At 33.5% G+C, this 72,089-nt stretch overlaps 1 protein-coding gene across 1 annotated transcript; it reads right to left on the bottom strand.

The window, feature by feature from the left end:
• Positions 1 to 16,012: 16,012 nt before the first annotated feature.
• On the bottom strand, positions 16,013 to 44,443 carry LOC146998215 (procollagen-lysine,2-oxoglutarate 5-dioxygenase-like). The gene is made up of 8 exons (XM_085812469.1): positions 44,084 to 44,443; positions 43,334 to 43,432; positions 37,173 to 37,286; positions 36,992 to 37,060; positions 32,982 to 33,083; positions 32,737 to 32,883; positions 19,224 to 19,352; positions 16,013 to 17,844 (listed from the first exon to the last, which is right to left on the bottom strand). Exons 2-8 carry the CDS (start codon positions 43,421 to 43,423, stop codon positions 17,689 to 17,691), a joined length of 807 nt encoding a protein of 268 aa, XP_085668595.1. The 5' UTR covers positions 43,424 to 43,432; positions 44,084 to 44,443; the 3' UTR covers positions 16,013 to 17,688.
• Between the last annotated feature and the right edge of the window lie 27,646 nt (positions 44,444 to 72,089).

The following is a 72,089-nucleotide window of genomic DNA, read 5'->3' as shown; positions in this document are numbered from 1 at the left end:
TTTTTTCCCGTTCCTTTTCTTTTCAATAATTCCACCAAAGTCTATGAGGAAAGAAACAATCTTCCAAGTTAGACGAGACGTATAAAGATTTCATCATGATTCGTTGATCAGAATCTCCCGCACTACACCCTCTGTTATTACCATCCGTTTTTTTAATTTTTTTAAAAAATTTTTTTTTATATCTCCCGTCCGATGAGAAAGTCCTTTGAAAGAAAGGGAAAAATATTTTGCGAAACTCTCTGGGGTCTACATCTCTTCACTCGAGAGGACATACCCTTCTTGATTACTACCTACACTTTGAAGATCTTTCACTTTCCTGAAGACGTAGTTTTCGTCGAAAAACACCAATAAAATATCCCACGTTTTCTTGCTGGAGATGTGAATCAGAGGCAGAATGTCTGTAGCGTTCCAAAAGAGTCTTCCGTCATCCACATAACATCAAACGGACACAAACTCGTTATACAAAATACGGATCATCCTCTCGAATAACAGAAATACTTATATAGTAATGCGCACAGCAGTCTCTTTGGGAAAAGAGTATGGAGCTTTGTCTTCCACTGGCCTCTATATATACGAGAAGACCACGTGATGTGGAACGTGACCATTTTGTTCTAGAAAAAAACTTTATCAACCTTGTCTATCTATATCTATGACCTTCTATTTTTTATGACCCCCCGTAACCTGCTCAAAGGCCACAAGATAACTATTGAGTTCTAGAGAAAAAAATAACTTGCATACACATGATCTTCTCCTGTCTAGCCCCTGTAACCTTCTCGAAAGCTACGTGATGACTTTTTTTGTTCTCTATTTTATCAACTTTGTAGACACATGACCTTCTCTTATGGACCCCTGTAACCTTCTCAAAGGCCATGTCGTATGGGACGTGACAATTTTGTTATAGGAAAAAAAAAAAAAAACTTTATCCACCTTCCTATGACCTTCACAAATGCCATTTTTTTATTATTCTAGGATTCATCAACCTTGTACTTTCCCTCTTCCACCCTCCTCCCTCTTTCTGATCAGTATATATACGGATCGCCAGGGAGCTCTTTTTCATATAAGACAATTTCACTTTGAGGACGAGAAGCCATGCTGCTCAAACTGGAGTACAATGATCACTATTACGTGCATGCGTATGTGGATCTTGGATTCCTGTACTGGAATGCGAAAGATATCTTGGCCCTCTTGCTTACCAAGACCAGTCATACGTCAAGTATTCTTTAAGTCTTTTTTCCCTATCGAGATAAGTTTCTTCGACTAGGAGAATTGGACTACTACTCCAAAGAATCGGGTCAACCACACCAGATTGTCCTGACATCGAAAGAAGTTGCCTACGTGGCCTCCAAATCCCTGCATAACAAGTTGCTCTTCCCTTGGATGTGTAAAATCTTCATGAAACCTCTGACGAAAATCGTGGAGCACGGTGAAACTTATATCACCCTCAGAGACACTGTGGAAGACGAACAAAAAAGAAAAATCCGTCCCCTCTTCTTCCTCTCTCAATTCGGGTTCCATCACCTCCCCGAAATAATCAGGAAGCAACAAGAATTAGGTGACAAATATGATGATGATGCACTATGGTTTCCAGTCGATTGGTGAAAGAAAGGTTCTCCGCTTTCCCCATTCAATAGGCTGGAGAGTTAAATCGGGAGACCAAAAAAAGTGGGTCTTGGAAGGAATGAGTGCATTTCAAGATGCATTCGATTCCTTCCGAGACCCATTTTTTTGGGCCACTCTCTTCTCCAATCTTGGAAAAAAAGAACTTTATGTTCTTTCTATATCATGTCAACAAAAAAAGACATTATTTGTTTTCTGTATGCGACCGAATTTGTATAGGAATATACTAGAAACCGACACTCACGCCCGTTTTCAATATATTTCTATACAAATTCGGTCGTCCACAAAAATGACGTCATCATTTTTGGATGCAGCCGATTTTGTATAGGAATATACTAGAAACAAACATTCACGCCCGTTTTCAGTATATTTCTATACAAATTTGGCTGTAAAGACTGTCGAGATTGACTATGAACAAAAAATGACGTCATTTTTTTCAATGCGGTGGAATTTGTATAGAGATATACTCGAAACTAATATTCACGCCCGTTTTCAGTATATTTCTATACAAATTCGGCCGGAAAGAAATTGAACGGTTTATATAAAAGTCTTTAAATTTAAGTAGCGCATTATACTAATTAAAATCACATTAATTTTTTAATGATATATAAAAGATAGGAAGGGTATTAGATTCTTAAAAAAATATACAGTATTATTTTTAGGTGTGGCTGCTTTATAAAGTTATCCAAGGTTTTTGATTCAGATGATAAGTGTGGTAAAGAAAAAAATGTATTATAAATGTCTCAAATATTAATTTAGTCAGTATGGGACAAAATAACTGAAATCTAGATTAGATTAGCTGATCTTGTAGCCAGTGATTATTGTATTATTATTGCATTTACAGTTTACTTAGTATGTCTTAACTGCAAGATATTTTTATGCAAGGATTACCGGTAAGCTGAATAATATTTCTAGAATTTATTCGAAACTTACAATTTAAGAAATGCCGAGGAAAAGCAGTATTAGATAACTGCTAAGGAACGAATGGACTTTTCCCTGCTGCCGAAGTGCTCAGGCACATTAAAAGCAGTGATCAAGCCCTCTGATGATCCAGTCTCCCCAACAGTAAAGTCTCTGAACACTGGCAGTTCGATCGGAGAATCAAAGCCCGCAAACGGGCTAGCTGCATGGACGTTTTCGTGTTTTTTTTCTTCGTATAACGTGTTAATACGAGTCAGTTTCCTTTAGAAAGTTCTCCACGAAGGCATCCCTCTCTTCCGTGTAGTGCCTTAGAACGGAACACGTAAATAATAATAATAATAAGATTTTTGACGCAAATTCCATTTTTGTACAAAAGGAAATGAGTTGCTCTTCAAAACAAAGTGCAATGCAATGAAAATCTCGTTTATGTTTTTGAATATTAAACCATACATTTTCCTCAGGAAAAATGTTCTTTACAAAAACTATCGAAAATTAAAACAGCCAAACTAGCGGTCGAGTGGTAAAGTTGCTGAACACTGGTAGTTCCGTCCAGGATTCGAATCCCGGCGCACGGGCGTTTTCATGGTTTTTCCCATGTGTAACGTGCATAGACCCAATTTCCCTTAGAAAGTTCTCTACGAAGACATCCCTCTTGTTAGGAGATAGCCTAACTTAGTTAGCTTTATTTTGGAACCAGCGCCATTATATCTCGTTATCAGGTTATATGTTCCTCCTTACTTGCTTTGGGAACATTAAATGTCCTGACTTGGAACAGGGAGCTTACTAAAGCTATGTTCAATAACTTTGGGAAGTAGACAATACACACAGGAAGGGCATACGAAACCCTTTATTTTTCTCTCTTTACAATGATTTCCGGACTTCGGAATACAGAGACCAACCACTTGTGGTCTGAACGTAAGAATATAAAAATATTAACTAAACTCTAACTAAACTTAACTTTGGATTAATCAAACAAGTACCTACTCCAAGATTGGCCGTATATTAGCAAAAAGCCGTATGTAGTACAGAGAACTGCTAACACTACGATATGTTTAAAATTATCAAGAGGATTAAACCTCTGGCCTTGAAGGCAACCAGCAACCGAGTAAAACTACTATGGCAAGCGGCCTGCTTCTAATAGCTCCTTCCTCTCTCCTGCTTGGCAAAAAGCCACAACTTAAGTAATTGGCGTTCGCAAGACAAATTTGCATAAATAAGTTAAAGCTTTTAATTCTGGCCGGAAGTAGAAAATAAGAAGTGATAGTTAAGATTTAAAATAAAATAAACGTTAGTAAAACTTAAGATCCTTACATCGTAACTCATCGCATTTTATATCAAACAAATTTGATGGTCCGCTCGCGGAGTTGTTTTGTTTTTGTTAACTAAGTTCGTATTAGAATAGAATGGCCACTATAAATAAAAGAAAGAAGGGCTCACTGAAAGCCCAGCTAACTAGAATAGAGACTGTCATAGCGGATAGTACCAACACCGACTCTACTACAAGCCAGACGGCGGTTTTGTGACGTCACAAGTTGTGGTCATCGGGGATTTGATGCGTCGTCCGTTGTAACGAACGAAGCGTTGTTGTTGCTATCGCTATTTTACAGTGTTCTTTTGTTGACATATTTGTTGGTCGATTCCGACTTAATTTTGACAAATATGGGTGGATGTGTTGCATCAAATTGTTCCAATCATTCAAAAAATAAGTTTAGGATGTTTCGCCAAAAATGAAGAAAGACGAAGAAAATGGATAATTAATTCTCGTCAAAATCAATGGATTCCGGTCTCAAAAGCATGTTTTTAAGGTAAGTTCAGCTTCGAATTTTCTCATAGAATGTTAGAATAAATTACTCTTCGTATTTCTTTAAAACGTGCATTTTCGTTTAACTATCATTTATTGATGATCAAATGATTTTATAAATACAAAATAAACTGTGGAATGTGTGTGTGTTTGTGCAGTAAATTATAACCGATACTGTTTGTGATGTTTCTTTTATTATCGTGAATAGTTTATGCTGTTTGTAAAATTGTACACTACATTTCATGTAAATTTTGTGCTTGGTTAGAAATGTGATATGACTTTTCGTGTTTCAATTTTACTCTACGATTGGTAATTTAATAGTCGCATGCTATATTTTGATGTATTATCACCAAACCTGTTGGTTTGCACCTTTGTTACAAATTGGATACATAGTTATGATCTAAATTATAAATTATTTAGGTTTTTCGTTATATTAAGATAAATAAATTGTGTATTTGTCTAGGCATTTTGAAGAAGTATTAATTTAAATATTCTATGCATCATTTTGATCCTATTATCATGCTTTTATGTTATAGTAAACCTTCATGTTGTATTTCTAACTATAGTTACTTTAAATTTATTTTCAATGTGTGAACAGGAAATATGTTTTAATTAGCAGTATTAATTAATTAATTTTGCAAATTTAGGTGGGGTTTAAAAGTCCTCCTGAAATTTTTAAATTATGCTTTCTATGTGAAAAAATAATTCAAAATTTTCAAGACAAAATAATATGTGGAAATATAACTATGGATGAAGAATTTATAAATATGCATAATCAGATGAGGTAAATATTCCCTCCTGTTACAATATCAAAACAAAGATCATAAAATGTTTGACTGCACGTGGAATTTTTTTTTTTTTTCAAGAAGCTTATTCAAAATAAAAAGCAGCATGAGGAAAGTTTTGAAGCTCCTGCTTTTAAAAGGAAGAAACTAAATTAGAATCTGAATCGACAGTTTAAGAAGTTTTTACTGTTCAGTTCTGTCTGTGGAAAAGTACATTAGTTATTGCTGAAAAGTTGTTGCTTATCTCTTAGAACAATAGTTATACCCACGAGTAGCTGAATGGTTAAGGTTACTGAATGCTACGAGTACATTTTCTGTTCTTTTTCTGAACATGCTGTTGGTTTTTGTTTTTTTAGTTTTTTTTACGTATAATGTGAATACAAGCCAGTTCTCATTAGAAAGTCCTTCACCATGAGCAGGTAGCACTTTTGAGCTTTGTGATAGTCAACTAACCAAACTGTTATGAATATTAGATAATAAGCTTAACATTGGTGAAGATCTTTCTCGTAAATTTGACATGGAATATCTCTTGGTCTGCTAAATCAAATTTACTTTTGTGTGACCTTACATCAGAGGCACCAATCGTGAATCTGTTTTGGCGTGTTTTAAGAATTATAAATGAAAAATTTATTGCTACTGTGGAAGAATGCTCAACTAATGTTTACCTTACTAATCAATTCTTGTAGTATTGTAATGGCTTGCTCTGTTGCAATTTTTTCGCTAACCAGAAACTTTCAGTACTGCATTTCCTTTAATTGTGTTTTTGTTTATGCCCTTTCAGTTATAATTCTTATAATCATAGGGATAATGAAAGTATTTAATTACTTTATATTTTAAGAAATAATTAAGTTTTTTTATTTATGGTAATATTTTGCACAGATTATAAAGTAAACATTTCACACAAGAGAGCATATATTTCGGGAATATTGTTTAAAGTAAAAATGATATCAGTTTTTAAACATTATATATATATATATATATATATATATTAAGAAAATAAAATCAGGCTCTAGTGTAGAATTGGGTGCCCCTTTGATCAGCGACATTTTTTTTTTTTGCAATTAGAGTCGGTGTTGATAGTACCAACGCATGGACAAAAATCAAAATAGATGCCAAGCTCAAGGCCTTGGAAAAGATGTCTGTTGCTTTGGATGCACTTCGATCGCAATATTATATTGCTGTGCCTGAAAAGGATGATACTTCTGAATTAGAAGAGGAATTATTAGATCTAGAAGCAAGAATAGACGATCTAGAGGTAAGTTTCAATCAAATTTAATTGATAATGTTGCTAATATTAATAAGGTTGATATCGCAAAGAGTAGTTGTAAAATAAAGTTACCAGAAATTCCACTTCCGCAATTTAGCGGAAAGTATGAAGAATGGAGCATGTTCAAAATTGAATTTAATAATATTGTTACCTCGAATACTCAATTAACAGATGCACAAAAGCTACTACATTATCTGCATGCCGCTCTTAAGGGAGAAGCAAAATTGTTGCAAACTCGGGAAGATACTTTTGAATCATTATTTTGGGTTTTAGAAAATTGCTTCGAAAACAAGAGAATTCTTGTTAACATTCACATTAAAGCTATTTCAGAATTCGAAAAAATTATTCATGAATCATCGAAAGAATTAAGGCGTCTAGTAGATGCTGTGAATAAAAACATTAGAGCTTTAAACAATTTGGGTTTCGAACGAAACAATTCTCTGATATTTTTACTACTGTCATTTTAGACAAAATAGACAAGGAAACTCGAAAACAATTCGAATTATCGGTAAACGCTTCAGATGTTCCTAATTTCGATAACTTAATGACATTCTTAGAAAAAAGAAGTCAAACTTTGGAAAATATCAAAAAAAAAAAAAAAAAAAAAAAAAAAAAAAACACTATAAAATCAAAACAAACGAATGAAATAAAACCAAAAAACCTTCTTGTTCATTCAAATAATTCGAAAAGAAACTGCGTTATATGTAATTCGCCACATTCCCTTTTTAAATGTAGTAAATTTCTTGATATGAATTTTGGTGAAAGATTTACGCTAGTAAAACGAAATAACTTTTGTCTGAACTGTTTGGGGAAAAAGCACGTTGCGTCGCAATGTCGATCGAATCATTTTTGCAATATTTGCCATTCAAAACATCATACATTGCTTCAGAAGGATGAGTCATCGAATTCGGATTCTGTTTCAAATAAACATCCGCAGACGATAGAGCAGAAGACAGCTGGGGGGAAGGATATTTCTCCGGCGCCTAATGAGAAGGCGACGAGTCTTTCAAATTGTTTATTAGCTACGAATAAAAGTGTTATCTTGCCATCTGCGCTTGTTATGATGAAAACTTCGAAGGGAACATTCATCAAAGGAAAGGTTCTTCTTGACAGCTGCTCACAGATTAACTGCGTGTCTGATCATTTTGCAAAACAATTAGCGATTAAAAAAACAAGGGTTTTCGCTCCGATTTCAGGATTAAATGGAACTGATATCACTTTAAATTATAAATTGGGGACTTCAATTGCCAATAAGGAAAAAACATTCTCTAAAGAACTTGATTTTTTTATTGTTCCCAAAATTACAGAAAGGACTCCCCTTACCCCCATACCTATTGAAAATATTGACATCCCCAGGGATATTTCCTTAGCTGATTACAGATTTAACACACCTGAGGAAATTGATTTATTACTGGGTGCAGAATGTTTCTTTGACTTATTAAAATCGGGTCAAGTTCGCAGCGCGACAAAAGACTTATTGTTCCAGGAAACGGTTTTTGGATTCGTAGTTAGTGGTATTGTGCATAATTCACCACTTGAATCACAATACTGTGGTCTTCTTACGCAATATGAAAAAATTGAAGAAACATTGCAAAAATTTTGGGAGGTAGAAAATATTAATTTTCCGGATTCAGCACTTAGTCTTGAAGAAAAATATTGCGAAGAACATTTTAATGAAACTCAATATCGAACCTCGGAAGGTCAGTACGTCGTATGCATGCCCATGAAGGACGCTGAATTGTTGAGCGAGTCTAGATATTTAGCAGAGAAAAGATTTAATCAGGTTTGGGAACGATTGGGTCGGGACTCGAATTTACAACCATTATATTCTGAATTCATGGAAGAATACAAAGATTTAAAGCATATGGAACTAGCTTAGGGCTCTGAATCCATAACTGATTCGTACTACCTGCCTCACCATGGGGTTTACAGAGCAGACAAAAGTAGTACACGTTTAAGAGTGGTTTTTAACGCTTCAACTGCCACGACATCGGGATTGTCATTAAACGATATTTTTGAAGGGAAGAATTCCACAGCACGAATTATTTCTATAATGGTTAGATTTAGAAAACATCGCTACGCCTTCACAGCAGATGTACAAAAAATATATCGACAGATTCTAGTACATCCTCCACAAAGAGACTTGCTCAGAATTCTATGGAAAGACAGTGTTGATGCACCAGTGCAAACTTATAAGCTCAACACAGTAACGTATGGGACGTCAAACGCTCCCTATCTAGCAACTTGAGCTATAGATGAAAGCCAAAACTTACCTCTAGCATCGTCCATCGCTCTTACTGACTTCTATGTCGATGACATACTTTCCGGAGAATCATCATTCGAAAAGGCTAGAATTCTACAATCCCAATTAATAGAATTGTTAAAATTAGGAAAAATGGAATTGCATAAATGGCGTGCAAATCATCCAGATCTGCTTGTATCTGAAAATAAGGTTACCACTCATTCAGATTACACTTTTGAAGATCTTCGTCCGTAAAAACTCTTGGTGTACTATGGAATCCTCAGACTGACTGTTTTTTGTTTACAATGACCATCCCTCACTCTAACAGTTGTAATACACGAGATGTTCTGTCACTAATTTCGAAAATGTTCGATCCACTTGGTTTAATTGGGCCAGTGATCACAAAGGCCAAAATATTCATGCAAAGGCTCTGGCTTGCTAAACTCGATTGGAATGACACATTGCCAGATTCTATGGCCAAGGAGTGGATTAATTTCGTATCCACGCTCTCTGAACTAAGTCATATTAAGATTCCTAGATTTGTATTCCAGGAAAATCACATAGTGCTCCATGGATTTTCAGATGCGTCATCTTCAACATACGGAGCTGCAATCTATGTTCAAGCTTTGTCAGTTTCGGGATTGCCAACCGTTCGACTTTTGTGTAGCAAGTCACGAGTTACACCTATAAAAACCTTATCAACTCCTAGATTGAAACTGTCAGGTTGCCTTCTATTATCCAGATTGATGGATAAAGTGATATCTTCGTTGAATGTGAAAGTAGAAAAAGTAATTCTTTGGTCTGATTCTACGATTTCTCTTGCTTGGATTAGAAAATCACCAAACTTACTAAAAACTTTCGTGAGTAACAGAGTCGTTTTAATACAAGAGCTTACGGGGTCATACCAATGGAAATATGTGCCATCTGATTGTAACCCAGCTGATGTCATATCGCGTGGACTGTATGCCAGTGACATTCTTACGTGTGATATCTGGTGGAATGGACCAGATCTTCTCCGTGAGGACATGCATTATCCAGAACAACCTATTGAACCTACCACTGATAATGACTATGTCAAGGAACTGAAATGTTTATCAGACTCTAATTTTGCAATATTAGAACATAATTTTAGTTTAACCTCTCTCTTAAATCGAACAAATAATTATATGATATTAATCAAAATTTGTAGTTTTATTTTTAGGTTCTTCGGAATCATTAAGAATAAGGAAAGGTTTTCAGGGCCTATATCCTTAGAGGAACGGAAAGGTGCCGAGTTAACATTGATTCGGGAAGTGCAGAAAGGTGAGTTTTATTCTGATATTGAGTCACTTAAGAGGGATAGCCAAGTACCTCGTAGGAGCAAGCTTAAGTCGTTAAATCCATTCATCGATAATGATGGAATCTTACTCGTCGGTAGCAGACTTGCGCAATCTCAGGTAAGTTATGATTGTAAATATCCAATCATTTTGCCAGCTAGACATAGGTTCACTTATTTGATCATGTACTATTATCATCTGAAACATTTGCATCTTGGACCAGAAGCTCTATTGAGTACTGTTAGACAAATGCTTTGGCCCATCAGCGGCAGGAATCTTGCTAGAAAAATAGTACATGAATGCGTACAGTGTTTCAAACACAGACATGTACCAGTAAATCAGATAATGGGTGATCTGCCTGCTGAACGAGTGTCAGTTGAATCAACCTTTAACAAATGTGGACTCGATTTTTGTGGTCCGTTTCTTATAAAGGCAAAAAATCAAAGAAAAGGAGTTTTTCAAAAAATTTATGTTGCAGTATTTGTGTGCCTTGCTACAAAAGCAATTAACTTAGAAATTGTCTCAGACTTATCTTTGGAAGCATTAATTGCTACCCTAAAGAGATTTATCGCTAGGAGAGGGAAAAGCTCGACCATATTTAGCGATAACGCTACAAACTTTCGTGGAGCTCGAAATGAATTAAGCAAGCTGTTTAAATTAGCCAAAGTACCAGAACAAGGATTATCCGACTATTTGTTGTCAGAGGAAATTGAGTGGAAATTTATACCTCCTAGAGCACCGCATTTTGGTGGGCTTTGGGAGGCAGGCGTTAAATCGTTCAAAACGCATTTAAAAAAAACGGTTGGGAATTCAAAATTAAGTATGGAAGAATTTTTAACTTTAGTAACACAAATAGAGGGAATATTAAACTCCAGACCAATTTCTCCTCTCTCTTCAGATGCAAGGGATTTTAATGCGTTAACGCCTGGACACTTTTTAATTGGCCGTTCTATAACAGCCCCTGTAGAACCAGAAATTATAAATAAGTCTGACAACAGATTGTCTAGATGGGAAACAGTCACCAAAATGACTCAAAATATTTGGAAAAGGTGGCAACGGGATTATTTATCGCAACTTCATGAGCGAACAAAATGGCAGTTTAAAAAGATAACGTTAAATCAGGAAGTATGGTGGTCGTGAAGGAAGACAATTTGCCTATTTGTCACTGGATTTTCGGCCGAGTTGAAGAAGTTATACCCGGATTGGATAAAAGAGTTAGAATAGTTAGTGTACGCACGGCAAAGGGTCTCTTTAAAAGGCCTGTCACAAAATTAAGTATTTTGCCCATACCAGACAACTATCAGATATAAAATTTTTATATTATGAATGGACATTATTACATTATTCATTTAGTGCAAGTATAATATTTGTATGTGTATAATTTGTATGTATTTGTATTGCAAGTATAATATTTTTATTTTCTTATTATATGCTACTGAAATTAATTTGTAATTGAAATAATTAGTGTTAAATTGCATTTCATTGTATTTCATATGTATGTCTAAATTTGAATTTGATTGTAAAACTTTTATGGCATTATTGAAACTTGTTTCAATGGGGGCCGGAATGTTCGGTTTAATATAGCGCCCTCTTGTGAGAGCAGCCAAATTTAGTTGAGTTGGTTGAAGAAGGTACGCAGCGGACCTATGGTGCGTTCGTTCGTTCCACTTTGTCTGTGCTAATGGAGACTTAACTTGTAACCTTGTACATTATGTAAATAATTAAATATTTGTGTGGCCTAACTTAGTTAGTTTTATTTTGGAACCAGCGCCATTATCTCTCGTAACTCATCGCATTTTATATCAAACATAGCCCTCGCGTACTAAGTCATTATCAAATAAACGAAGCCAAGCCAAATATTAAATACCTCGGCAACAACAGTTTGAGTGATTATGATCGTAGACGAATAATGGGACGACGTCTCGTAGCAGGGCAAAAGTATTGCTGAAGTTACTCGTAACAGAGAAAAAGTATTACTGAAGTTATTAGTAACAGGCAAAAGTATTATTGAATGCTGTGGGAACCTTAAAAAACGTCATCTTGCGACTGAAAGAAGTCACTCAACTCAGAAGAACTTATCTGTGCATTCTTGTAGTAGAGAAATGAGCACAACAGCAGGAGATTTCCACCATGTTATCGCTTTAAAGAGAAGAGAGGAAAATACGAGCGTTATACGGAATGATTTTATGCAAAGCTAAATATTACAAGTTAAACTTGCCAAATTTTAGGCATGTTCAAAGTAGTTCCCTCCAACATCAAAGCACTTTTGCGAGCGAATTTTTCAAAGATGAAATTCTTCAAGCCATCCATTTCCTGGAATCGATACAAAATATGCTTTTACAGCTTCGTCAATCTCGTCCTCGGAATGAAAACATCTGCATCATTTCGTTTTAGAATAAAAGCTAACCAAACGTCGGACATAGCAAATGGGGCATGGATGTTCTACCATTTAAATGTGTATTTGTTTCAGAAATTTGACTACTATTCTTGCTGAAGAAATTAATACATTATTTGAGGAAACATGAGTCTCCTAATATTCGTTTCTTGAAGAATTTATGTAATATACTTAGTAATGATGTAACTGTCTTCTATTCCTGAAACTTCATAACTTTGATGAGTCCTTCCACATCTGAAGAACACGGCATACATTAAAGTTTTTTACTTCTCATTATCTTTCACCATTAATGGTTTGGAGTCATCTTTAAGGACTTAAACTTCAATTTCCTGATGTACTAGAACTTAAAAAAATAGCAAGTTTCCTCACCAGTTATGATTTTAGATATGTCCGTGTCCATCATCATTAGGTAATTTTAGGATTTCTTTACTGATTCTGACACGCAACGTTTTTTGGTGTTCTGTCAAGGTATCAAAGACCTAACAATATACTAATTTTTACTTCCTTTTACGAAGTAAACAAGTATTGTAATTGCGAAGTTATCAGATTTCGATGGAAATGTACATTTTGACCGTTCCAGAAACCACTTTAATTATTTTTTGCGTGATGTCTGTTCGTTTGGACAGAATAGAGCACTCTTTATTCCAAAACGGATTTTGAAATAAATTGAATGTAGGTCTTTTGGTGACGCCTGTGCATATGTACATATCTCGCATAAGATCTCAAAAATGACTACCCATAGAACTCTAAAATTTCGTATATGGGAATGCACAACTCCCTTTTCATTGCAATCGGTAGTACCAAGCATATACAGTCAAAAGTCGTTAATTCGGACACCCATAATGTGGAATAATCTATAATCCGGACCTCAAAGCTAAAAACTTTCTGCGCATGCACTGCGTTGACACATGCGCATAGACGTTTACGCGAGCGCGTAAGACCTTTACGACTGCGCATATGCGTGTGCACAAGCGCAAAATACGTTTTATGTATAACGGACGGTATAAGCTATCTATTTCAGTTAATGTTGATGATTGCGTTGTTACTTAATCTTCAAATTGGATCCGGCTTATTATTTTTTGCAGACTGTAAGAGCAATTTTATAAAAGTAAACTTGAACTTTCGATTATGTCAAATAGAATTTCCGATGCTGGAGCTACCAAAGGATCTACAAAACGAAAGTATGTTTCGATGTCCATCAAACAAAAAGTGGAATTGCTGCAAAAAATGGATAAAGACATGAAGAATGTGACAGAGAGGTTAGTGAAAACGAAAAAATTTCGATTGACAAGTTAGTCGGTATTCTCGGCACAGTAATTACGGGACTTAGTAACTGAACAAGAAATTATGTCTGTTTATAGAATTAAAGAGAAAGTATTATCACATAAAACGAAGCAACTTAAACAACTTACATTGAAAGAAATGTCTAATAAAGTAAACAAATAAATATTAAGCTCTTTTTTTTTTTGTAAATTTTGATACCCTTTAGATCATAATTGTTCTTTATTTCATAAATTACGGTTTCATATTTTTAATTTTAGAATCTCTGCATGCCATCTTACGAGATTTAAACTGATGATCTATAATCCAGAATCGCCGAAGTCTCGACGAGTCCGGATTAACGACTTTTGACTGTATATATGTAATGATTCCAAATGTGTGGATGAAGGCATTGGAACTTGAACAGCTTATGATACTGCATACGTGGCTGAGAAGACCCTAGTGGCTAAGAATAATTCGAAGAAATACGGATGCAAGTGCAACAAAAATGCGTATAATTTAATTAGGAATACAAAGAAGTCATCTGGTGACCACATCAGATTTTTTCATATGCAGGTCTTCGTGAGTACTGTTATGCATAGCTGTGAACCCAATTGTAACTTCTGTCTGTATCATTTGGTCGCCAATATAGTGGTTGTTGTGCTGATGAGGACAGGTTCGAATACTGGCTAAAGCATGGATATGTGTGAGCATATTGTGTCTATGCAGTATGGGAGCACTTAAAATACTGTGGAAAAGAAAGTTTTCACAAGTGGTTTAATGGTAGAGGAAGAGGGGTGATCCTCTATCAAAATTTGGTGCGGCCGCACATTTAATGCAGTGGGAATAAACCTGTGCGACCAAGGTAATATTCTTTTTGTCACACGTATTTCTACCTGTACCTGTATCATGTGGTACATACAGTGATTAACACTGATCAACATTTTTTAAAAATTTTTGTTTAATTAATTTGTTAAAATTTTTTGTTTACCAATACATTTTCTGGGACGAGAGCTGACAGAGAGGTCTTCTTGCGTTTCCAGAATTTAGACACCACAAAATTCTAAAAGCATTTGAACATAGTGGCACAGTTCATGAAATGTAAAGCATTTTGGCAAGCTGTCCAGATATTCAATAATTATCCCCAAAATGTTTACCAATAGGTATTTTTTAACCCAAAAATTTCATACGTATTTTTGTTTAATGAGAATAAATGATATTTCGGTCTTCACGGTATTTCAGCTGTCACTTTTCAAGGATGTTTTACGGCACAATAACACCCAAGAAATTACGTGCACTTTTAACAGTGGGTCCAAGGAAGAAGTTTAAACAAATTTCATTTTCCCCACAGATAACTGTGTTATCCTTTTTATCTAGCTTGAATATTTCGGCTTTAAAGTTAAATTTGATGAAAATTGAGTTCTTTAAGAATAGCTTTATTTCCTTTCATATAATTAGCTTATTCTTTATAAGCCTCTTTCAAAATATATTTATACTCCTTTCTTAATAGATTAGCCTTTGTAGAATTTCTAATAATTTTTGCAGTCTTACTATCCATGAATATTACCTGTTTGTATGATGACTATCCATGAATATTACCTGATTGTATAATAGCTATTTACAAATATTACCTGACTGTAGAATGACTATCCATGAATATTACCTGTTTGTATGATGCCCATACAATTTTAACACCATATATAATGAATAATGATTATGTGTACGTATAGTTTCTCAGTGGAAAATTTCGATTTAAGAAAGTAAAAAATTTGAAATTCCAGCTATATCTGGACCAATAACTAACTGCCCCTGAATAAAGGGAAGCATTTCATGATCATGCCTTGTCAAGAAGGTTTCAGCACCTTTACTCATCAGTCATAGCTGGATTAATTGATTTAGTCTGATTTATTTTGATTATGGCACATTATGTGAAGATTATCTGCTTAAGAGAAGGGATTGATTTAGTGGAGGAATGTCTAAGTTACACTGATTTGTATCATCATTACCTGTGAGAAAAACCACAATAACTCCCAGAAAGTACACTTATTTACTAGGATATACGCCAAACTGTGAGCATTCGGTGCCATTTCAAAATAGCAATGCCATGTGAAGATCTGTGAAGGAGAATGCTCAATTATTCAAGAAGCAACTGAGCAATTATTTCACTAAATCTTTTGTACGAGGCTTGCAGCTTGCGGTAAATATTTTAGTCAAGAGGTAGTATTTTTTGTTTTACAACTTTTTTTGCTCAACAAATGAAATATGCTTATTCAAAACAACAAACACAAATATCTTCAATGTGTTCAGTAAAAATTACGAGTTACATTAAAATTCTTTCGAAACCAAATTTTTCCTTTTAATTTCCAGAATTAACAAATATAATATAATAAAATAAAATAAATCAGGAAGAAAAAGAGATAGTCATTTTTATTGCAGCATTCTTAGATATATCAAACATTCATTTTCTTTATAAAACTGGAAATTTACAGTAGAAAAGTTTCACAAAGAAGAAGGTAAACAATGATATCTGTGCATATCATTCTTTTACACATAATGTTGCTTAAAAAACATAAGAAGAATTTAAAATAATAAAGCAAAATAATTTATTAAATAAAATCACTAAAACAAAAATGCAAGTGAAAAGTACAATCCAGTTGCAGAATTCACTTCTAACAAAATACAAAAGAAAAATTCTTTTCAGAATTTTTAATTATTTTCCTTTGGATAACAAATATATAAATTAAATAGGAATCTCAAATTAATATGTAAAATTTTGCTAGTAAAGTATATTTTTACTAAAATTTAATAAAACAGCAACAAACACACAAAAAACACAATTTTTTAAATATATACAACCATCATAATTTTAAGCAACTTGTCTTTTTAAATTTTCCAACATTTAAAAGAAAAAAAGAGTCAAGTGTTAAATTTTTTTTGAATAATATTACATTTTTAAGCTAAATGATAAAATTTCTGTAACTGATAACATGAATATATTCTTCTGTTGAAGCTTTATTTATTGCTACTTTCTCAAATCTCAGTTTTGTTTTTATGCAAAATTTAACCAACCTTAATTCTAGTAGAAGGAAGATAACCAACAGAAGACAATCAATGAATAAAAATTTATACAATCACTGATTTTTTCTCAACCAAATATAAAAGTATTTACTATACAAATGATATAAGTATAATTTCGTAACAAAAATTAAACAAAAGTAAGTAGATACGACTGAAATATATAAATAGCAACATCAATAAAATGTAAAATGCTAGTTGCCAAGGAAAAATGAAGAGCACACATATATTTATTTGTGTATAAATTTGTGAAGAATGAACAGCAAATGTAAAGTCTGCACTCAATGAATTCAACCAATTAATTCATCCATTTCACAATAACATAACCAAAGAAAATGCTTTTTTATGCATATGGTAGTAAAGCAAATATTCAGCCATTATCTTCTAACGGTATATTTTTATAGAATTCTTCGAATAACAAATAATAATGTGAAAGAAAATATAGCTTTACACTATTCAAAGGAATCCATGGTATTCCTTTTAGTACATCTACAACATATTTAAGTACTAGATAAATGTGTTTAAATCACATTTTTAAACCTTATATGGCTTACATTATAGTAAATTCCAACATATTGTAGTGAGTTTAAGGTATAAATTAATATGAGTTAATAAAACATTTAACTCTGAGGAGAAGAAAAATAACACAGATAAAAAGTATAAAGAGAGGCATCTGGCAACTATTGCCAAGGCACAATTGTTACATTCAGTTTAAAAAGTCACATGACACATTTACTTAACAATTAATTTTACGAACAAACATATCGGCCCAACTAAATATTCCACAAAAAATTAAATTGTTTTGTGAGTTACTCATTTAAAAGTTGAAGCATAAAATAAAGCATTAAGCTAGTACCAGCTAATTTGTCCAAGTCATTGTAGTTTTATAATTTTCATCAACTGTAGAAAATTAATTGCCTTGTGACCAAATGAAGATTGGCAGCTTTTGCCATTCTCACAAAAGTCTATAAGCTACTATTATTATTATTTTTTGGGGAAATTTGGCACATTATGGATCAACAAATGATATCATGATATAGCGAGTTCCATTTGTAACAGGAAGACCTTCATGGTAGTGAGTAAGGCGTCCAGGATGCATGAGAGACCACCCTAATCTTAAATCTGTCACACTGCAGTTGTAGCGAATGAAACGGCAACCACCTCCCTAAAATATAAGCAAAAATTTAGATAAATCTAAAAAGCAAAAGAATCGCATACAAAACAAATAATTTTCAACCTTGTTTTGGAATCTTCCTCCCCTTCATTTATAAATTTATTCAAGAATTATTCATATTGCTATTTAACAGGAAATTCTTTCAAATAAAATAAAATAAAAACACTCAATTATGAATTACTTAAAGACACGCTTTTAGGAATAGTACATACAAACATGATGTAAATGAAAATAATTTAAACTTATTTTTGCTTAGTTCCTGCATACACATATAGAACTAAATTAAATATTTAGAAGTAAAGAAATGACACATTTTTAATGAAAAAATTCTTTAAAAGTAGTTAATCTTACATAGAAGCATTAAATTTGTTATTTCATATGTTTATGTCAAATAGCTAATTGCTCCATCACAAGAAGATCGATTTATGCCATCTAAAAATATTAATTCACTCATATTCACTCTCATAATTAAAATTTAACCCCTCTTCACAGTACAATCCTTTTTAGAAATGTATTAAAAATAATCTATGCTTTTTATTTACATCTCCTGGTTTGGGACTCACTGTTAAGAAACAGACCAACAATAATGATGTGATCTAATGCTAAAAACATCTAACTTAATGAAAAGTTCTTCAACTAGCTCTAACGTTTTATGCTTTACTCTTAAATAAAACACAACAATTACTCATGAAATTCCAATTTTAAACACATACTAAAAGCAGAACTGAATAATGAAACTTCAAATAAAAAACTTTAGCACATTTCATTCTGAAAATCCATATAAAAGCATGTTCTATAAAAATTGTCTTCAATAAATGCCAACTCTGAAATGTGAAAAAGCAAGAGCTTCCAGGAGGTTTTTGTCAGCTTGGCAAAACCATTTTAGAGAAGCTCTAAATCAATTTATTTTTAATGCACAATTCGTATTAAAGAACTATTATTATGCCTAATATTTCATTAGTTACACTAAATTTTATGTTCTTTGGCTAAGTTTTTAAATTATCTCACTGAGAAAATCTTGTGTGGGGATGGAAAGCTTTTATTTATCAAAGTACTTTTAAATATGATATAAATAATAATAATGTATGACAAAATTAAATATAGGTTATTTACTGAATAAGCACTGGTTGAATGTTCATGAAAATTTCAACAAATGCCCACATAGGATTAAGACAATTCAGATCAAATAAAATTTAATAAGAAAATTATTTTGCTAACATAGATTGATTCTGAAAAGTAAGATAATCAATAAAAGACCTATTAAATCAAATTATAATCTGCACTGAAGATAATGTCATGTGAGATATATGTTAATGAATTAATGGATGCTCAAAATTTCATTTTTTAAAAGAAAGAAAACTGTAATTTACCTCATAATCAATTTTGGGGCGGTTTAAGGCAATATTAATAGTATACGTGGATGAATCATGATGTGGTCTCAAGGAAGGTTGCTCATCTGGGCGATACCTCACTACAAAATTCATCATGGCTTTAGGTGGCTAAAATAAAATATGTAATTAATGTAGACGACAAAATACTAAATTGAATATTCCTCATTTTGTTTTAAAATTTATACAAATAAATATATACCTTCTATATCCACAATGAAAATTTATGAAAATGTATTCATAAGGCAATGCAATATGTCACCAATGGGATGATAAATAATTTTTTTTGCCTTTACTGATACACTGCTGAATCTAAGCACTGATAAATAATTTCTTTGCTTTTTACCCATATACTGTTGAATCTAAACACTCCCTTGACAACTGCAATAATTTTAGGAGTAGACAGATGGTTTGAAGTCTTAGAAAAATTAAAGTTAGATGTAAATACTTTTTCTTTTTATCCTCAGATAAATAACCATCAGAAATTTTTTAAATAAGATGATTATTTATGTAATAGTTTTGAAACCAGAAAACTGGGCAAGGAGATTTTAAAATATAAAATAATCTTTTAATGATACTTTTAATTAAACTAAATATTAGATCAAGAAATCTGTTCTAGTAAATTTGTAAAGTCTGAATAAAAATTAAACAATTCAAATTTGATGTGGGATAATTTCTACCAAGTTTTCCTATTTCTTAATTTTACATTTGAAATTCAGCAAGGGAAAAAATTATAATTCAACAACTTTTATTGTTTAAGACCTAATTTTCATAAAACATAACAGATAGTATGGCGAAAGAGAGAACAAAACAAGGAGAAGGAATAAAATAAAAATACAAAAGCTATTAACAGACTAAGTAAGGATCACACCAAAATAAAAGGGAAAACGCAAATGTAAAAAAAAAAAAAAAAAAAAAAAAAAAAAAAAAAAAGAAAAAGAAGAAGAAGAAGAAGGAGGAGGAGGAGGGGAAAACTAAGCGAGACCAGGGGGATGCAAATGACCTGGAATTCAGAAATCAAATTGGACTGGAATATATACCTACCAGTGTTGAATTGGAAAGACCAGTGATCATGAGTAATCTGGCCCAAGAATTCAAATCATTGCAAACTAGCTAGCTGCATGAGCATTATTGCAATTTTTCACAAACATCCATGTAAAATGACTATGGGAACAGTTTCTGTTAGAAAACCTTCTATGAAGACATCCCTTTCCCTGTAATCAAATTCGCATGTTTTGCCGTAATCAAATGAACAAGTAAGCAGATTTTTTAAACTGGAAATGAGAAGAGTAAGATTCTTGAAACTTTTTTTTCTGTCTTTTAACTTATACTACAATAATTTTAATCATGTCTGAGCTAAATCTCTCCAGAACATCCTACCTATTTCCATTTTCCATTCTTGAACTAAGTTTCAATACATACTCAACATATCTACAGTTATCCAAACAAACATCAGTCACTCTTGAGATAACAGATGGCACCAATGGCTTATTTCCTGTAAGGGTTAAATTTCTTATCTTATCTTATCTAATCATTATATCTTATCTCGTTCATTTGCACTTTTGCAGCTGAGTATATGGTTCGGTAAAACCATCGAAACTACTCCTGTGAAAATTTGAAAATATAATGCTAATTTTTGTTGTTTGACTTCTGGATTAATATTTGTTCGGCATGTTACTGTATCTTAATTTAACATATCATTCAATATGACATTTTCCATTTTAGGAGAGCTTAAATTAATATTGAATGAGAAGTGCAAATTAACCCTGGAATACTATACTGGGGTACGTTGCAGTGTTTGTCCTAGAAAAAATGACAGAAAAACTACAGTAAAGTGTGAGAGATATAAAGAATTTGTTTGCAACACACATAAAATTAGTTTATGTCCAAAATGCAAATGAAACTCATAGTTGTTCAGAAAAATCCTATCAATGTAATAGTCAATATTGTATTTAAGTGTCATTATTAATGAAAGAGTGAGTATATATAATACAAACCTAATTAAAATGTTTTTTTACTCTATGGAGGTATACAGTTCCCCAGTGTAGTATTAGTGTTCTCAGCAACTACTGTATTACTCCAGGGTTAATACAATATGGTAAAATAACAAAAGTAATGGTAGATTCAAATCAACAATTAGTACTCTGACATAAAAGAAAGAACTAATGTTATTAAGGTTAGCAAAAGAATAATGTTGCTATGTCCGCTATTATTATTAGCCATTATTATGTGAAACCAGTATTCCATCTCATGCAGGCTGCTGATTAAAAGGTTATAAAAATGCAAAGGAACAGGTGGATCACTGCAAAATATTGATACTCTGAAAACAAAAATATAAGCACACCAAATTTTATTTTTACATGATAGAGAGGTTCCTGAAAAAATCATGCAAAATTTATTGCCATAAAAAAGTAATGAAGCATGTAAGGAACCAAATTTTTCTATTTATTTCCTGACATAAAAGCATGTATCTGCCTATGGGAAGGGATGCATTTGTGGATGTATTTTTAAAGGAAGCCGGCTCATATTCATGTTACACATTGGAAGAATCATACGAGCTTGCATGCCTTTGGGGCTCCAAATGAGTTGAATTACCTAAAATTTAGTCTTATCTAATCAATCACAGGAGGATCCAGACATATAAAGAAATTGAAGACTTGATGCAGGTGGGAGAAAATTCCATGCAAATAGCTAGCAAATCATATCAAAATGATAAATTAAATTTTTTATGAATTATTATTTTTTTAAATGTTATATTTTGCTTGGTTCCTCTGTTTGTTTGGATCAAATCTTGACACCAGTTTTTCATTCTTCTGCCAACTAGACTTTCTTGAAAATTTTCATGTATCTGCTATGACTTTACACTATTCTAAAGAAATGTTTCAAAATTCAAAGCAGGTTTTTTTACTATTTAGTACAAAAAAGCAGCTATGTAGGTATTTAGTAAAAATAAGCAGCTTTATCAGATTTTGGCAGCATTTTAAAAATTATTTAGTTTTTTATTATCATGTTGTTTGTAATAGTGAGGGATTTCAAGATCAAAAGATTTGATTTGATCCTTCTTTTTTAGCAGATATAAGTTTAAGTTATGGACATATAAATTGCAAAAGAAACATTAAATTTCAGCAGGCAGTTAAAGTGGCTATGAATTATGCTAACAGATGCGAGGTCACAAGGGGGGAATGGAGGAATAATTTGGTTACATTTAGTTTCAATTCTTACTTACTTTTCACTTCAAAAAGTGGTATAAGCATGTGTTAAATACAGGACCAATGCTAGGCATTTTACCACCCAGTGCAATCTTCCCTTGATCCTCCCCCTCTCCCTTTTTCAGAGTATTGAGAAAATGATATTCATTTGTCTATTAGTAGGACAAAAAGTCAATACGGTTAACAGAAAACTCCTGAAATAACAACCAATTACCCACTATTCATTTGTATTTAACATGAGCACAGATTAAAAGCAATGAACAATGAAAAATTTAAATAGAATGGAAAGACAACAATTTTTTTTTTTTTGGTCAAAAGCTTTTGCTAGTTAATATCTGAGCAGGAAAAAAACTGTATTAGTTTAGAGTGCAAATGCACCTCCTTGCAACCCTTGGCTTACGTTCATGACATTCTTGTTTTTTATTCTTACGTTACATTACTTACACACATTGGCAGGGGAATTACTCTCAGCCTTTCTGCATAATTTTCTCTAAATAATGAGGCCAATTAAAACTGCCTCATTCAAAGGAAAATCACAATTCAAAATAACAAGTACATATGACCATAATGAAAAAAAATTGCCTGCACCAATATTCACATGCACAACATTGCTAATACACATGCACAACATTGCTCGACATGCTAAATACACTGCTCGACATTGAAAATGTAACACCAAGAAGGAGTGGTCAGAAAGTTATGCAAATTTTAGAGTATACACATGTCACCGAGTTATGCAAATGGTGTGAAATGTGCAGCTCTCCGACGCATGTGAAGTAAGATATAAGGGAAGGAACGTGAAGAAGGGGCAATATTCGTGTTGTTATTTCTGCCAGAAGAAAGTTGGTTTTTGTCCCGGAAGAAAGGTGTAATGGGAGAGAATTCCAGGCCGCCATCAACGAAGGCACTTCCAGCATATAGACGGTTTTCCGAGGGGTATGGTGATCGGACTGAGAAGGGCGAGCTGGTCCTTACATCAAATCGCAGCTGATACCCACATGGATGTGAGCATGGTGCATCAGCTATGGCGAACATGGTTGGTACAAGGAAATTTGGGAAGAAGGAGGGGTGCAGGTGCAGCCAAAGTGACATCAGCCCGCATCCGCCAATAAGCTGTGGCGGTCCCGCAAGTGACTTGTGCCGTGATTCTGCAACATGTGCAAGATACCCTGGATGTTCCCGTGTTGACCAGAACCATTTCCTGTGGATTGGTTGAACGTGTCCTGCACTGACGGCGTCTGTTAAGGAAGACTGCCATTGACCCCACAGCATAGACGCCAACGTTTAGAATGGTGCCAGACTGGAGCGAGGTGGATGACAGAATGGTGAAACTTTGTGTCTGAGACGAGTTACACTTCTGTTTATCCAGTGACAGTTGCCGCATACGTGTGTGGCGTCGACGTGGAGACAGATCTAATCCGGCAGTAACTGTGGAACGCTCCATCGCGCGACAACGTAGCATAATGATTTGGGGCGCTATTGCCTACGATTCCAGGTCACCTCTAGTTTGTATTCAGAGCACTATGACGGCCCAACGATACTTGATAATGTACTGGTGGCAATCCCCTACCTTCAGGGGCTGCCTAATGCAATTTGTCAGCAGGATAACACCCGAACGCACAGTGCTTGCATCTGTCAACATGCTTTGCAAGGTATACAGGTGCTTCCCTGACCATCATACTCTTCTGACCTGTCACCAATCGAACATGTGTGAGATGTGATTGGACGTTGTTTGCGGACTCTGCCCCTGCCTCGTTCAGAAGACAAACTGTGGCAAATGGTTGAAAGGGAATGGAGAGTCATCCCTCAGGGCACCATCTGCACTCTTACTGACTCTATGTCTAGACGTGTTTCTTTGTGCATTGCTGTCCGCGGTGGTCCTACATCCTACTGAGTCGACGCCATTCTCGCTCTGTGTTCTGATTATCATTTTGAAATAAAGATCACTTATTGCTGCTTGCTGTCTCTGTCTTTTTTTCCAAATTTCATTGCTTTCTGACCACTCCTTCTTGGTGTTGCATTTTCAATGTCGAGCAGTGTACATTTAATTGATGTAAAACGAAAAACTATTTGATAATAGTTACATACATGGCTTGGAGCTTTAAAAGTGGTAACAGGTATATATACAGTGAATGAAACAAGAGTTTCGTATGAATATCATAAATTACTCCAATATCTAACCTACCTCCCAACAAATGAGTTTTCTTTCTCAATACTATACATATGTGTTAGGACAAGAACAGAGTTTTTTTTAATATGTTGTTGCTCAAACCACTTATAGAACTACCAGCATGACGAAGAAGCTTTCTTAGATTATATCACAAGGCTGGATAAGACACAGGACAGATTGTACAAGCCAAAATCAAATCTATCATTTGAGCAAGTGGCATTGTTACAGGTAGCCACAAAAATTAGAAATTCATCAGAACCTTGGCAGTGGAAACATCATGACAACTCTCTTGCATAACTGTGATGATGTTATCCCAATATACATCAAAGACAGATTGTCAATGTGAAAATATTAGAGTTCATTTTTAGAATTTAACCAGTGACAGCACTGAAAATGAAGTTTGACACTGTAGAATCCTTCCACCATTTTTCAAGACAATACTCAAGGTGCACATAGCACAATTCTTGGATAAGAAATGCTCTACCCTTCACCATACTTTCCTGACATAATCCAGTGAGTGAATGATTTGACTTCTATGATGAATTACTTCATCTACATGTCACTGACTTTTGAACTGCTCCAGAGATCCTTCAGGCAACAGATTTTTCTATTCAAATCATCAGCAGAAGAAATATTGCTACAAGTATACTACAGTTAACCACTAACTCTTGTATTACTGACCTTGAATCATACACAATATTTATTACTACAAAATATGCAGTAAAAATTTCACAGAGGATATGTAGTTCTGTTGCACATAAATAGTTGCCACTATTAAAGTTCCAATCTTTGTACATATTGATTACATATTAAACATACATGAATTATTTCTTTCCTAAAGTGATATATTTTGAGATAAAATATAAACTTGGAGATTGAAATTTTCAAGAAATTAATCTATATTCAAAATATGGTTGTAAAATATATATATATATATATATATATATATATATATATATATATATAAATGCATAAAGGAGTAAAACTAATGTAAAAATTTAATTATAAATAAGACAACTTCCCCCAACCCCGATTTCCAACTTTTATAATATCTTAAAATGTTATTCATATACAAAATGCACATAACTTTATTTGCTTTCCATAATGCTTCCTGAAAAGAAACAAAATTAAAATTTCAACAATTTTTCTTTCTCTTTTTCTTCAACACTTTTTTTTCCAGGTGGAAGAAAATTGTACAAAAGTCTAATAGGTTTTAAGGATATTCAAAAACGAAATAAAATCCTTATTTGATTTATTTAAAAATTTTTATAAATAGCATTTATTTCCATTCATTAATTCCACAAAAGCTTAAACTCTGTGGTCATACGTCATAGTTAAAATGCACCACGAAAAGATGAATAATCAATTATACATATCACAAAATTAAAAAAAAGATGCATATGTATGTCAAGATAGAAAATTTTACAACACAATTCCCAGTAATTAAAAAAAAGGGGAAGTCCAATACCAAAAGAGCTCATAATATACCACAGCCAGTAGAGAAGTCAACCATCGCCACTCCAATTCACTGATTACCCCAGTCCTAAATTTTTAATTAATTTACTTACATCTTCATAGTTGACACTAAAAACAGTTTGTACATAGTGCTTATTATATTTTCTCAGAAAGTCAATCCATTTTGAGCCAAGTTCCACTTGATCATGATGTTCCTACATAGCAGTATTATACTACAAATATATGATAACGACCAGAATTTTGCAAGCGAAGAAAAATCAGTTTGTAAATTATTTTTAAAATGCATACTTTCTCCTCCAAAAAACTTTAATACCAGATCAAATTCCTTAAAGCATGAAATCTATGAAGACCATACCAAAAGAACATAAAAAGAAGATATAAATTTAGAAAAATGAGGTACCCAAAAGATTAGACTAAACCATAAAGATTAGACACAGTTCTTTTTTGTACCTTTGCATAAAAAACTGATGATAGCAGCATTCTTGTTATAAAAGTTTGATAAATAATAATTTTTATAAGAGATTTTTAATGTCAGACAATATCACTCTTTTAAAACTCTGTCGATATTTATCCAAATAGCACAAATCTAACATTTTAACCCCTTAACTGCCGCGGAAAACGTACAAGATTCATTTCCCAGTGCCATGGTTTTTCACACAGGCGCACGCAGTTATGCGTTGTATTAGGGGGGAAATAAGTGCAAGTTTTACTTCTTAAAAACTGTTTACTTTCACAAAATAAAGAATAAAAGAAAAAAATGAATGCACAAAATTTGAGTAAAAGTAAAATAAAAAGATGTAAGTATAATAAAAATGAGGGTTTTATAATAAAAAAGTCCCTAAATGGAGTTTCGATCAATTCATTTTTAGACCAGTAAAGTCTAATATCAGGTTTCAGTGTTATACCTTGGGAAATCAAGTATGCCTAAAAAAACATATTTCTTCTGAACTGGTTGAATGCCACGATTTTGTTCTTGATTTTTTGTTTGCAAGGTGTTGGTTGATATACTCGTCTACAAAACGGTTAGTTTCAGTAACAATATGAAGCACGAGCAGTTCATCAAAAAATAATTCAAAAAAGATAAATGGGTTTGAAACATCCGTTATATCTTTCTTTATTCCTGGAACCTACTACAAAAAGTAAACAAAAATGGAGGACACAGGGAAAAAAAAAAAAAAAAAAAAAAAAAAAAAAACACGTTTTACTCAAACAACACTAGCCAATACCGCGCAGTCATTACTTTCACCGCTTTAGACACACCCCTCTCTCCAATTTCTCCCCACACTTCTCTGAAATAGTATTTTGATTCGCATATTTTGTCAAGGTCATTGTGGCGTTGCATTCCAAAGCTTTGCGAATAATTTTACGGGTAGCAGCACAAAGCAAATGATAGCAGTTTGGAAGGACGTATATATACGCCTGGGGCAGTTAACGCATCGGCTGAGCAAGGCCTATATATACGCCCGCGGCAGTTAAGGGGTTAAAAATTATGTATGACTATGATGCTAGACCATGTGCCTTAAGCACGCGTCTCAGAGGACGAAAAACAATAAAATACTGAAGAAAGAATTGAAGTATGACCCCACCCTCCAGTTAAGATCTGCTTAAATAATATTTACATATTCATTAAAATATTACATATTCATGTCACTAATGTGTCTGCCTTTATACACTGGTGTGCAAAAATTAAGGACGAAGTCAAAAAATTAGCATATCAGCTGAACGAAGAGGCAGAGTGGACAGAAAGACCAATCAGGAGATTAAGTAAGGTGATGTACAGTAGCACATGCGCAGATATGCAGGTAGACGTAATGGGGGGAGTGTCTCAGTAGTATAAAGCATGTTGTCGGTGTAAGATCAGTATTTCTGGCAAAGAGATTGCATGCCGTATAGCAGTTAAAATCACACCGAGTTGCTGCCTCAGCGAGAAATGGCAAATAATCAATCTGTTAGACATCATCTGGATGCTTTTACCCGAGGTCAAATCATTGGGAAGTTGGAGGAAGGCCGCAGTGTGACAAGTGTGGCTGCAGAGTTCGGAATTGCTCACAGCATCGTTTCACGACTTTGGAGACAATTTCAAACTGCAGGAACAGCTATCCGGGGGTTTAGTAGTGGTCGTCCATGAGGAACCACACCCGCAGATGACCGGTATACTGCCTTACAGGCCAGACGAAACAGGCGGCAGACAGCGGGAGAAATCGCTGAACACACGACACAGGCGACTGGATGACCGATATCGAGTTTTACCGTGGCCAGAACACTGCACGGTGGTGGTCTGTTTGCACAACGCCCTGTACGGTGTGTACTTCTAACGCCTGCCCATCGGAGAAGGCGTTCCCCGTGGAACACCGGAATTGGAGAGACAATGAATGGGGACGAGTACTCTTTACAGATGAGAGCAGATTCAGTCTGAGTAGCAATTCTCATCGCATACTCATCTGGAGAGAGCGGGGAAGCCGCAATCATCCCTCGAACATCATTGAAAGGGACAGGTATGGAGGTGGTGGTGTTCTCGTTTGGGGAGGCATCATGCTTGGTAGTTGTACAGACCTTCACATCTTCGACGCAGGTTCAGACAACGGGACCCGTTATTGTAACGAGATTCTTCTTCCATATGTGCGTCTTTTTAGAGGCGCTATGGGGCCGCAGTTCCTTTTCATGGACGACAATGCACCATGTCATCGCACAGTAGCTTCCGTACGGCTCTTAGAGAGTGAGGATATTGAACGTATGGATTGGCTGGCACGATCTCCGGATCTCAATCCCATCGAACATGTATGGGATTCTCTAGGCAGACGCTTGGCAGCTCGTACCTTACCACCAGTAACGATTCCAGAGCTTTGATTGGCGCTGCAAGACGAATGGGCAGCAATGCCTCAACAACTCATTGACACCCTCATTCTCAGCATGGGCAGACGCTGTGAAACCTGCCTAGCAGTCAGGGGAGATCATATCCCCTACTAGAGACCGGATGTTTCTTGCTGGACACCCATCACAGGGATGTTTCGGCCTTCAGTCGCATTGCGCTCCATGCTACTTTTTCAATAAAGCTTCTTTTTATCCCTCTAATTTCTCTTTTAGTAAGTGTTGCTTACATTACTCATGTCCTTGCGTATTGGGGATCTTACGGTATTAAATGTGTTGATTTGGAAAGCTTTTGAACCGTCTCGTCCTTAATTTTTGCACACCAGTGTAGTTACTGAATTAAATTCAGACCAAAAATATTATTACACTCTTGACAAATCCTTTATACTCTTTTTATTTTTGTAACCACTGATTCTAGACATATACTTCCAATTGCAAAAATATTTTAAATGGTGTAAATATTATTATACAGTCAAAAGTCGTTAATTCGGACACCCATAATCTGGACCTCAAAGCTACAACTTTCTGCGCACGCGTCGCATTGATGTATGCGCATAAGACCTTTACGGCTGCGAATTTGCGTGTGCGCAAAATACGTTTACAAATGCGCGTTTAATGTATAACGGATGGTATAAGCTAAGCAAAAAGTATCTAATTATCTATTTCAGTTAATGTTGCAGATTGCGTTGTTCCTTAATCTTCAAATGAGATCCGGGTTATTATTTTTTGCAGATTGTTAGAGCAATTTTATAAAAGTAAGCTTGAACTTTCGATTATGTCAAATAGAATTTCCGATTTATATTTACTAATATGTAACGGATCTACAAAGCGAAAGTATGTTTCGGAGTCCATTAAACAAAAAGTGGAATTGCTGCAAAAAATGGATAAAGGCATATCCTTTGTTTGTCTAAACTTTAATGTTTGTTTATCTAAACTTTAACATTTGTTTATCTAAACTTTGTTTATCTTTAACGCCGCAGCGCGGCGCGCAATGAATTGGAAGTTGATCTGTCAGCACTATCCTTATCTTCAGGGCAGATGTTTTTATTTTATTTGGCTTATAATTGCTTACTAAATGTACTATTTCATTTCGATGTACTCTGTCTTTGATATGATTTAAATCAAATGCCTCATCATTATAATTCACTTCGGATAGCAAAGAAAGTGACAGAGGTTATTGAAAACGAAAAAATTTCAATTAACAAATTAGTCGGTATTCTCGACACAGCAATTATAGGACTTGAACAGCGAAACTTTGTAACTGAACAAGAAATTATGTCTGTTTATAGAATTAAAGAGAATGTATTATCACATAAAAAATGAAGCAACTTAAACAACTTACATTGAAAGAAATGTTTAATAAAGTAAATAAATAAATAATAAGCTTTTTTTTTAAAATTTTGATACACTTTAGATCATAATTGTTCTTTATTTCGTAAATTACGGTTTCATATTTTTAATTTTATAATTTCTGCATGCCATTTTACCAGATTTAAACTGATGATCTATAATCCGGAAAAATCGATAATCTGGAATCGCCGAAGTCCCGACGAGTTCGAATTAACGACTTTTGACTGTATTTAAAAAATCAACTTCGTAAAAATTATGAAATTAACTGTTTTATATGGTCTTGTGATGCCTATAATTACGTTTAGGAAAACTTTATATTCATATATAACGTTTAGGAAAACTATATATTCATTACAAAAAATAAAACACAAAAAGTTTGATTCCCATATGACAAAAATTGATAGATATATTTAATGTTTCATATCACATTCAGGGGTTCAGAAAACACATTCAGAAAAAGTTTCTGATGTTAATATATTAAGTGCAGTGCAATGCAGATTGTTGTGAAATGTATTGATCAATATATATTTTTCAAAAATGAGATCTTATTCACAGAATCTTATAAAATTCATAAATTCTAGAAAATAGTAAACTTTTGTAACTATTAGTTGCATAAGTTTAAAATGAAAAATATTTCTCATTGTATATATTTTTTCTACAGATATTAGATTACGATAGATTATTACATAGGTAAAGATAAATCATGCTTCAAATAGTAGGAAGAGGGTACATATGTAGACATGCATTATTAATATAAAGGAAAAGAATGTTAAAAGAAAAGCCAGAATACTTATCAAACCACTAAAAAGTCTTAGATTTAATACACCCATATAAAATAAAACAATCCTAAAAATTTCTTAAGTTGAAACACAAAATACGTTAATACAGTCTGAATTTGATAAATTACTACAAGATTATACTCATGTAAAACCGTATTCACTATTTCACTATCACTAAAAACTTCAGATAAACCATCAAACTTAGCAGACATAGATTTGCACATAAGAAAGCAGATAATTTTCAGTTTTGAAAAAGTAATCAGTAATTATTTCAGATTAAAATGTAAAAATTACAGTTATGAGACTTTCGCACTTTTATACACTCAAACTAAGATGATCTGCAATACTTTTCTAATTCACAGAGAAAGAGACAGATATAAAATGTGGCACAAAAAACTATACAAATGCTTTAAAGTACACCTCCTAATTAGAAAAAAAAAAAAAAAAAAAAAAAAAAAAAAAAAAATCATAACTGTAAGTGACATGAAGCACTTTAAAGCATAATATCAGTGACTTTAAAATCCACATGGAAAAAATATGTTTGCAATGCACAGATTTTCAAGAAAACCGGTGTAATGGATTATTTTCACTAAATTTCTGTAATTACAACTCTGTTGTTTATTTCACACATTTTTGCAATAATTAAACTTTTTTAATAAATAGTTTTCAGTAACTTCAAATAAACTCTTGCGACTATGTTACCTATTAAACATCATTTATTTAAAGCTTGATACAACTTGAATTTTTGATGAAACTACAATTTTTAGTATGTACCCTCTCGATACGAGACAAAGGGATAAAATGTCTGCTGAGTGTCCTTTATAGTGAGGTACTGTACTTTTACAATTACATGACTGATTTTTCTAGAATATTCAGTAATGTGTTCTTCTTTAACCTTTTGAGTGTTAAGAGTTTGGCCTTTAGATCCTGAAGTTTTCCATAATACCATCAATAAGTGATATTTTTTATAACTTCAAAATGATACTCTCACATTATATCTTGATTCCTTTGCTTCCAATACACATTCAAACCAAAACGGGATTATCAGGAGCTGACAGAAATTTCTGGGTGTAACAAATTGAAAGCCACTATACTATACAGAATTTTACATCCATAACCCTTGAAGGGTTAATACTGTCACTATAAGAGGCCAAGAAATGGTTAAAAATTACAACAACGTGCTTCGAGCATGGTGCACACAATGATTTTAACTTTTACTCCATCAGCAATTTAGCAATCATATTGCATGCTTACAACCTTTATGTTCTGAAGTTATAAATTTTAGACTACACTTTTAAAACAAAAATTGCAAAATTCATTCTTGCATTAAAAAGAATTACAGCATTGTTTTAAATTTTTTTAGGAGTTATTTTGCTTTATCTGTAAAAACAGAAAAATACTTTTATTAATTGAAACTGCAATAAAAATTTCAAGTTTTCTCTTCAACTGGTATGTTTATTTAGCTCTTTAAAATACCACTGACAATAATGTGAAAGTGTCAAAAGATAACATTAACTATGTAAATTAAAATTCCACTAAGGAAATGAAACAAACTTTCACAAAGCTACGTAATTTTAAAATGTAAATTATGCAGCTTTGCTTGGAAAACATTTAGCTAAATAAAATAGATATAATGAACTTACATCATGAGTATACCCTAAGAAAACTTTCTCTCGGACAGGTCTTATATACTCTCGAAGAAAATAAAGCCACTGCTGTTCAAGGCCAACTTGATTCATGTGAATATCTCTTGTTGGTACATTTTCATAACCTCCAGCTAGACGAGGATCCTATAAAGAAATAATTAAATATACATTTTTTAAATGATATAAATTCGGGGTAAAATTAAAAAGGTTGAACAAAAACGAAACAAAAAAGTCTTTATATTGTTTGATCCATCAGACCACTGACCAAAATTTTCCATTTCTTCTATTAAATGCTTGCAGAATATTGGAGTAACGACTGGGAACCAATAAACATCAGGGCAAGGCTACCAAATACAAGAAAAAATAATAAATAATGCAATATTTCATAGCAAAGTAATTACATAGAAACCGTTCATGTGATTACTGTTAATAAATAATCACCTCTGACCAGTTTTTCTTAAAACATAAACACTGTTAACTGAATATCACCCTCTTAAGAGATCAATTTAACAGAAAACCAAAACCTTCTGAAAGTATAGATAACCATCTTAAGGTTTCATTACAGTTATCTAAAATTCAAAATATACATCTGTTTCCACATTTTCCAGTGCTGTACCAGGTACAGTAACATTATTAAGTAGTAATGTTAAATAATATAAATGTTTTTCAAACTATTATATTTCATGCATATTTAAATGAATTAGAAATACATCAAACTATTCATTTCTAAGTGATCACGCTTTTTTTTTTTTTTTTTTTTTGGGTGGGGCAAGGGTCTGAAATAAAAATATACAACTGAAAGTCCGAAATACAATTTAAAAAAATACTTACCTTTTCACAAAGGCCATATGAAAAGGTTTCATATGCAGCCTGATAACGTTTGCATGTAATTGCTTAAATTACTTTTCAATATGTTCTGTAATGAAGAAATTGCTGAAAAAAATTCCACAGAATTCTTGATGATGTCACGTTTCTCTGGTTGCAGAAGAAAAAGTTTTACGAAAAGTTCTCTCATAGTTGATGCAAAAGAAGTATTTACTTCTATATTACCAATATCAAATCAAATCATAGAACCCATCCAGTTACCGTTGTCATACTTTATTCATTCAAACTTAGGAAATCCTGCAGTAACTGCAGTAAAAGACATCAATAAAACATTTGGTGAAGGAACAACTACTGGCAGTTCCCCATGCCATTGGTTTACAAAATTTCACTCAAGAGATCTGAGAATACAACAATGAACATGTGGCCATCATCCTTCTTCCATTTATTCAAATAAATTACAGGATTTAATCAAACTAGCATGATAAACTGCATAAGAGATCCCTCAGACACTAAATGTACAATTTTCAACTGTTATACTGTTTAATGGCACTTGGCAATAACTGGAAATGTAAGGAAACTAAACAATTAGTTATTTCACAAACACACACACACACACACACACACACAAAAAAAAAAAAAAAAAAAAAAAAAAAAAGGAGGAAGATGTTTTAAATTATGCTCTTCTCTCTTAAACAGTAAAGAAAGATTCTTACAATGAACTACGACTGTGAATAAGAAGAAAATTTGGACATGAATTGGCTTGAGTTTCATCCTCTTAATGAAGTATGCTTAGACTTTTAAGACAGGAAAATGAGTAAATTTGAGTCCTGTATGGAAAAACTTGTTCCTTTTATACTGCTCACATGTGATGTAATTGATGCTCATGATATGTATTGCTAATTACTTACATCTCTTACCATTCTATATATGTAATTTCAGTTCTGACAAATCTTTTCTTAATGGTGTTTTAATAAAAACGGTCACTAGTGTAATTTCTTAGGTGCAATCAGATACACCCACACTACTTCCATAAACTAACAGTAAAGCAATGAAATTAGAATAAGTTTTAAAAAATATTATTTAAAACAGGAATGAATTTTGATAACTTTTACAGTTTCTATAAAGCAATATTTACCATTGGGTGGGGATATTCATTAAGCTTTATTGAAAGAAATTCATGAAGTTCCATCATTACATGCAAAATTTGCATAGATACTCAAATCTGCCAACTTTAATCACTTTCCAGAACCTTATCTGTCTGCTTTCTTTTTGCGAAAGGGATTAAACTAAAAAAACAAGAATCATATAAAAATCTGATTTTACACTTATTAAATAAATTCTCCTACTACAAGCACAGAGACTATTCCCATAAATCCTATGTTCTATTTAAAAAAAAAAAAAAAAAAAAATACTATGTGAAGATTTTCAAACATGTTGAACCATGCAAACCATTTGATTTACCATGCAAATTAATATATGCAGAATAAGATATGTAAGCCTAAAACAACTATACACCATGGTCAACTCATAATCAAGCAGTGTTCTATGATACTTATAATATTATGATCCATCGCCTGGTTAAAAATAATTTCTGTTTTAGTAAGGTTTTCCAGAGTCATTCTTCGAGGTAAGTTTTAGCTGCAATGCATAATAATCAAATGATAAATTTCTCAGTAAAATTTTGTCTCATTGACTAGAACAATAAAAGCTTCTTAGAATGTTCTATAATGATTACAATGTTATAATTATCACCTGGTTAAAAATAACTACAGTCAAAAGTCGTTAATTCGGACACCCATAATCCGGACCTCAAAGCTACAAACTTTCTGCGCATGCTTCGCGTTCATGCATGCGCACAGGCGTTTACGAGAGCGCGTAAGACCCTTACGGCTGCGAATATGTTTGTGCGCATGCGCGTTTAATGTGTAACGGAGTTATACGCTAAGCTAAAGTTATCTAATTCAGTTAATGTTGCAGATTGCGTTGTCCCTTAATCTTCGAATTGGATCCGGCTTATTATTTTTTGCAGACTGTTAGAGCAATTTTATAAAAGTAAGCTTGAATTTTCGATTATGTCAAATAGAATTTCCGATATATATTTACTACAAAGCGAAAGTATGTTTTGAAATCCGAAATCTGTTTATCAATTTCACGCTGCTCTGTGGCAGAGGGGGGGGCAGAAACGTCATTATTAGATTATGATAGATTAGAAAGATTATGTCAAATAGAATTTCCAATATATATTTACTAATATGTAATTTGTATCTACAAAGCGAAAGTATGTTTTGAAATCCGAAATCTGTTTATGAATTTCACCGGGCGGATTGGAAGTTGATCTGTCAACACTATCCTTATCTTCAGAGCAGATGTTTTTATTTTATTTGGATTATAATTCCGTACTAAGTTTAGTATTTCGTCTCCATGTACTCCGTCTTTGATATGATTTAAATCAAGGTCTTTCATATGATTTAAATCAAGTTCCTCGTCATTATAATTCGCTTCGGATAGTGAAGAAAGTGACCCAGAGGTTATTGAAAACGAAAACATTTCGATTGACAAATTAGTCAGTATTCTCAACACAGCAATTATAGGACTTGAACAGCAGAACTTTCTAACTAAACAAGAAATTATGTCTGTTTAATAGAATTAAAGAGAAAGTATTATCACATGAAACGAAGCAACTTACATTGAAGGAAATGTTTAATAAAGTAAACAAATAAATATTAAGCTTTTTCTTTTTGTAAATTTTGATACCCTTTAGATCATAATTGTTCTTTATTTCATAAATTACGGTTTCATATTTTTAATTTTGTAATTTTTGCATGCCATCTTACCAGATTTAAACTGATGATCTATAATCCGGAAAAATCGATAATCCGGAATCGCCGAAGTCCCGACGAGTCCGGATTAACGACTTTTGACTGTATTGTTTTAGCAAGGTTTTTTGAAGTCAAACTTACTCTTCAAAGTATGTTTTATCTGTGATACCTAAATGGCCAATTAATAAAGTTCTTAGCAGAAATTTATTATCTACAAGAACAATAAAATCTTCAGTTAAGATCATGACTGCAAACCATTATAGATTTTATTTACGGCATGCTACAAACATAACTAATAACGATACCTCAAACACTAAATATAAATATTAATTTTTCATATGGAATGTATAATGTGTATGCTATTTCAGTGGTAGCTATATAAATAAGTAAAATTAAGAAAACATTTCCTCTCATAATTCTTAAACTTATACTCTCAAGGACTGTCAAGAAAAATCATAAGATATGTATGCCTAAAGAAGATTGAATATTAGATCAACCAAAACAAAAGATAGCAAATTATTAATATCATAAATATTTACTTAAATATCAAAATATACAGAGAAAGAAATAACAATCTATAATAAATAACATGGCATATATCTGCATACCATATCTACTTCATAACTGGGATCCAGTACTTTTGAATAGTTTTCGTGGATATATCGATGTTCCCAATCCTAATTTTTTAAAAAAATATATAATAAAATAAGTGAATAAATAAATAATCTGAATAAATATTAAAATATCTATGAAGTGAGAAAAATTATACTTTCAACATGCTACACTTACCACTTGATTGGTGTATATTTCATAGAGTTCATTGTGGACATGGCTAGTATCAAACGATTCACTATTAATAAGATGCCCAAAATCATGAAGGTTAGAAACATACATGAAAGTACCCTGAAAATTAAATAAATTAAAAAAAAAAACATTTACTTTCATTTCAAGAACAATTTTTAAAAATTCATAATAGCAACAGTGTAAAATTAACCTTTCAAATATCAGCAAAAAAATAGACACATTTCTAAACAATTTCTGATATATGAAAAGAATATTGTAGAATATATTGTACAAAAATATTACATCGTCGCTTTAATAAAAGTGAGAGAAGCAGAAAGAAAATTTAACTACTCTAAAAATGATGTACAGTCAAAAGTCGTTAATTCGGACACCCGTAATCCGGAATGATCTATAATCCGGACCTCAAAGCTAAAATCTTTCTGCGCATGCGCCGCATTGACGCATGCGCATAGGCGTTTTACTCGTGCGCGCAAGACATTTACGACTGCGCATATGCATCTGCGCAAGTGCAGAATACGTTTTCGTGTGCGCGTTTAATGTATGACGGACGGTATAACCAAAAATTATCTAATTATCTATTTCAGTTAATGTTGATAATTGCGTTGTTCCTTAATCTTCAAATTGGATCCGGCTTATTATTTTTTGCAGACTGTAAGAGCAATTTTCTAAAAGTAAGCTTGAACTTTCGATTATGTCAAAAAGAGTTTCCGATTCTGGAGCTCCCAAAGGATCTAGAAAACGAAAGTATGTTTCGATGTCCATCAAACAAAAAACGAATTGCTACAAAAAATGGATAAAAGCATATCCTTTGTTTATCTAACCGTTCCGAAATCTGTTTATCAATTTCACGCTGCTCTCGCGGGGGTGGGGGGGGGGGGCACGTCGCGGCGCGCAATGAACTGGAAGTTGATCTGTCAACACTATCGTTATCTTCAGGGCAGATGTTTTTATTTTAGTCGGCTTATAATTCCTTACTAAATGTAGTATTTAATTTCGATGTACTCCATCTTTGATATGATTTAAATCAAATTCCTCGTCATTATAAATATCACGAATACAAATCACATAGTTTTCTGGTTGCAATTTTCTAATTTCGGCTATGAGTAAGGTATGCTTTACGCATCCGCGCGTTAAAAGAAATGTTTAATAAAGTAAACAAATAAATATAGCTTCTTTTTTTGTAAATTTTGATATCCTTTAGATCATAATTGCTCATTATTTTATAAATTACGGTTTCATATTTTTAATTTTATAATTTCTGCATGCCATCTTACCAGATTTAAACTGATGATCTATAATCTGGAATCGCCGAAGTCCCGACGAGTCCGGATTAAAGACTTTTGACTGTACCTATATTTTAAAATTCAAGTGCATCAAAAGCAAACAGAATAACTGTTAACATGATATAAATTAAAATTAATGAATTGGATTAATAGATGCTATTCATATTTTATAAAAATATTTTCATTGTAAAATAAGTTCTGATACTCCTTTTAGATCTGTCCCTATACCTGACCACTCAGTGACTACAAGAATTAAATGCAATATTCTAATGCTTTTACAAACCATTATTTCTAAAAACTGTCCGATTAGGTTTTACAAGTTTACAAAATATATCTGAAAAGATATCAAAGTTCATTCTCTTTCTAATAAATTACATTACTTGTTTTATAACTCATTGCACCAAACAAAAAATAATGTGCAACATACTGATACAATTTCTCAAAAGTATACAGAGAAATATAGAGCACAAAAAGTTGTACAGAGACTCTCAACTTAAAATGCTTCAACAAATATTATTTTATGAAATACAGTCAAAAGTCGTTAATTCGGACACCCATAATCCGGATCTCAAAGCTAAAAACTTTCTGCGCATGCGGCGCAATGGCACATGCGCACAGGCGTTTTACGCGTGCGCGTAAGACCTTGACTACTGCGTATATGCGTGTGCGCAAGTGCAGAATACATTTTCACCTGCGCGTTTAATGTATAACGGACGGTGTAAGCTAAAATTATCTAATTATCTATTTCAGTTAATGTTAATGATTGCGTTGTTCCTTAATCTTTGAATTGGATCCCGCTTATTATTTTTTGCAGACTGTAAGAGCAATTTTATAAAAGTAAACTTGAACTTTCGATTATGTAAAATAGAATTTCTGATGCTGGAACTTCCAAAGGATCTACAAAATGAAAGTATATTTCGATGTCCAACAAACAAAAAGTGGAATTGCTGCAAAAAATGGATAAAGATATGAAGAATGTGACAGAGAGGTTAGTGAAAACGAAAAAATTTCGATTGACAAGTTAGTCGGTATTCTCGGCACAGCAATTAACGGGACTTGAACAGCAGAACTTTGTAACTGAACAAGAAATTATGTCTGTTTATAAAATTAAAGAGAAAGTATTATCACATAAAACGAAGCAACTTAAACAACTTACATTGAAAGAAATGTTTAATAAAATAAACAAATAAATATTAAGCTTTTTTTTTTTTTTTTTAAATTTTGATACCTTTTAGATCATAATTGTTCTTTATTTCATAAATTACGGTTTCATATTTTTAATTTTAGAATTTCCGCATGCCATCTTACGAGATTTAAACTGATGATCTATAATCCGGAATCGCCGAAGTCCCGACGAGTCCGGATTAACGACTTTTGACTGTATAGAGCTCATGCTGCACTGAAGCATACCAGAGCCCTGAATACGAAGGTTCTGAGACTTCTTTACTTCTTTTAAGTAACTGAACCATAATTTCAGGTGAAAATTCTTTTGTTCTCAAAACTCTTATTTTAATAATGAATAAGCCTTAAAAATTTATTTTAACTTCTGAATGAAACACTTTAACAGAGGCTGAGACTTTTAACCCTTTGACCTATAACCACGAGTGACTCGTGGTAAAGAATTTGTGTCATAAACAAAAGCCATGAGTCTGGCTTGTGGTGAGGAATTTTTGCATAAAATGCCGCATATTATTATTAGAACAAGTGATTGGAGTTATTCTACATCGAATATTTTTCCTTTGATTGTAATGTCAGTATTTTTTTTTCAGTTGTTTCTGATGAAACTGGATGATCTGTTATTTTAGTTCCCCGTAAAGCTTTGTTATGTTCACAGATTTCAAATATAATTTCGTATAAAGAATTAAAAGAACTCTTATACCCATCGTGCAATTATTTATGCCAACTGATCAATTGGTTATGATTACACCCTAGACGTCTTAAAATTACTATTTGTACCTAAATATTGCTTATTATTTCGCAATTCCTTTTGTTACACTGAAATATATATGTCATGAAAAGTATATATTTTGAGTCACTTCGGGTACACGGCTGAATGACATGGCACGTGACCGACTTTCTTGTTTACTATAGCTCACACATTTGGCAGATATCGTGTTGGCCAAGGGGTTAAGAAAAGAAAAACTACCATCCACATGTCAAACTTTATTCTCCAGCAAGTGCAATGAATTTATGGTAGTGGGTAAATTTTTCCTTTTTTTTGAAAGTACATATCTAATGCTAGCGACTTTTATGCCGTGCATAATGCTAGTGACTTTCCACAGAAAACAAAACTCTCATACTTTTTGGAACAACTTATTTGGTCGTTCCTTTTTAATATGCTTCATAGTCCAAATGAGCAATTTGGCCAGAAGGACTATTAATTTCGTTTTGCCATTTTGAATTGATTCACAATAATTCACTTTTCAAATTGTTGCCATCACATATTAGAGCCCTGTATATTTAAAGAAATTAAATAACGAAGAATCTGCATAAATGTATGTATGTCTCTCGCACTGTGATAAAACGGTGTCCGCCGAAAACATCGCAGCAGAAACATCGTGGACGAAAACGTCGCAAGGCGAAAACATCATGGGAGAAAAGAAAGCAAAGAGAAAACAGTTTTAAAACACAGTGGTACAAAATATCGTCATCGAAAATAAAGCGGTTCAAAAACTTCACAGTTTAAAAACACCGTCGTCGAAAATATCGTGGCAAAAAATAAATTACCTACAAATAATCGCATGACGATAAATTACCTACAAAGCTGTAAATGCATTTTCGCATAATGATTTAGGAGCGCAAGAAGTAAAGAAGGGTGTTTTTCCTTTTAAATTTAATATTTTTTAGTGAACTTAACAAATTTTGGCTGAAAACGTAATAAGGAAACTTAAGCATTTAAAAAGAGTAGAAGATTAATGCAATTTAGAACCCTTAATAGAATTCTAAATTTACTTAGTTGATTAACAAAAAAGGTCATTAACAAATTAATATTTTTTAATAAAGTTTTACTCGTAATGGTTCATTAAAAGTACAGCCTAAAAATGCTTAGAAAAAGAAAATGAATAACTGTAGGAGGTTATATCTATAAAAGTTGCTAAGTTAATTATGAAATTACTTTCTTTCACGTTTGTTAATCTGATATTGTTTTGCTGAAAATTATACCTTGTTTTGTTTCCGTTTATTCTTAAAGTGTCGTTAACATTTTTTGAGTTTCCAAATATTTATGCGAATATGCATTTACAACTTCTAAATCCTAAAAAAACGTATTTGTGTGATGTTATCGTCTTGCGATGATTTGTAGGTGCTTTATTTTAACCGAGATATTTTCGACGACGATGTTTTTAACCTTCCAGCATGCGCGCTTGACAATTTTACATGAACACGCCCGTGTCGTATTTTTTACGACATCCGTTTTTTACAGTTTTTGGTACGAAAAACGACAGAAATGAGTGAATATTGATTATAAATTTGTTAAGAAATAAAATATTAATCTTATTATTGCAAAATAAAATGATATCACATTCAAATATAAGTAAATTATTTTTAAGTTCTTATGTTAGTGAGATGGAAATGCAATGATGCATATCATTATAGAACATTCTAAATTTATTATTTAATAAATAATAATTATAATTTAAATTCGAAGCTAATTTTAATATTCATCAAAGGCAAGTATAGACAAAAAAAAAAAAAAAAAAAAAAAAAAAGGTAAACATTCTTAGTAGGAAAAAAGTAAGTTTAGCATTACTTACTTCTGCAAGGAAGTTTACTTCTTACTGGTTACAAAAACGCACTTTAAACTAAATTTAATATTTTTATTTACTTCTAAAAAATAGAAATAAAAGAAAATAAGGAATGGAAATCGCTATTGTTCTCCCATCCAAAGGTTTCCTTGTCTTCATTTTCTTCATCAAATAATTCTTGATGAATGCGAGCAAAATCAGCTGGTTGCACATATTTTTTTGCCATGAAAACTGATATAAAATTTACAGAGCCAAATCAAATTAAAATAATAGACGGCAAATAATAACACAAAATTACAAAATATTTCAAAAAGAATATTTTCCGAATTTTCACCCACGAACACGCGCGTGTCGTATCTTTTACGAAAAAGCTGCCACGTAGCACAAATGCCCAGTAAAAGAAAAAAAAAGTGAAACGACTTCCTGTTGGCACATTTCATGATGTGGAGAAAGGTAGAATGGAAGAATAGAAATGACCTTCAGACGTCTCAGCTTCGATATGCGAAAAATGTGCATTAAAAACTGAATTTGTCGTAAATTTTGCGCATACGCGCGTGCTGGAAAGTTAAACTGCGAAGTTCTTGAACCGCTTTATTTTCGACGACGGTATTTTGTACCACGCGATGTTTTCTCTTTGCTTTCTTTTCTCCCACGATGTTTTCTTTGCTGCATTGATTTTTCTGCGACATTTCCGTCCGCGATATTTTCGGTTGTAACTGATAAAACAACGATACCTAGAGCCATCGAATTTTGAATGACGAAATCCTCCAGCGAATATGGGCATCTGGAAGACCAAATTTAAAATTTGTTTTATTATCGATTTCATATTTTGTAAAACTTTAACGAATTTCTGATTAACAAACTCAACGATTTCAAAGCGAGCAATGGCAACTTTGCACAGAAAAAAGAAAAAAAATTTCTATCTCCAGCGCGCGAGACTGTGTATCGGAAATTCTAAAGATATGCTCATTTTAAATTTATTTTGCGATATTGCTCTTGAACTGAATTTTATGGTTTAAGTGAGAAGAACATGATATTTAATAAAAAAAATTAGCACACAAAATGTTAAAAAAACCGCCCTTTTGGACGTAATTTAAAATCTGAAACTTTTCAGATTTACCTTCTGTCGAGCAGCTGATCTCGTTTCAAAGTCCATCCAATCAACTTTATCCAGCAAATCAAGAAACGCAGTTTTGATATCTTCGAACATTTCCTCTGCCTATTGCAAATAAAAGTATGAAGCTAAGAAAGAAATTCATATGTTTAGAAATTTTATTTACTAGTATTTTGTTTGTATATGGTCTGAAAAATTAAAAATTTCGAGAAAGGAATTATGTTAGCCATATTATTTATGACAGCGATCTGTACATACGGACAGAATAAAGAACTCTTTTTTTTTTTTTTTTCCAAACGAGCTTTAAAATGGTTTTAAATTAATTCAGAAGCGATTTTTTTGCTAAAATTCCGGGAGAAGTTGGCGCCAAACTATTTTGGCCTTCAAAATTTGGCGAATTTTTTAGGCGCATTAAACGAAAGCACTAAAACATGATTTTTAAACGTTAACAGAATAGTAACTTTTAAGTTTTGCAGTAGTGAAACGCCGTTATTTTATGTAAACATAATAGTAAAATGAGATGATTAAATACTAGATGAGTAACTAGATGAGTTTTACTTTGCAAGTAAAAGCATAGTCGTATATATATGTAATTCATCACAAAATAGTAGAATGAACAATTCTTGTAAATAATTATTTAGTAAATAAATGTATACACTTATCAGATCAGAGCACTGCGAAGTCACTTTTAAACGTAAAAAGAATAGCAAATTATGCGTATTCAGCATCATAAACTAACTAAAATATTCAACTTACTATCGTCGTGGAATTCAACACACTAAACAACTTTCGTTCAAAGCTTTAAATATTCCACATCTTTCGATTGCCACATGCAAGAAACAAAACTAAAAAAAAATTAACTGAATAAAATTAAATGAAAACATTCATAAATTATAAACTTCATGTCATATGAAATCCAACATTCTCCCAACAACAACAGCTTAACCTTCTGCAAATATTTATATAAATATAATATTAAACATTTATATAAATATAATATTAAACATATATATAACAATAATATTAAACAGTAAAACTTTAAAAAACAAACACAGTATTTCAAAATTAAATTAAAAAAAAAATCTGGCTACACTAAATTCGCGCTTTTACAGTTACCGAAATAAAGCTCCAGGTTTGCCACAAGAAAACGTACAGCCGGAAACCACAACCAAATTAAAATCGCGCCAAATAAAAAACTCTCTCGCATAACTCAAAAACGAGTGGCCGTAGAACGTTGAAATTTTGTATATGGGACTGCGTAGCATAGTTGTGCACCCTTTTCGTTGCAATCGGCAGCAAAAAAGTATATATATTTCTTACATGTTGATAAATTGTTAATTTTTTGCTTTAAAAGTAGCTGAATTATGTTGTAATTTTTGCTTTAAAAGTAGCTGAATAATGGATTAATTTTTTGTTGAAAACGTTGTTTTTTAAGATGGCTGGCAAATGTAAATAAATACATTTACTAAAGAGTATAAAATGCTAAAGTAAGGTTAAATTATTACTTTCATATAATAGACTAAAAACACCGCTGTAAAAACATTGCGCAAAATTTAATTGGATTAAAATATTACTTAAATTGAATATCGAATTAAAAACATCATACCAACGTTTAAAAGAATTAAAATATTAGTTAAATTCAAATACTTTAAAATAAGTTTTATACGATATAATTATTTAACATTAAAACATATGTGGCAATAAATATATCAGGAATTTTTGAAAACAATGTATTAATTTTTTAGTAAAACGTGAAGCATACAATTATAAAGTAAAATAAAAATATATACTTACAATTTTTTTAAATATTTTACCTGTCGTATTTTAATAAGTACCACCAAAAAAAAATCTTCGTCTCGCATCCACATCTTTTGCACTTCATTGAAGAAACAATTAGCGAGGTTTCCTCCAAAAATTTAAAATAAATTTCCTCTGATTCTTTGTTACAATTTATAAATAAATCTTTGATTAGGAAAGCCAGGTTAGCCAAAATAAGGTCTCAAAGGGAAATGTTTTTATTCTGATGCCAATAATTCTTGGTAATTACCAATAACAACATTAATCTTCGAAACGGACATATTCATTCGCTTTGAAATCTGAGGAATTCGAAGAAATGAATAATCAAATTTTAAAATGGCGCCGTAATGCACAAATATTCAGTAACCAATCAGGGAGCTGATTACATCACGCATAGAATTAAAATTATTTAAATAATCATTCATAATAGATCATTTTTTTAAAAAATGCAAAATTAAATTGTATTTTAATATTTAACAGCCATAAATAATGTTTAAAACATTAGATAAAATTTATAGATATTAAAACTAATTACTTTTAAAGTAAGGTGACGTCATTGATTACATCATCCACAAAATAAAATTTCATAAAATATCATAAACAATAAAATTTTTATTTCAAATAAAAATGCAAAATTAAATTGATTTTTAATATTTAGAAGCCATAAATAATATTTAAAACACTGAATTTATGCATAATAAAACGCATTATTTTTTAAATAAAATGACAACAAAGTATCGGTTACCATAAATAACTTATCCAGCAATGGGTTTACCATAAGTCGTATTACTCGCCAAAAGAAAAATCGCCAAAATCCGTGCAACCGTCTACCAAAGTAGCACCATTTATGATAACACTCGATAAAGGATGGGCGTATTTGAGTGCAATAAAAAAATGAATTTTCTGTTGCTCAGTTGGCGAAAATGAACATCTGAAATGACTTCGTCGATGTACAGAAAAGTTCCCAACCTAGCCCCATGATTGTCGCAGGATTTTATTACAACAGTAAATTGTAACGCAAAAAAATATCTGACGTGAGGTTAAATTTAATTCGCTGAACTATCAGCAGAATATTTTTGAAAAAATATCTGAAGAAAAAATTCCAGCCTTATATGTAAAGGACATAAATACAGTTGAACTTCATATAGAGAAAGCCTCTAGTCATACATCCAAGTAAACTACCGCTTATTTAGCAAGGAAAGCCAGGAATAGGAATAAAATGTAACCCAGTTAATGAAATACTTATAAAATCACCTGTCCCTTCTCGTATGGAATTTCGCGCTTTCGGTTTGTTCAAATTTGCCTTAGAAAAATCGCATCCAAGAACACTGGCACTGCAAGCAAAAGACTTTAGAAAATGACTTAAAATCCTCTCATCTAAAATACTTTTGTGATGTCCGTAAGAACGTATATATACGTCCGTAACAGCGTATATATACATATATATGTCCAAGAAGTTAAGGCAATGCATTAAAAGTACACAAATCCAGGTATAAAGTACCAAGGGTATTTTGACATTAAAATCAAGAAAATAATCTTTTCTAATGGTAGTTTGGGTAAATTTATGCTTTCTTAGCGAAAACTCGGGCCGGTCAAAGGACTAAGAGGAGTGGGATCAGACTGACACGACGGCTTTAGGAATAAAAAATTTTATCATGGCAAATTTCAGCTTTGTAAAGAATCTAGGTTATCGGATAGAAGTACATAGCCGCAAGAAATACGCATTTTATGCATAAAAGTTAATTATAAAAACTATTTCCATAAATTCCGAATACCTTTCTGCATTGTAAAATATTTGTGGTTTTGCAGAAACGTGGTACAAATTACATAACGCACATAGTCACAGGTACTCCTGTCCTATATGTAATGACCATCGAAGAATTTATAGACTATATAGTCCATAATTTTTAGATAGTGATGTCTGTAATAATATGTCTGTAATAATGTTTGTAATGTAATGAGGCTATAGTGATGCCTGTAAATAAGGAGAAGGAGAAACTAAGGGGAAAGTTATATCTTTCTGGAAAATTATTCTTTTAAAAAGCTGAGGAATAGCATATTTTCTCACTTATGCAAGTTTGCTAGCTCATTTAGTACCGTGAACTTCGTAGAACGAAGAGACATTACTGTACAAGTGCCCTAGTTTTTACACTCAAGTGCTGTTTGTTTATATTGATGTAATGATTGTTTATAGTATTATGGTGTTTGTTATATTATAATGATTGTTTATATAGATGCTGTGGTTGTTTATATTGCCATTTGTGTCTAGAACTAGTGCATTATATACACCATTGATTACAATTTAAAAAGTCATCAAAGCAAAGTAAGAATCTTTTCTTACCGTTTCCTTGCTTTTTTCATTGAAATGCCTCTTGACAAACATAGATCCAACAGCCATTCCCATGTTCTTGTTTGTATAAACCGTACATGTTTTCCACCGAGGTGAAATAGATTGAGTGCCGTACAAAGCACTGTAATATTCCTGCTGTTTTGCGAGGAAACGTTTGTCCAGATTGCTCACCCGGTTGTACACAAATCTCCAGAGGATGTAATTAGCTACAGTCCTTTAGAAAATAAAACTAAGTTAGAAGCATTTCATCTTGCTCTGCATTCATATTTATGGCATAGAACTTAAGAAAAATCTTTAACCTGTATGAAGTTTTTACCTGTTGGGCGTGTTTGTTACTAATTCACTCATCATACTTAAATAAGGTACTGCATATACAACAACTTCTTCATCATCCGTTAATTCTAATGGCATTGCAATGCTGAAATACAGGGTCCAGTTTACCTTGAAAAATAGATACTCATAATAGTATCTAAATCATTAAAGAAGAAGATTAAATGAATAAAGACTTAGCATTAATTATAGTTCGACAAAATAAAAATATTAATTACAAAAACTAGAATCACTAAAGTAATTTAACCGTTAGCTTTTATAATGATTTTGATTCCCGTATTTGCTTCCCCCTTTTTGTTTTCGAATTCTACCACACATAACTCGAAGGGAATATTATGCGAATAATTTAATTTCCGAAGGACGCTGTTGCAGTAAGAACTTAACAAATGAAAAGAACTCGTGATTAAACTGAAATAACTATTATTGTATTATTTAACTTTTTCCGCATCGGTGGAGGGCAAAACCTGTTCCACTCAAACATCTAAAACGCCCGCATATACGAATTTTTATTGGAATGTATTTCCTATCCGCATGCCAAGCAGAATGCTAGAACGTTAACACTAGCCTTCTTAAGTGAAGTGATTACTTCTTTCTTGGGAATCTTTGAGCGGTTTCATCCACTGTATGCAGTTTCTGGTTAGGACAGTATTGCAATTGTGAGCACCAATAGCTAAACGTTGACGCTAAACCAAGGAGAGGGAAGGTACATTCAGAAAAGAAAGCTACTTTTAGGAGCTTCAAAAGAATGATTATTGTGTCATTTAACAACTCCCGAAACCAATGAGTCATGCAGTAATTTGATGGGAAAAGCACCAGGTAGAAAAGGGACGCAGGTGCTTGGGCGACGTCTGAATACACGGGCGTTCTGGGCGACTTCGCTGTGAAAGAGTTAAACGAAACATATATTATAATGAGAAAGCATAGTAATATTAATGCTAGAATATTTAATATCTTCATTTCTGCTTCCCTGTAACTTGAAACTTGCCATTTATTACTGTTGTTTCTACTACCCCTTAGGCCTCAAATCATCCATAAATAATTAGAGAAGGTGAATGTGCAGCAGACTCGGCAAATTCGTAGACTGAATGCCAGTTCATGTTTGCGTCCCTGTGATGGGTCTGTTCTTGCGTTAGGTTGGCATAAAGTTCCACAGGAAAGATTCCGTGTGACCTTTACGGGTAGTTTGCTAGGCTTTATCTCCATTAGTAGGGCGAAAACAATCATTACATCAATGAATTAATTTTAAAATTTGGGGTAGCTTGTTTTCTGAATACAATGAGAAAGGGTATTAAGCGAATAGTTTTTAAAATTTTCAGAGCATAGCCCTGAAAAGCTAAGGGAGAAAAATGCGCGAGGTAATACAGCATGTAGAACTCCTTCAAGGAAATGGTATTTTATGTATGAAATCAGAAATGGAACAAAAAATTGATGTTAATCGAAATATTAATAAAATAAAATTTCTCATTCGTTCTTCACTAAAGAACGGAAATGAAAAAGAAAATTTCTATTTCCGATCTAAAGCTTTTTTCATTTACAAATGCCATGCACATTTTGATAGTCTGCTGTTTCAATGCTTTAAATTTACCATCATACCCCATATATTCGACGAGTAATGCAGTCACTAATTGCATTTTATTGTATTTTGTAAATTTAAAAGTAAACGTTTGTTCATTTGATTAAATTTTCATCTATATACGTAATTAATTTTCATACGCATTTGGAACTGATAAATAGAGCTTTATTTTTGATTTTAGGCAATCAAATTAAGCTTGAAAGCTGGAGAGAGGCGATGGATTTATATTTTAACGATTTTTGGGTTTTCAATAATACATTGAACTCCCTGTTATTAAATTATTTAAGCGAACTCCATCTAAAAATAAATGTAAGTTTTAAATTAGGTCGAAAAGAACTTTATTTTGGAAAAGATTTTGAGCAAAATTCTACTGATTTCGGGGCCAATCAGACACAAAGAGGAATCTTCCGAGTCCGATTGCTTTCAATGTCTGTAGAATTAATTCAAATTTTATTCCAAAAAATGGTTGCTTTTTTGGCTAATTTAAAATTTTATATTGGCATGTGTCTCTTCCATTTAGATAAAAGTTTGCTTATTGTGGAACAATGGAAAAATTACTAACATAAACTATTAATATAAAACAGAGCTGTATACAGAAAATACAGAAAGGAAAAGAAACGTGTGTGGGACAGAAGATAATGTATAGCAAGGTGGACTTAACATTACTTATTTGCTCGAGTTTGGATCGAATAACAGTATTCAGTTTCTCTTGTAAATTTTATTCGCTAATGTCATTTATACCTTAATTTCCTTATTCAAATGATGTGTTTCTTCCACTATTTACAGTGTGTCCTTACTGCTTATAAATTACATAACCAAGTTCCAAACTGAATTACATTGGTATCTCGTTACACGTCCTATTTTGAACGTGAAAAGTTTTGTTTGGAATACGACTCGAATTCGATGAGTCCCGATTGCGCGCTATGCTCTTGTTTATCTCTTTCGGGACATTGCAGCCACTGCCTATGATTATCAGTATGCCTTCATCTTCTTCATAAGCTCTAAAGCCTTTTACAAGCCAAGGCTGTCTCTCCATGTTTCCTCCACCTAACCCCATTTGGCGCAATACCCCTCCATCGGTTAACTCCAATTAATCTTAAATCCTCCTCGACATCATCTATCTATCTAGCGTAGTCTTCCGATTCTCTTACTCCCTCAATTGTCGAAAAGATTATCTTTTTGGTTGAAAATGCATCATCATATCTAAAAAAGCCCAGCCATCTTATACGAGATGCCTTTACGATTCTGACAATGTCAGTTTCACCATATTTTCTACATTTTCCATATAGTCCATAATTATAGAGAATCCTCCACATGTCATTTATCACTACGCCTGCTGCTACTTAAAAGTAAACAACATCCTCTATAACGTTGAGTCAACAAAACCACAAGGAGGAGGAAGTGAGCAGCTTCTGTCGGTCAAAAAGACTAGAGCGCCCTGGGTAAAGTTCAAGGGAAGAAGTCTATCTTTGCTGCATTTCCTGCAGATCTTTGAGCATAATGCAACGGCCTTCACGCCTTGGGTGACACTTCCAGGAGATTACTTTCCCGACGTACTTCGCCCGTTTCTCCCAGGTACGACCTCTCGCCGGCTAAGAGAACACTCTAAGGCGACCTGCAGGACTTGGCGACCTGCAGACTCTAAGGCGACCTGCAGGGGGTAACAAACAAGCAAACGCACCATGAAGACCTTCTTAGGCAACTGGCTCTGCAAATTATTAGTTGCATTCCTAAAGATGCAGTACATACTCATGGTAGTCGTACAGAAGATCGTACTGGCAAAGGTATCTTTATTAAGAACTTTCAACTACAATAAAGCAACGCAACTCTGACACTTGCTCTGTCTTCAGAAGCGAGTTAATTGCGATTAATGTGAGGCTTGATGCCATCTAGGCTTATATGATTGTGATTTTGGGGAACTATGGATTTTATCGGACAGCCGCAATGCACTTGGTGGCTACGCAAACGATGAAACCAGCATATCTCTTCTGCTCAAATTGAGGTAGATCTCTCAGACCCACGACGTCCACCTTCACTGGATCCCATCACATGTTAATATTGTGGTAATGAGGTCGCTGATAAACTTCAAAAGAGCGTAGTTAATGAAACGGTCACTGGCTCCTCATTTACTTACCAAGAACTTTACTCAAATGAAAGAATACGTCGTATTACATTAAGTTTACTTAATGTAATACGACGTATTCCACCTATGCACCTATGGTACACAGGAACATTCCCTGGCTCCCTACTGGAAATCAAAGTGACCGTGGATCCCAGACTGCTCCGGCTAGACTAACAGCAAGTGGCCACCTTAAATATCTTTCCTTTGATAGTAGCAGAAAAATCCATCCCGCTTGTAACAAATACTGTGACCATCCAGCATCACCGGATCACATACTGAGTTGCATCGGACTTTCTAAGGAGGACTTAACATCCGATTCCCTCACTGTTATGATATGAAGGACGCAGCTCGACCCTCCTGGCAGATTTTATGTCGCCCTATTACCTTTTTTGCGGGCTACGCCAGAGCAAGCTAGAAATAACACCTTTAACAAACAGACATAAAGAACATAACTAAAAAACAAAATTAAAATTAAAATCCCTACTGCAAGCTTATTATGATTAATCTTCTCCATCATTTTCCTGGCAAATTTTTTCAGTCTTTTAAAATCATTTAAAATATCATATATATTAAAAACATCATTTTTTTTAAACTCGTTCCTGATATCAGTAAAATATTTACATGTTTCCCCATCATGCTCCGCAGTGCAGGGTTCTTTACAGATATAACAGAGGTCAGACTCTTGTAAATTAAACCTTTTAAAATAGAAAGGAAAATGACCATGACTTGTAATGATTTGGTTAACATCGATGTCTGAATAACATAAACCTTTTTTAAGTTTAAAAAATTTCATATAACCTTTATTTCGATCAGACCTTTCCCACACCTCCCTCCCTTTTTCATAAATATAAATTTTCATAATAGTCACAGCTTTCCTTGTTGATCCCTGTACGTCAATATTACGAGCATTAACATCGGTAGTTGCCTCTTTGGCCAGTGCGTCCGCCCTCTCATTTCCAAAATGTCTAACGTATGCCTTCATACAATTAAACACAATATTTTGATCTTTATATAAGTCTTTATATAATTCTCTAATATCTACCATTAAAGGATTGTCTTGATCAGGTCCTGAGAGAGCTTGAAGAACTGTCAGACTGTCAGAATAAATATGTATATCATATTTCCTTTTAAGAGTCTTCTTAATCCATTTCAGTGAATAAAAAATAGCCATAGCTTCCGCTTGATAAACTGAGTTATAAATATTGAGTTTAAATTTATTATTCTCAATCTCTGTTCCATAATAATATATAACATATGCGAAAGCAATGGCGTCTCCCAGACCTGACCCGTCCGTATAAATGTCAATTTCTCCTATTTTTGGAGCATCCAAATAATACGGAATAAAAATTCTTTCAGCAGGGTGAATGAAATTTAAATCAGATTTTTCAAAAGCACACCGTGTTACAATAGAATTTCCATATAATTTAAAATCAATATTTCCGGTTTTTAAACGAAATTTATCATAATAAAAAATAAATAGTTTGGAGAGAGGGGCACACTGGCTAGGATAACCTCAGTAGAGGTCTTTCTAAAACATCTCGTAAGCATTAGTAACCAAGCTCAGTCTCATACGAAGTCTAACCAGCCCCTCCGCCCGGCAACCCCATGCGCCTATGCCATGCATGATTCGAGGGATCACAACAGTCTCGAAGATTGACCTTATTATGGCATTTTTCATAGACAGAATTTCACTGGGGAAGCTCCTCCTGTAATAATTTGAAATATATTCTGATTTTTTATCCTCTCACTGTTATTGATTTTTTGACGGTCAACAACCTTCTGGAGCTGATCTGACATATGTCAGATCTTTCGAGGATAAGCAACAACAACAACATAAAGCTGAGTTTTCAAAGTCATTTTGTGTTCTTTTGGGCAATTGTTTTGTAAATTCATTAACAATGAGTTTTGGAAAAGTTAATGAGAAGATTCTAGAAACCTTATTTTGTACTAATAGTCACCAAATTTTGACGTTGATGAAAGCACGCGGTTGTATGTGACGTCAATGTATGCCGAAAATATTTCGCTAATGTCACATTTTAAATAGCGGTTGTTGGCAACATTTTTGTTTCAGATTAATATTATTGAAACGATATGTTATCACGTTTAATTCTTTTATTGATCTTGAGAAAATGTTGTTATATTACATTAAATTTAAATCATGACGTCATACGTGTTAACCTAAAGTGTCAAAAGTTTTTGGTTCCTGGTTGGCAACATAAAAAATTAGTCACAAATTGGTTGTTTCTTCAAAAGAATAAACTGATTTCATTCACATGGAAATGTTTTATACATTTGATTTTCAGGGATGAATAGAGCTTATAAATTTTGTTTTGGCTGCAACCCTCTAGTACTGGTAATACATTTTGACTCAAAAATGTTCTTTTAAATAATTCTTCCTGATATTTTATTCATTTAAGTATCTAAATTATAATTAGCTTCTTTAACTTTTGACAAAATCTTATTTCGCTGTCGAAGCATATTTTCATTCTAACAGACTTAATAAAGATAATAATTTAAAATAAAACTCTGTTGTCTTCTAATACATTTGATAACCTTTTTCCCTTTAAAGAAGAGAAAAGTAAAATACAAATAACTAAGAATGGAAGTCATAATGGTCTTCGTAGGTCATTAAAATTAAATAATGGTTCATTAAATATCGTTTAAACTAAGATTACTTATTAGAGGTATTTTTTCTTGAAGCTCAGCTAAAGTAATCTTGAGGTAAATTGCTGTGTAATTCCGCCTTTCCTCGCTCGGTATTGTGAACTATAAAAGAAAAAAAATATTTTTATTACTACGTCGGGTCATTAAAAATTTAACTCTTATATTTTTTCGGTAAATTATCAATAATTTTATCTCTTCAGCAGTTTTTGAAACTCTTATGTACTTTTTATTGGTAATGATGAAGATAAATTAATATCTAGATGAGAATGTTAAGAATATTTTAAATACAAATAGGCATGCGAAGTTTTAATTGTACATTTCAGCTTTGATTATTTAAGATAAAAATATGATGTGTACACCATATGACTTCCTTCTCCGTAATATTAAATTATACGAAAGTTTACTTGCATTTCATTTAAACATACTGAATTAACAGTCTACTTCGTCGATAGCGCATAAACCACAATAGAATCAATGCACTCTTTAAAGTTCACTATATTTATAGCGAAATTTCGGTGCTAGGTTCACTTAACAGCATTACATCTCATTCATTTTATAACTCAGAGTGCACAAAAATTATATCATCTAAAGAATTACCACATGTTCTATTCAAGTACAATAATAAATCTAAAATGATGTTGAAAAGAAATTAAACAAATGATAAAGAAACAGTTTTTCAGAGATGATTTAGCGCTGCTTACCTAATGCACATGCGCTTCTAATTAATTCAATTCTCACTTCGCGCCAAGGCAAAAATACATAAAAATTCAAAATATTTTCATTAAAAATTGAAAGATATAGAAAAACATAAAACACCGACTATAGTTAAAACAATTAAAAAAACAATTTTTACAATTTAAATTACATTTTTTACTCAAAAAGATGCTAATAACTTAAATGATAATTCGAGAATAAATTAAACATAATTTAATTCGCAACAACAAAAGAAGACGTTTCTTTGCTGTTGTCAAGCTTAATTTCACTAGACTGGCAACAAATCCACTATTCTGCTAAGTTTCAAATGTAAACAAATATGGCTGCCATGCTAAATAAAAGTTAGGCTTAGCCGCACTTAAAAAAACTTTTAAATTGTTGATGAGTCGACAATTATTGCATGCAGGTTAACTAAAGGCATGAAAACCTTAACCAGAAGATAAAAACAACATAATTCAATCATTTTTAAAGCGAAAAAATGCACAATTTACAAACATATAAGAATAAAGAAACTGAGCTCACTGAGCCGAGTAGCAGAGTGGATATATATATATATATATTATCTACAGATATTATATACAGGATATATATGTATATACAATAATATATATATATAGATAGATATAGATATAGATATTTATATACGTTTTGTGCGTCTCATTGCAACCAAAATGGGAGGTGCACATCTACATGTTATAGCAGTCATATATACAAAATTTCAACTTTCTGAGGCTACTAGTTTTTAGTTACGCGAGATACGGAAAAATCTCTTCAGAATTCATTTTAAATCGGTTTAATTTTTTTTGTGGGGGGGGGAGGAGTCCTTTATTCTGTTCTTACGTACAGGTGTCACGCAAAAACAACGTTAAATTGAATTCGATAGTGGGCAAAATGGATATTTTCGTTGAAATATGATACCCGAAATTTTTCGCGATTACGATACTTCTTTTTTACTTCGTGCAAGGAAGTAAAAATGGTGTGGAACCTCAAGTACTCGAAAAGGACGAACGAAAAGTATAACCACTGGCATTTCGGGTTTAAAAGTCGTAGAACATAAAAAAGGTTTCACCATTTTATTTGAGACAGTTCCTACTTTTTTACCTGCTTTTTAACATCAGAGTTTAACATTCCAGAAAATTCTGGAAAAAAATATATATTAACATTTATTTTTTACGGTTCCATATTACTATTCTATTATAGTTCAACACTACTTAAATGTCAACTGCAAGAGCTATAAAGACACATAGACAAAGTACTGCCGTGCCTTATTTCTTAAAGCAACAATAAATTTTCTGATTAATTTTGAAATAAAAATATCGTACACTTAGGCGTATGACAACACCTTGGTTCAAAATAGCTTTGGAGGTTTTAATCGAAATTTTATTAAGTTCGCACACATTTTAGGATAAACTAAAGAAATAAAAAAAATCTGAAAGCTTTCAGATTTTACTTTACGTGCAAAGGGCCTTTCTTAACGTTTTGTGTATTACCTTTATGTATTCAATATGATGTTCTTCGCACTTAAACCATAAAATTCAGTTCAACAGCAATGTCGCAAAATAATTTTAAAATGAGCCTATCCTTAGAATTTTCGATACACAAATGTTTTTTTTTTTTTTTTTTTTTTTTTTTTTGTACAGTGTTGCCATTCCTCGCTTTGAAATCGTTCAGGTTTTTAATCAAAAATTCGTTAAAGCTTTACAGAATTTGAAATAGATAATAAAACAGATTCAAAAATTTGCTCTTCCATATGCCCATATTCGAGAAACATACATACATTTACGCAGATTTGTCTTTATTTAATTACTTTAAATATAATACAGGGTGATAATATTTGGCGGCAACAGTTAAAAAAGTGATTTGCCGTTTATAGCGAATCAACGCAAAATTAACAGCCTTTCTGGCTTCTGGGTAAAGGGGTGTGACTTTCATGTGTCCTGCTTCAACATCGGACTGGTCCTTAGAGATTCCAGGTGAAAAAATACTGAAAATACAATATTTAACGTAGAAGCGCAGGGCGCCTAGACGGTGTAGCGGTTAGGGAAGCCGACTGCTAAACCGAAGAGCGAATTAAAAGTTGTTTTTAGTTAGAATAAAATATTCTTGCTTAATCTCATCTTGCTGTTTTAGTCATATGATTGTATTACGTTTTAAATAAATAAAAGACTAAAAAAAATATGCAAACAAAAAACGTCAGTACGTTTATTTTTTATTATATTGTTCCTCTTTCTCTTATACCCTTATATGTGAAGGAAAAACCGTTTACTTGAACTAAAGTTTTGAATTGAATGGCAAAATCCATTTGGTGAAAGTGCCAGTTCTTCCGACGAAAAAATATTTTCTTCTGAAGAAAAAGGAAAGGTATGCACTTCTTTCCAAACATATATTATTTTCTTTTTCTCATTCTTATATCACCCATTTCTTTCCAACTGAGATGTAAATGATAAAATATTCAATTGTAAATGTAAATATATTATGAAGCTGCAACTCAGCACGTCATTTTTCTAAAGAAACATACAGCCACCTTTTCCAAGACCTGAATATATGTTACTCCACTCAGGAAAGTTTTTCTTACTCTAGTTTCATAATTTACAAATCTTGTGAGGAGTTAATTATATAACCATATTTTATGCATTATTTTCCCAAATGCAAAAGAAGTAATTTTAAATGACCTTATAAGGTATTTTCTACCTTCTTTTCGCATGCATTTGTGGTATAACTCGAAGCACGCTCTACGCGTATAGGTCCGAATCTTTGCGAAAGCACTGCAGTTTTTTCACGTTCACGCAGCGATAGAACCGAATGACTCTACAAGTGGCACTCGAACCAAAAGGTGGTGGACGATAATTCATCAGCAGCTGCCTTTAAAAAGGGAGAATATATAAGGCATTTTATTCCATCACTCCAGAGGTTGGCAATATAAGGTCGTTGTGCGACGCATGATTCTATTTGACTTCTGATGAACGTATTCTGCTGCTGAAAAGTGTATAAAAGTATTCTGCTGCTCTTTTGCTGAAAGTATTAGTTTTGCTCGTTATTCCCATGGCAGCCAGACAGCTAAAGGATAAAGGCATTCCTCCGTGGAAAAAGGATGATGAAAATAAGGAATTTCCTCTCGATGATGAAAATGAGGATAAGGAAGTGGTTAGGACAACTCAGGTTTTACTCGACACCAAATCATGGTAAAAATGTTTATGGACGGAGGGGAAAAAATGGAAGTAATACGAAATAATCCAAAAAGCTTAAAATTGCAGCTGAATTTGGGGATGTTATAAATAAACGCAAGGCTGTGTTTCGCCTTCTTACCGAAGAACCTGATTAAAATTACGAAACTAAGAAAATTTTTGTAAATCCAATGGAGGTCACCATATCTAAACCGATGACTAATAATAATAAGGAAAAAGGGAATACCCCCTCGAAACCCATACCTGATCCAATCACTAATAGTAAAGGAAAAAATGGAATACTACCTCGGAAAGGTGCAAACAATTTAAGCTTCCGTTGACAATATGGGAATCGTGCATGAGAAGACTCGAAAATCTCTCCCAAAATTCCAGCATTGATGATATATATATATAACAAAAAAGCAAACCCTAATAATCTTGAAAATAAGATTCCATCCATTATTATAGCTGGAGAAAGCGTTGTCTAGATAACACTTATATATAAGTTATTGCTTGGTTTTGATGACGTTTCGTTTTTTGAAAGTCATTAGAATAAAGAAATAGAAATTGTTCTACAAATATCGGAAATAAAATTTCGTCTTGATAGTATGCCGAGTTGATTTTAACCCTTTTTTCCACTCTTCTTATTTTTGATTTCCCATTTTAAGAGAATCCTGCAACAATCATAAATCCTTTACTGAAGCTTTCTTTGTATTGACGGAACCAGATTTGTACATTTTTATCTTTTCGTTTTCGCTAATAAATAGACTTTTATCATTGCAGTCATTTAGGTAAACCCACACTTCGTCAAGGGTAGCAATGTGTTATTATTTATCTCCCGCTAAATAGTTTTCCTACAAGGTTCTGCAAATTGTTCTGCTTTGAGCTCCATGCCCCAGGAAAAGCCGGTGAACATTATACTTTTAGACTTTCCAAGTTTTAAATTTTGATTCAATATGTTATTTATTGTTGCTACAGATGTATTTAAAGATTTTGCTATTAATGTCTGCGACGGCGGATTTTCTGTTGTTACCAACGATTTAAATTTAGAAGTATTAGAAACATTATGTACCTTTTTTGGGTATTCCTTTGTAGTCTTCTTTGCATGTAGAAATATTGACTGATAGTTTTTCGCTTTCCAATTAACCCTTTCGCCGTCCTCTCCTGTCCGCGAAAATTCCCCCCCAGCGGGCCGTCAGTTTTTCGTAGCGTGTAATGTTGTTTTCTCTGTCCATCATAACTTTCCATACATGACTTTCGTAGTGGATGAATGTCAATGAATATTAAGTAAAATTATAAGGAAATAAAGCATAATGGAAAAATAATAATATCTCTGTTTATTTCTAACAGCAGGATAATTTGTTAACATCTGATCCAGATGGTCCACTCCTCCCATTTTGTTGTTGTAATCTTTCACAATTATTCTTTTCTTTACAGCTCTTTTTCGTGTTCCAACATCAATCATCGAGTTATTACGGTCTGTACTGTATAGGTATATCCTTCTTCACTTTCCAATTCACAACCTCATTTTTTTTTCTCTTTTTCTGCTGAGTAAACGTTGAAGCCATCTCTCACTATCTTGCATCTTATGTAAAATGGCGCGAAAATTCATTAAACCCGGGGCAAATTCAATTAGAAATAGAATGCCTGATTAGTGCTACCTTCTAGGAGGTATTAGAACAAACAAAAGTAAAAACTGAAACAAGTAAGCATTTAGAAAGCGTTTTTAACGTTTAAAAGTTTTAAAATGTAGAAGAACGCTTAAGGCGCGTTACTGTCGCCCTGCGGAAGTTTAACTTGAACGCGCTAGACGTGTTACGGAAGACGAAAAGGCTAATAATGTTGCTTATTTCGCACTTTTTAATGTCATGCTTTCACAACGTTTTTGGATTATGGAATAAGAATATTTCCTTTCAGAAAGCTTAAAAACATATCCTTTCAGAGCCTGTATACACGCGACATTTGGAAAGAAGAATAAATTGAAAGGTAGCAGACTGTATTTTACATTTCAACTAACATAAGCTGTTGCTAGTATTTTTTGTTTCAAAATATTTTTTTTAATCTTTATCGAAATCATTAAAAAGTGTATAGACACCCTCTCTATATACATGCTTTCATTGGGCTATTCTCTTTCGTGAAGAAGGCGTCACACGAACAAGACGACCGAAGACGAGGAACATCTAAAATCTCAATATTAAGAAGTATTGTTAGTGGTATTAGAATAGCGTATTGCTAATAAAAACTTGAGCTCAGTGTGTTCCTTACTATTCGATGCAACTTTTCTGAGACGATGATTTGATGATGACTAAAAAGAATTTCTGTCTCGAATAATCTGAGAAATATGGACTTTGAACTAGAATTGAAATTTTCGTCATGTTTCTGAAGTCCGTTCTCCATGAGATCCAAAATCGCTCGACGTGCACAACCATATATGAAGTATATTATGATATCTGCTGACAGTTACGAAGGAGTTATTACGAAAGATAAGATCTTCAACCAGAAAAAGTGCGGCTGCAGCTTATTATTGCAAGTGTTGACTAAAATCGTGCGGAAAATGCACCAAAATTACCAGACTTGCTTAGATATGAGCAGCACGCTTTGAACACTAAAGTATATCATTACTTGTCGAAGCTGTGACAGATCTAGTGACAAAGAAAGAATGAGACCCTGAGTCGCTTTTAAGAACCAAAGAGCTTCATTTGACTCGCGGACAGCAGTTAAAGGGCCAGACAGTCGCATGGAACTCGTGAAGCTTATTTTCAATACACCTGTGTACAGGGTGTACAGTAAAATGTTGCGACAAACTTCTAGGGAAGGTAGAGCACATCATAAGGATTAAGTATTCCATAGGAACCTATACCCAGAAATGTCAGGAGTAAGTGGTCGCAGAGGTAGAAGATTTAAAAAGGAAACAAGAGAGTGGTTAATTTGAATCATTTATTGGACATGAATACTAATGGAGTACGACAGCTTGAATGTTACAACAGATGCTCGAAGTTTGCACCATCAGACGACAAACATGTCTGACACTGACGGAGCATTTAAACAGTTTAAATGCCGCGAATTATTTGATCTTTCTAGAGCAGGTTCTTCCCGATTTGCTTGACTATGTTTCACCAAATGTGAGGTGCAGCACGTGATTCCAACATGATGGGACCCCTCCTCATTTTGGGCGGGATGTTCATAGCCATTTGAACCGATCATTCCCGCATCGTGGCCTGCTGAGACCTCTTACTGCATCGCTATCCTCCTCTCTATCGTCAAATAGTCTATGCAGAGACGTAATTTCATTCTTCATCAACGAAAAATTGAACTCATCTTAACTCGAATTTATTCCTTCTTCTTATTCTATGTTTATTGGACTCGGTAACTTTGAAAATAATATCTCTATTGCCACGACTGTCGAGTTCGAACTAACGTCCAAGACGCATATATAATAATAACTCTAAAAATGTATTCACGATTACAGACAGACAGTTGTTTTATACGCACGTATTGTTGGATACACTCACGAAACCAAACTTAAATAAACACACCCTTACCTTGGAATTTTCACGTCAAATCGAGTGGTGATCGAGAGTCATCTTTCGAGTTACCGCATCAAATCACGCTGTAGGGATTTATATTTATTTTGACTAACCAATTAAGTTTATGCTTTCTTTCCTATAAGCTTCCATTTCTCTAATTGTCAATGCCAGAATATGTAAATTTGGTAACGCACGTGAATGAATGCAATTTCTATCAGTAGGTATGGTTTGGTTTATTGAACTTACGGCAAAGCACACTAGGGCTATCTGCTTAAGGGAAGGGACGCCTTCGTGGAGGACTTGCTAAGGAAAACTGCCTCGTATGCACGTTACACATGAGGAAAACCACGAAAACGCCCATGCAGCCAGCCCATTTGCGGGATTCGAACCTCGGACCGAACTACCAGTGTTCAGCAACTCTACCAGTCGGCCGCTGGTGAGCCCTATCATTAGGAGAAAAGTTTTAAATTCTGGGATCTAGAAGGGAAAGTTGGAGGGAGTATGCAAGTACTGTACCTCTGTAGCGTGAGCTTCTGATTCTGTATTTATTGATGGTATTATCAATTTTGTATTTATTGATGGTTAAGTGGCTTAACTGCTATTATTCTGCTGCCACTAAACGCGGTTTTACTTAACAGGATTATCTGAGCCCTGAGAAAAATTCTACTGTTTTGTTAATATCTCTGAATTTTAAGTTTAATTCTTGTTAGTTGAGTTACCGCCCGAGGGAGGAGTAGCTTGTTAGCGTCAAGTCGACGCATTGGGAATTTTAAATAATCTAATAAAGGGTTCTTTTAACACTTTTCCTGTCTGGTTCCTGCACTTACTTCAACAGTCACACTGAAAGTTTAGCAACACGATACTACGAAGTGGTGACCGAAAGTCAACACTCGTGTACAAATGGTTAATATTACCGTATCTTTGTACGAAGTAAAGGAAGTATTGTAATCGCAAAAGATTTCGGGTATCATATTTCAACGAAAATATACATTTTGGCCGCTTCTCGAATCCAACTGAACGATGCTTTTGCGTGACATCCGTGCGTACGGACAGGGAAAAGGACTCTTTTTTCCGAAACGGATTATAAAATCGATTTAAAATGGATTCAGAAGAGATTTTCTTTGTGACATCTGTACGTAAAGCCTAACGAGGGCAGCATTTGTTTACATTTAGAGCTGTTAGTAGAATACTGATTGAAGTCAGTTGTTGCACCAATTTTAGTGTCTTTTTGCCCAGTAAGACCCAAAGTTAATTTTCAATTCTGTGCACCGCAAATTTTGTCTTCCTGCACGCTCAATTGCTTGTTTTTGCGTAGAAAATCTGATTTGAATTGTAACAGATTTTTTGAAATTATTTTTAACTGTACTGCTTGTCCGTGTATTACAATTTTAATGAAGATATTTGGAGATTTTATGTGTCTTTGCTTGCCACAAAATGAGAACTGAGCTGATGGAAATGAGAAATATATGTGTAATGAAATTCGAGGATATAAATTTTAATGAAGTATAGCAAAATGTGTATACAATTTAATACGCCTTACAAGGAAGTCATGTGGTGCTCGCCTCAGATATTTTACTAATTATATCGTATGAATGTTAAGAGAAGCGAATTATTATTTTCGATATTTCGTGGTAACAATGAGAACATCACAAATGAAAAGTATTCATAAATAAACTACTGATAATTATTGATAAATAACTATAAAAAAACTTCAATAAGAACACGTATGAATATCAGCAATACAATATAAAATTAGAGATACTCATTTCTTCTCGCCTGTATCTTGAATCTTGCCCCCCCTCTTAATGCTGCTTGTTCACTGCTACTCCCTACGCCTCAAATAATTTAATATTGCTGAAACTGTGTTTTGTGTCGTCTGCTAGAGCCTGCAATTCATCGCCATCGTCACCGTTTAATCTGTCTTTCCATATGAAATGATTCTGAGAACCACCAAGAGCATCAGATGTTCCCGGTTTCTTAAAGTACTTCACTATTATTGTTTCATCAATCAACGTCCATGCACCCAAAATGTATGAGCAAATAAATCAGCAAGAAGAAAACGATAACTAGGTGGACGAAACTATTTAAAATTTAGGGGAGATCACTTCATGAAAACATTGATGATTAAAATTACGATTGATTATTGATGATGAAGATGAAAATTACGTCAGTACTTAAAAAATGTTCAGAATCTTATCGCTAAAAGACTTAAAGTATTTCTCCTACCTTCTTAACATGTATTCGCGGTGTAGTGGTCAGCACACTCGACGCGTATTTGAGAGGTCCTAGGTTCGAGTCCCGGCGAGGGCATTGCTCATTTTTCACCTTTTCTGCTTTGAAATAACCTAATGTCTCTATAGTGGCGCCCAAACTAAAAAAAGGGGCGGATGATGAGTCTCCACCACCGGGATCTGGCGATTGTGTCCCCTTATCCCCAATCGCTCTTTAAAAGGGGGAGTATTTAAGGCATTTCGCTCACCTTCTTAGCACACCTTCGTGTTGTAGAGGTCAGCACGCTCGACGCGTATTCGACAAGTCCGAAGTTCGAGTCCCGAAGAGGGCATTGCTTATTTTTCATCTCACCTGCTTCAAAATACCCTAATAATGTCTCTACTAAAGAGGAAAATATGCGAGTAAATATGATAATTACATTTATTTGTTCAGTTGTACAGGTACGTCAAATATTTCGTAGATGCAAAAATTAAGAAATAATTACATATGGCTGCCTTCGAATTAAATGAATATTTTCCATTTCGTATCACCAACTTCTTTTCCTCTCAAGTAAATTGGCAAATGTAATTTCTGAAACAACATATATGTATATATTTACCCAAGTATTTCAAAATAGAAATATTTCACTTACTCTTATAGAAAATAATTAATTTAATCTGAATAACTGTCTTTCCCTGCAAAAAGAGTGATTTTTGTAATTTAAATGGAGAACGTTCTGATTTGTCTAACTGCTTGGAAACTTTGGAAATGATTTTTATTTCTATGTAAGTACTACTTCTAAAATGCACTTTTCGAGATTTTGATAACTGTAAAGAAGGTACTTAGGCAGAACTATGCGTACACTACTTATCAAACCATTCAGAAAACAAAGCTTTCGTTATCTGTACACTTCAGCTTGAAGCTCCTCATTACGAGATAGAAATCTTTCCCTCGCTTTTGTTTTGTTTGTTTCAGAGCTGCCTTGCTTTACTGAAGCATTTCAATTGAAATGCTTTCACAAATAAACCTGTATTCTGTTAAAATAAAACTAAGCAATTCTTTTCTAGCTTTCAAACGTGACAAATGCATTATCAAATAAACTACTTATACACAAGGAGATAGAAAAGTCCATTCTATTTCGCACGAGTAATTTACCATTCGTAGTTACTATTTTTCTCTTTAAAGCAATAATTGTCGTTACACGTGAAACGTGCCGTATTTCCTCGCATATTTTCTAACCCCCGTTAAGTTTATAGCACAATGTTCTGATGTTCTCGTTAATTTCGCCCTTCTGTGATGCGATCACACAATAAGCTTCCTTAAATTTCAAAATGGATTCTTTCATGTAATGATTGTTTTCGTCGTACTAACTAAGACAAACCCTCCCAAACTACCGGTGAAGGTCACGCCGAATCTTTCTGTTCTTACCGTTAGAACTTCCATGTCAGCCAAATAAAAGAACTGATCAATGATATCGAAGTGAGATTTCACTGAGTCGTCCGCATATTCACCTTCTCTAATTAATTATGGGTAATTGGTGGCCTAAGGAGCAGCACAAATAACAACAAGAATGGGCGAGATTCAAGTTACAAGGGGAAATAGAAATGAAGATATCTTATTATATATTGTAATGTCACTATTACTTTGTATTCTTATTTGAATATTCTCCTAGGAAGGTTTCTTTTAAACAAATAACATTGTGATAGTACCTGTCATTTACGTATGACTGCTTTTCATTCGTTATGTTCTTACTGCAATCGCATCCTCTAGAAATTAAGTTATTCGAAAATTTTCCCCTTTCGATTTTCGAACGATAAACTTAATTAAAACACATTTTAACTTTTTGCGTGTTACCTTTATTTATTAAATGTGTTATCCGCACTTAAACCAAATAAAATTTAATTCAACAGAAATATAGTAATTTTTTTTTAAACAACATATTTTAACAATTTCCAACAGATAGTCTCACTAGCTGGAGATAGCAGTGTTTTTTCGGTAAAGTATTGCCTTTCGTCGCTTTGAAATTGTTGAATGTGTACACCGAATCTCTGCCCCACTGCCTAAATTTCGTGTTTTGGGGTAGAAATTAGAATTTTAATTGTAAAAACTGTTTTTTTAAACTGCTTTTAACAGTATTTGTGTTTGATGATTTTCTATATTTTTCAATTTTTAACGAAGATGCTTTGAATTTGTGTACCGAAAACTCTGTCTTCCTGCTCACTGCCTAAATTTCTTATTTTGAGATAGAAATTTTGATGTTAATTGTAAAAACTGTCTTTTTAAACTGCTTTTAACTGGATTTGGCATTTTATTTTTTTCTATATTTTTCAATTTTTTAACGAAGGTATGTATTTTCTCTTGCCGCGAAGCGAGAACTGAATAAATTGAATGAAAAATATATCTCTAGCGCAATTCTAGGAAATAAGTTTAAATGAAAAGCAGCCAAAAGGTGCATAATTTAATATTTCATATAATTTAATATTAATAATTTTTATTCCTCTAAACACCGCTCACAGTCAAGATAATTGAAGCCTTCTGATCTAATTGACCTGACTATTTTATATCTATCGCTACTCTATTTTCCTGACATAACAATGGTTGATTTTCGGATTTTTCTGCAAATTTAGTTCCTCTAGGATTCGATAAAGCGCTAGGGACAGAGACTACATCTTCAGGCCAGCAAGAAACAGATGGTAAAGTGAGAAATACAACTTTCGTAAGTATTGTGAACCGATGAGCCTTTGAAGATTATCTGAAGGAATACTTGCTTTGGTGTGCTTGCTTGCTTGAATACTTGCTTTGCAATAACACTTTGGAAGCGGAAGTCGGCAATAACTAATTTGAAAAGTGATAAATTAACTTGCAGATGGTGGAGAAAAATGAAAAGATATGGCTAGATATCTAAATTTTTTTCTATGAAACCAAATTGACATTTGACATTTCCACATATAATTTTAATGCGAGTTTCATTTTTAATAGATGCATGCTTTAAAACCTTTAGTGTAATAATTCTCATTTTCTCTAATTCGACATGCATTTTATACGAAACAGAAGTTTCCGGTAGAGGTGGGAAAGCCATTCTTTCATGGGAGGTATCTCCGAACTGAATTGGTTCATTTCTATGACTCATCACAGTAACCTTGATGAATGAGATTGAGAACGGGAAGCGGGTTAAAAACGGCTCACGATGATGGAACCAAGAGCGGAAAATATCGAAAGAGCAGTAAGATCGGTAAAATTGACTCAGTCGAACAGCCAATACTCTGGGCTGATCGATAATGTCTTTTAAGTCGACAGTGAATGTTTTTGCTTGTTTAAGGCGTCAAGGCTTTTATTAACATTGTTTATCATTATTTCCATTGTTCTTCCTCTGATAACAAACGCCGCATCGTCGGCAAACGCTATGGCTTTGGTATGATAGGGCCATACATGGGATGTGATCTTCTTAAATGTTAAATTCCAAAGATCAGCACTTAGGCATGATCCTTGTGGGCAGCCGCGTTGTTGTGTCCATTCTAAAAAAAATATTTTTATGTAGGATTATGTTTTTCCTGTTATTGAAGAAGTCTTCAAAGATACTGTAGATATTTTGGGGGCATTCGATATCCCTGAGTGTCTGTTTGACTGAGGCCACCACAGGAAGTCGAATGATTTCTTTAAGTCCAGGAAAAGAAGGGAAGAGCGTTAAGTTATTGACTTTGTTTTTCTGGGTTTCCTCTGTTGTCACATCTATAGCTTGTGTTGTACATCTGCTTGGCGAGAAGCCGTACTGATTATTGTTAATGCTATTGTTCGAATAGATATGGTTCTTTCATCTCCCGGCTATGGCACTTTCAAAATTTTTTCCCAGTGCTGGAAGAAGATTTATAGGACGGTGTGGCCTCTGGACTTTCAGGGTCTTTATCTTTTTTACTGAATAGGATAACTTGGCTTTCTTTAAGGACGTCTAGAAAAACTTTTCATTGTAGGCATTTGTTAAATATGTCCTTTATTATGCAGGGGCATTTTTTATTTGCAAGTTGATACACTATGTTACATAAGTCATCGTGTCCTTGCGCTTTTCTTTTTGGTAGTTTCGTTATGATGGAATTCATCTCCGTTTCTGTGAATAGCGGGTCATTTTCCGTGTTTGGAAGGCTGGTATGATTCCTTATTTTCTTCTGTTGTGGAGTGTCCTCTTCTGGGCTATCTTTTAAAAGTACTGGATCTAGTATATCATTAAATATTTTAATTGTTGTGTCCTCATTATTGGGGAAGTGTTGCATTGATGGGTGAGGGAGTTTTTTTTTAAACGGTTTGAACATTTTCTTGGTGCAGATTTTGTAAATGGCACCGTGCGGATCACTATTTTGAGTACAGAATTTTCTCCGGAAATTAATTTTACTTTCCATTATTAATCTCTTATAACTTGCCTTTTGTTTGGCGAATTTGAGGTACGCTGTTTGTTTTTCTTCAGCTTTTTGTGCACTTTTCATTTTTCTTTGGAGCGCAGCATTTTTGTTTTGCTCCGTTCCGGTCTAAGTTCTGAGGTCCACCAATTAAATTTGCTCTTGGATCTTTCTTCTTTAGTTCTGAAGGAGTTATCACAGCATTCTTTTATTGTAGCAGTTAACAGGTAGGCTACTTTGTTGACTTCTATTCCTGTGCTAGCTACGGTGATTTTTCGGTGTATGGGGTAAAATTTTTCTGTTATTATTCCCAGAAACGTTTGGCCTGCGCTTTTGGAAATTTTGTATCTTTTCACTTTCATATGAATGTTTTGTTGTTCTATTGTGAAGAATATTATTTTATGATCCGAGATCCTTTGTCTCATGATGCACTTTTCAGTTTTTGACGCTATTGGGGAGATGGTATGAAGAACGTGTAAGATCGGACCATCCTTTGCCTGAAACTGCCTCGAAAGTTGGAAGGGCCGAACACTGTTATGAAGTACTAGATTCTTTGCAGCGATAAAATCCTTTAATAAGTTCTCTCGTGAATCATTTCTAGAGTATCCTCATTTCGTGCTGTGGGAATTAAAATCGCCTCCTATTATATGGGGGATTTCGGGAATTTGTTAATGAATTGCTCTAGGAGATTTAAATTATCGTCTATTTCTTCTTTGGATGATGAGCAGAAAGACGTGGTAATAAATTGCTGTTGCTGGTTATTAATTGAGATTGAGACTACGTCTCTGTTGGAGTATAAGAGGAGTGGGCTGAGTGTCTGCTCAGTCCGTGTGCAAGAGGAGTGGGCTACTCTAAAAGATATTTTTTCTTTTGTAGCAAGTTGAAGGTACTCCAGTTGTTAGGCAATGCACTAATAGTGCTCCCTATGCAATAAGGTTCTTGAATAAGGACTAAGTGTACGTTATTTTCGGAAACAAACTGGGTGAGGATTGCCGCTGCAGATATGGCCCTTTTCAGGTTGATCTGGATAATACTAATGGTTGCTTAGCTCTTTACTTTTGGTATTGACATTCAGTAGTAGTTTTCTACTCATTTTCATCATATTTAGTCCTATTTCTTATTTTAGGTATATAAGGCATTTCTCCCACCTTCCTAGCGTGCCTTCGTGGTACAGTGGGTTTGCACGCTGGGCCGGCATTCCAGAGGTTCGTGGTTCGATTCCCGGCGAAGGCGTTTGGTAATTTTTCAACTCTCCTGCTTTTCTAAATGACTTAATGTCTCTACAGGTATTTCATATTGATATACTGGGCATTTAGAAGAATATGCGGGATAGCTGTTATCGAACTGTGTTCTGTTTACATTATTTCTTATTATACAATTGATACATCTTGTTATCTCCTTCGCACGGGACGCTGAGCGATGCTTGTGTCCACAATGTGAGCAGTAATTCCTAAATTTACATTGTTCTTGAGAGTGGCCAAATTCTTGGCAATTAAAACAAAGTTTAATACCTCGATATTCATTGATGTATATAGATTGCCAGCCTGATATAAGTTGTTTGGTTTGCATTGAACTTTTGAATGCTGGTAAGGAACACTCTTCCCCAGTGCTGGAACTGATACTGGTGTTTATATATACAGAACATATACTGGTGTTTGGTCTTTCAGCCTGAATACTGGATGCAGGTCTTTCTCGTTGCTGTTGACGTGGTAGGCAAGCATTTTTGATACCTCTTCTGGGGAGAGGGAATCTGCGACTGGGTTAATTATCATTTTTGGGGTGCATCTTTGGGGGATTTTGTTTATAATGATGTCTTCTGTAGTTTCATTATTGTTAATGGCACCGGATATGCGTTCCATGTCTTCTTTTGAGACGCTTATTACCGCTCTCGAAGTGAGGAGTTACTTGGCCAAACAAGCTTGGTTTCGATTTCAGTCAAACATTATAATAAAGCAAAAATGTAGCTTAAGTCTGACGTACATTTTGAGTAATTCTATCTATTTTGAGGGTAATTAGGCACAAGTCTTGCTTCTTCAGAAGCAAAACAAAATTAATTCTACATAATTTTTTCTATACTTTAAAGCATAAATTTCCTGAAACATCTACGATAAACTAAAGTTGCTTTTTTGTTTAATTTAAACGTTTGTGTTGGGATTTTTCTTCAGTGAGGGATGCCTTCCGAATATTAAGATTAGGGGCACAGCATCGGTCAAATATTTTCAAAACGTTATGAAAGTTCATCATTACATTTTCTTTAAATTGCTGTGAAAATAAGTATTTATATGTTTCTAGTTCTATTTAAATTTGCTGTAATCCATTGCTGTTTTGAAGGTTAGTGTTTCTGATCATTTTATTCGTTCTCGCCGTTTATCGTTTTGATTTCATTTGCTTAACGTTATAAGAGTAGCTGTTGATAAATGTGATCATGTTAAAGCGATGAATAGTGTATAAACTTTTAAAATAAATATTAATCTGAATATGAAGAAATCAAATGAGTTAAGTATGCAGGGAAATGATTTGCAAATATCATCCATTGGTAATGCACTCTTGGATGAAAAAGGCCTTTTAAACCAAGAATAACAAGAAGAACACTAGTTTCATTCACGATAGAGGCTGGTATCACACAACCATTTATTTCAGACGAACAACTGTTTCAAACAATTTTTTTACCTGCTTTAACATTGAAAGACGCACAATGTTTTCTTCTCTTTCGCAAACAATTTTAAGTTGTTCGTTTTTAACAACTAATCAGCTTTCAGCATCGAAACCCCTTCATCAACCATTATTTGTAATGGAGAACTAGTTTTCTCTTTACATGATAACTCCACAACGATCCACTGTGATTGGTTGTTTCATATAATAAGACAAAGCAGAAAAATTGTTCTAAAGAGTTGTTCTTCTGAAATGTTTGAATGTGTGATTACAGGTATCGATTCTGCTATTCACAACAATTTTTTTATAAATGGAACGAAGATTTTTTTAAATATTATTTCCGAAGAATGAGCTGTATATTTCCTTGAGTTTTCTTTTAGAATCATTTAAAATGACTGCTGAATATATAAAAGATATTAATATTTTTCTTGTAATGGAATTAACTAATGCTAGCAGTAGAGAAAGCAGTATTTTTCTACTTACATTTGCAAGTTGTGCTTCAAATTCTAGAACATCTTTCATATCTGCTTCAGCTTGTTCAGGAGAAGCGCCTAATAGTAGTGCTATCTCTACCATAAAACGGCCATAGGCTTCTAATTGTTGCGTTCCTTGTACATAGTATTCTCAACTTGGCAGTCCCAGATCTGCTTGATCCAACTATATAAATAAGAAAGATTTCTGCTTTAGCATGAACTTAACAACATACATATTCTGTATATACATTACAATACGCATGCTTCTGAAACAAAAATATATATACTCTCTAAAAATTTGATGCACATGCACACCTACCAAACGCGGCATATAGATGTGGTTTGGTGAGTTGTGTAAAGAATTAAACTTGCAGTACCAATCAGCATTGTGAAGCGATGAAGCGATACAACTCTCACCTGAAGTGCTCAGTTGGTAGAATGTACAAGAGCAGGTGCGACGAGTGACGAGCATTTATAACCATACTGACGGCTTGGATACACGACATTGTTGCCTTTAAGACGTACTTGATAGCATTGCGAATAGTTGTCATACTTTAAGAGTGGTCGTATCATAGGACTAATAGAAGCCGGTTGGTAGAACAGGCGGATCGGCCAGCATATTTTTCGGAGCGATATAGACTATGTTCGTTGTTGGACCCAGTGACTCAGCGAGGGCATAGTCGCCACCGTAGTAGCTCTGGACTTCCCCGGGCCACCAATGCGCGAGATGATCGGGCAATTAGAAGAGTTGCCACCATCGGCACCAACAGTTATATCATCGATTCAACACCATTTGA

Source organism: Stegodyphus dumicola, chromosome 3, assembly GCF_044657685.1.
Source record: "Stegodyphus dumicola isolate Sdum_Otavi_A_Nest chromosome 3, ASM4465768v1".
Lineage (NCBI taxonomy): Eukaryota > Metazoa > Arthropoda > Arachnida > Araneae > Eresidae > Stegodyphus > Stegodyphus dumicola.
The sequence above is the reverse complement of the archived record's forward strand: the minus strand, read 5'-3'. Positions and strand labels throughout refer to the sequence as shown.

What these genes read in the sequence shown, in the direction of transcription:
- LOC146998215 (XM_085812469.1), bottom strand. Translation starts at nt 43,423, where the DNA reads ATGTTCGAAGATATCAAAACTGCGTTTCTTGATTTGCTGGATAAAGTT. An exon ending in CCAGTTATGAAGTAGATATG is followed by an intron (nt 33,084 to 36,991) that starts GTATGCAGATAT and finishes TGTATTTGGTAG; the next exon opens with CCTTGCCCTGATGTTTATTG. An exon ending in GCCCCAAAATTGATTATGAG is followed by an intron (nt 17,845 to 19,223) that starts GTAAATTACAGT and finishes CTTATATTTTAG; the next exon opens with GGAGGTGGTTGCCGTTTCAT.